The sequence below is a fragment of the Macrosteles quadrilineatus genome, unplaced genomic scaffold (assembly GCF_028750875.1).
Source record: "Macrosteles quadrilineatus isolate MER2022 unplaced genomic scaffold, UCM_ALF_1.0 Scaffold_3__2_contigs__length_128488019, whole genome shotgun sequence".
NCBI classification, from domain to species: Eukaryota; Metazoa; Arthropoda; class Insecta; order Hemiptera; family Cicadellidae; genus Macrosteles; species Macrosteles quadrilineatus.
In genome coordinates this window covers 10064849-10126648 of record NW_026542596.1, presented here as the reverse complement: position 1 = coordinate 10126648, position 61800 = coordinate 10064849, and the positions used below count along the sequence as shown (strand labels likewise).

General features: G+C 32.4%; 1 protein-coding gene across 1 annotated transcript; it reads left to right on the top strand.

The window, feature by feature from the left end:
• Positions 1–3182: 3182 nt before the first annotated feature.
• Positions 3183–48523, top strand: LOC128988755 (NADP-dependent malic enzyme-like). Its single transcript, XM_054410360.1, has 14 exons — positions 3183–3262; positions 31709–31751; positions 32293–32336; positions 33239–33319; positions 34621–34802; positions 35524–35704; positions 37989–38120; positions 38834–39016; positions 41164–41290; positions 41802–41903; positions 43894–44036; positions 46253–46423; positions 47323–47449; positions 48354–48523. The coding sequence occupies exons 1-14, from the start codon at positions 3242–3244 to the stop codon at positions 48455–48457; spliced, it is 1641 nt and encodes a 546-aa protein (XP_054266335.1). The 5' UTR covers positions 3183–3241; the 3' UTR covers positions 48458–48523.
• The last annotated feature ends 13277 nt before the right edge of the window (positions 48524–61800 follow it).

Here is a 61800-nt window from a genome sequence, read left to right as displayed (position 1 = left end):
TATTTAATTGATTTTAGGAACAAAAATAAATTGCGTACAGCTTAGTTTGTGATATTAAATTAAAGCTATTGTTAAATTAAAGCAGCTTTGTAGAAAAAAACAACTCCTTTTCTCTAAATGTAAAAAGCTAATGTGAAGTGCAAGTTATGTGAAATAAAATTATTAAACCTTTAGGGCACTCAATCGTAACCACGCATGAAATACAGTTCAAAAAGGCTTTAGATTTTAGAATAGCTTGCAAAGAGTAGACTTTAAGTAGTTTTAGTTTCCTAAGTAAATAATAGAAGAACATTTTTATGATTGTAGCAAAAGTAGGTACATGCAGCATTTTTGGCTCTTTTACGTGCAAAGGAAGCCCACCTTTTCAGGAAACTGGAAAAAATAATTGCTGCATTTAATTACTTTCATCGCATTTATTTTCTTTTGCCGCTTTTCAGTATTTTAACCAAACAACCAAAACAGCTTGCTTTTAATTATGCACGTAATCCGTGTACGCTTGAAAATAAGTTAGCAACACTTAAAGGTATTACGACAACGATCTAGTGCAGCGTTTCCCATTTCGTACAATTTGGGTTTAACCTAACCTAAAAACGTGTTGTACTGTGTTTGAAAGACTAACTATTTATATGATTTATAGTAACTGTAGGAAAAATACAATGTGTAATACGAGTGCAAACTGCCTTTGCTGCACTCGAGAAACTTTTCACACTCGCCTACGGTTCGTGCGTAAACATTTCTTTCGTGTGCAGTAGGGGCCACTACACCCACTAGTTACACAAATAACTATTTTACGATGTTTAGGGCCTACTTGTTTTTTTTTTTTTGCGTAAAATGAATGGAACACTAAATATGTTCATTTTAATCATCTATAGAATGAAAACATTGTACTCTAACAATAGACAAACACAATATTCCAGAAGTTAGGAGTGCAGTAAACTTGCACCTAACATTTCCACCGCGTGCAAATTCCAGAATGTTATTAACAATGTGGAGAACAACCTACATTCTCTTCACGCCACAACAAGGTTCTGAGAGAAATAACTTGAGGATTTACTGACTGTACATTGCTTTGAAGATGAGTGTTAGTTTTTTGGTTTTCTTAGTAAATGAATACATCTGAGAACATTTTTTTACTACCTCCTAAGAGAGAAAAGAAGATTCATTTTCTCTTTTACAATGGCATGATTCTACAGGAAAACCTGTTGAAGATATATAAAACAATGCACATAAACTTATTTAACGTAACATGACCATCTAGGTTTGCTGCAGTTAACATAATAATGCATTATTTGTTAATAGCTACAAAAACATAACTACAATTCACAAACTGTATTGCAAGTAGTCCATTCAGGTAGACTGAAGTAGACAAAGCAAGGAATTATTTTATATATTTTATATACAAATTTATTTATATAACTATTTATTTATATACTACTTATATTATGTGCAAACGAAAAATATGTTACTTGCAAGTTTCCAACCAAGGATCGCCTTCATCGTAGTTTAAGTGAGTTATTATATACATTTTTTATTTAATTGTTAATAAACCCTCTTTTTTCCAACCATAGTTCAATGACAATTAGATAAAGTTAATTGAGGCTACATAAAAACATTTAGTTATTTTTTGTAGCCTAAACTACTAATCGACATTAAGGCCTACTTCACAAACCAGAATCTTCGAATAAATGACAGCCCTGCGCTGATATCGAGTCTATAGTAATCCTAGTGTACGATATCAGACAGCTTTCTCCTGTGGATTTTGCGTGACTGAAATACATACAGAAGCCTTAGTTCTTATAATACCCCCGCCGCAGCAAACCTGCAGACTAAGCGAATTTCCATTTGCCTGATTGGATTTACACTAAAATGTCTCCTTAAAAATATCACATTTATTCCCTATTTAAATAACATTAGTTCAACGAGTACTTAGGTTTGCTGCAACAGGAAGGGTAAAAAGTTTTTTTTTTTTTTGTAAAATGTTAATAGTTTAGTATTAAAATAATGCATTTTCCATATTTGATCAAAATATGTTCATAAACAAGCAAACTACAACAGTTTACTTATTCTCCATAAGAATAACATGGGAATTTTAAATTTACAGATTTTTGGAATTTTCTCCGCAACTATTAGGCGCATAATATCGCTTCAATATACTAAATTATTTGTTTTTTTTAAGCTCTACAAAATGGTTTGAAAAGAAATTGCTAAATTTTAAGTTTTTAGGGTAAAAAATGGGAAAAACCAATTTTTACCCCATAAAACCCCCCATAAACCCCTGTTCCCATAGTCCGATCATGCTGATTCGCGAAATCGTTCGAATAAACGTAGGTTTACACGTTTGTACCAAATTTCATCAAAATCGGATGTTTTTTGCTCGAGTTATCGCGCTAACGGTCACATATATAAATATATATATATGAATCTGAACGGATGGTGTTTTTGGCCTCTAGGGACCTCAAAACGAAAAAGTAAATTAGTCCTGGGTCCAGGTCTTACCATGAGTACTACGGTAATAGCTTATTCCCTATATGGGAAATTCGCTAAAATGTAATATTTACCAACACATATGATTTTATCGAGTTAAAGTCACTTTAAATATGATTCCAGGATTCGGTTCCCTGAAAAATACCTTACTCTCGAATATTTTAACCGAATTATTTAAGCACTTACACGTAGTCTTAAAATAGTGCTGGTTAATTAAGATGGGAACAAATCCTAATAAATGTAACGTTTGGTGACTTATGGCCTTGTTACATTACCAAAGGTCTCTTTTACTAACATATAATTAAGTTTATTAAACTACAAACACTTTTGTTTGATTCTAATAATAATTAAAAAAAATGTATGAACTTTGAGCAAGATAAATCAGATAAACTAGGTTACGTAAATGTAACATTTCACTAGGAATTTGTAAAGTAAAACGCAGAAAATCAATATTAGGATGACGAAAGTAATAAATATCCATTTATAAACCAAATTATTCCGCAAAAAACGTTAAACTATGTTAAAATAAGACGCAGAAACCAAACTTTCTCGGAAGATTTTTGCAAAGCTGTTAAGATTAAAGTAGTTCTACGAATCTTTTTGATAATCACATAAATTACTAGATAATGCATTGAGTTATTATGTAAACAAAAACTGTTATCTTAATCTATTTTTGTTGTATAAGTATTGTAACTTTTGTGGAATTGATAAGTTTTGGTGTTTAGCTTGCTGACCGGAACATTTCTCTTCTACAACCATGGTTATTCAAGGAAGCAACGTAAGAAATATTGTAATTTAAGTTGTATAATGTAACTAGCTTATTGTTTTAATAATACGGAATTTTAAAAATGTACATACTTACATGTAAACTTAATACACCAACATATCTTCTTATTTCTAACCAGCGTAATTATGTCTCTGATTTTCTAAACTCACGACTATTCCACAATCAGCCTTAATTAATCAAATAAGTTTGCGTACTTATGTGTACTTAACAGGTAAATGTATACATATTCATATACAGGGTGTCCCGGAACTCTCTACCAATATTTTAGGGCATTGCTCCTGGGTAAGAAACGTACCTAAATATCATATTTAAATTGTCCGGAAGTCCTTAGGTACTCACGCAGCCGCTATTTTGTTTTTTCAGTTATTATTTTTTTCTAAAGAATGGTTAAACATATGAAATGGAAACTTCGCACAAACATTTATGACAACTAGACAAAGCTACCAAAAAATTATCACGATTATTCAAATTCATAAAACAAAATGGCGGCCATTTAAATTTGTTGTAAAATCAATGGTTTTTGATTTATTTAAGAAAGAAAATTTTAAATGGCCACCATTTTGTTTTATGAATTTGAAAAATCTTCATAATTTTTTTGTAGCTTTGTCTAGTTGTCATAAATGTTTGTGCAAACTTTCCATTTCGTATGTTTCACCATTCTTTAGAAAAAAATAATAACTGAAAAAAATAAAATGGCGGCTGTGTGAGTAACTAAGGACATCCGGACAATTTAAATATGATAGTTAGGTACGTTTATTACCCAGGGTCAATGCCCTAAAATATTGGTAGAGTTCCGGGATACCCTGTATATGTTTACTTAAGTGTGTAGGTATAATTTTTTTCAAAAATACATGGTTTTTATTTTCAAGATAAACTATTTGAGTTAGTAAGTCACCTCACTAGTAAACATTCAGAAGTAACACACAAAGAAGTAACACAGACTTGTAGTTTCAATATAATCAAGTAAGGTAACTTGATATTTATTTTCGTATATATTATTACGAAGGCTTAATGGTTAGGCATGATCACGCCATATGTTAGTCTGTTTAACCTTTTTAACGCAAATAATACCATAAAGGTTAAAGTACATAAGAGCCATACATCTTATTTTAATAAGTGAAGCAGTTAATTAATCCGTAGCAGGACCAGCTGTGCTTTTGACGTTGGGAAGTGAATTTCTCTTGGTTAATTTGTTTCTTTGTTTTCATAGCGCAAAGCTTTACTTTTTAAAATGTTATACAATTTTTAAAATCGTTCATTATCTAATTTTTTCTGATCTTCTTAAATAAGACTTTATTTTTCATTGAAACAAGTGACCTTGGTTGACAATTGGTATTTAATTAATTATAAAATATTTGTAAAATAAAATTTGAAACAAATGATGAATTGCATTTATTACTTTAAGGGTTATGGTAGATTTATAATTTTTTATAGTCTGAATATTTAGTATTATTTAATAAATAATTAAATTAAAACTTTAGTTTTCTGGGAGTTTATGATTAATTGTAAAGTTTTTTTTATGTGTTTCATTTCAGGCCACATTTGGTGCTCTGATATACTAAATAATGTTTTAATCTTCTTTTTAAGAAATGTTGGTGACGTGAGGTTTACTCATTAGTCATTGGTTTCAATAGCGAAGGACAAAAGCATGTTTACGAATCGATTATTTAAATTAATTTGGATAAATTATTTTAAAAGTCGATAGATTACAAAAAATAAACAGTAAACATTGAGGTACAGACTACATACACCTGAGGGTAATATAACTCAAAATCGTCTTCAGATTATCAACAAGGATTATAAAATCTAAAAAGAACAAATCAACATATTTCAATATATCAATCTGATAATTATAATTACCCTAAGAAATTAAATAACATTTAATTTAAGTGATTTAAATATACTGTACTTAAATTGTAAAAGTACTCTACTGTTTGTATTTCGTTTCAAAGAAAAGTATATACATTCCTTTCATTTGACAGTAAAATCGAAGACAAATAAAAATGATGTTTGCAGTGGTTATAAATGTATACAATTGAAGAGAGGAATAAACATTCAATCCTATAAGGCCTGGTTTCCCCAAAATGGTGTAAACTACGTTCATAATAAACTAGTTTATTTTTAAACTCTGTTTAAAATGTGTGTTCGGTTTCTCCAACATTTTACTGTCTTCGTTTAAGATAAACGGCAATTCGAGCTGTTGGCAATCCTGAATGTGTATTTGTTAAGGAATCTTCGGTGGGCTTTGGGCTAGTGTTAGTGTTTCCTACAACCACCACAACGCTACGCTACAACTCAGTAGAGCAGACGGCAGACAGCAAAGTGGGAATGCAGCTAGAATAACATTACTGTTTAAGGTTATGTTATCAAGTTATTATAAAGTTGTTATGAAATTCGGATTCATTCCATTTATTGAAATGGTCAATTCTGTCCCTTATTTTAGTAGGCCCTCTTGTTCTAGGTACTAAAGTGTCATAATCTTCATCTTCTACTTCTTCGAAAATGTCTATTAAAACTCTTCCATTTGAGTTAAGGGGCAAATACTGCAAAGTAGCCTAACTTGAAATAAAATATAAAAAAAGAACTTAATAAACACAATAAATATAAATATAAATAAAACTTAACTTATAAGCTAGCCCTAAACCAAGCCTATTTTCGTCCAAATGAATTTGCAGTTGCTTCAATTATTATTGTTTTAACACCTACTTTTTGTTTTTGATTTGAGGTTATGTTACTGTTGTAATTTACTAATTTGAACTTAGTTTATTTTATCCCCAGTAGTTAAACCAAGTCGAGAGGTGGTTTAGTTTGAACTTAGATTAATACCTAGTTTAAATTTGGGGAAACACAAATCTAAAATAAACTAAGTTTAAATCACCGTTTAACTTAAAACTAAGTTTAAATGAGTTGGGGAAACCGGGCCTAAATCGTATTGATTCCTTTCTTAAGATAAATGAAAACATATTTTACTTACGACCGTTTTTTAAAGTAGCCATATCAGTTCAGTTCTTAGAATTGAAAAGTTTCACTTAACAGCTGTTTACTTTCATATCAGCATAGTTTCATTTCATATCAACATAGTTTTTCTCATATCAACAAAGGTAACGGACCAATGAGGTTCAAGTATTGAGAGAAAAGAATTAAAATTGTAATGCTTCGAACGTCAACTAATCAGCTGATCAGCTGATCAGTTGACCAATTTAATTGTTGATCCGACTTGTTCATGTTGATACTCGCGTATTCTTAATTAAGTTGGTGGAAGTTAAAGCAAGGCAGATTACCCGATATTTGCCGAATTGTACCTGATACAATATTATTTATGGTAAGAATGCTGCTAGCAATGTAATATTTAACGAAGTTTTACAAACACGTAATTACATGAAATCAGCTGATCATACAACAAGTCGTTGCATCACTTTCAGTGGCAATGACAATACACGAAAACATAACCTCTCTAAATACCCCCGCCGCAGCAAACCTGCCGACTAAGCGAATTTCCATTTGTCTGAATTGATTTTCAGTTAAATATATTTTGATAACATTAGGTTTAACGAGTACCTAGGTTTGCTGCTACAAGGAAACTAATGAAATGTGTTTTTGAGTAAAATATTGATAGCTTAGTACAAAATAAATAAATTTGCCAAGTTTTATCAAAATATATCCATAAACAAGCAAACTACAACATTTGACAATATTCTCCATAAGAATAACATGGGAATTTTAAATTTACAATTTTTTTTAATTTTCTCCGTTACTAATAACCGAACAAAAATACTTTTATATACTAAATTATTTGTTTTTTTAAGCTCTTTAAAATTGTCTAAAGAGAAATTGGGAAATTTTGTGTTTTGAGGGTCAAAAGTGAGAAAAACCAATTTTTACCCCATAAAACCCCCCGTAAAGCCCCGTTCCCATGGTCCAATCATGCTGGTTCGCGAACTCATTCAAGTTTATCCCACTTTACACCTTTAAACCAAATTTCATCAAAATCGGACAAAAATTACTCAAGTTATGGCGTTCACGGACGTATATATATATATATATATATAACGATGTACGGAGGGATAATGCTACTTGATATTTAGATTCAGTGATATCACTACCGGCCGTCCCCCCTCCGCGCCACTTCCGGCGTTCGAGGCCGGGTAGCAGTATCCCTCACTCCGTATTTACTCGAGCCTTACGTCGATTCTACTCCAGTTGATACGGAATACAGGATAGTACTACCTAAAATACGTGTTGCCAACTGTTGAATTAAACCCCACTGTCATCTCACATCTTCTTTATTTACTGTTATTTTATTCTTTAAATTTTCGTATTACCTAAATTATAGACTTACGTTTTGTGAAGTTTTATGTCCATTTATATAATTTCCATTATGTACGGACTTTGTCTCGTTATTATATCTCGCATATGACCTTTGACTATTAATACAATAGTTTTTCTGTATCTCATAGTGAATGATATAACATACGATTTCCCAAAACTTATTATTATTAACCAATCGTTTCAATTGTTATAATTTAAAATTCTCATAATGCAACTGGTTAAATGAAATATAAAATTCCAAAGTGCAAATGATAAAAGCCACGTAATTTACCAAATAAAACTAATCTTAGTTTTACATTGCCGTTATTAACTCCGTTTAGTGATTAATTTCAAATGAATGTAGGATAAGTAAATACCCCCGCCGCAGCTAACCTGCTGTCTAAGCGAATTTACATTTGGCTGAATTGCTTTTCAATTGATCTATTTAAATAAAATTAGGTTTAACGAGTACCTAGGTTTGCTGCTACAAGGAAACTAATAAAGTGTGTGTTTTAAGTAAAATAATTATTGCTTAGTATAAAATGAATATGTTTTCCAAGTTTGATCAAAAGATATCCATAAACAAGCAAACTACAACATTTTACAATATTCTCCATAAGAATAACATGGGGATTTTAAATTTAATTTTTTTTAGTTTTCTCCGTAACCAATAACCGTACAAAAACACTTTGATATACTGAATTGTTTGTTTTTTAAGCTCTTAAGGAAGGTTTAGAGAAAAATTGGTTAATTTTGTGTTTTGAAGGTCAAAAGTGAGAAAACCCAATTTTTACCCGTTTCATCGTAGGTGAACGCATTGCTTAGAATCTGTTTTAAAAACACAAGAAGTGACAATATGTATACATGTACTAGTGGATGATCTGCTAACATTTCGACTGGTTACGTAACACTAAACATTAACGTCAAGTTATTTATAGGCCTACTGTTAATATATATTTATTCTGTGATTTAACTTTCGGTTTTTGGACGACTTTTAACTCGATGTACAAAAAGTATATGTAACATAGTTACTACTCGGTGTAACATATTATGTTTTCTGAGGTAAATATATTCTTCAATAATTACTAACGATTACAAATGATAAAATTGTAAGTAGAAACTTTGTTTCAGTAGGGTGATCCTTAATCCGCGTAGTTTTTGCGTGGAGTAAATAAGGATCGATATACGGTTTACTGTTAGTTTTTTATATGTCAAAGAGTCGTTTTCACCAAAACTGTTACTGTTAACACGCATAGATTTTTTACTAAACTCTGTACTACATTAACATTTCACTTCATGACGGTTACCCCTATTGTAATAAAAATACTGAACGGCCCAATCCACTGTCACCTTTCGTATGTTGTATAATACCGATAATACACGTATAAATTGTTGTTTAGCAAAATTTTACAAACAAAATTCTTAAATAAATTTCATACTTTACCACAGTGGCGTAGGTACAACACCATCTTGAACATATAGGAGGTGAAAAATCCTTCCTGAAATTTGTTTTAAAAGTATGTTACTTTTTTATTATTTTTTAAGTGTTGACGGCCTCTTGTAACCTTGCATTTGCACACATAGACTAACTACCCGTTCGTGGATCGTATACAGCAAAGCAAGGAGTGAGCTGGTACAGTACAAACCACCCGGCTTATATACTGTACCACCACCATTATACACATGTTTTGAAAGAAAATATTTTATTTTTTTTTACTTCTATTATAATTAAGCTTGTTTATTGTAAGTATACTATTTTGTTTATCGATAACTGGTACCACAAAAAATGCTATACCAGTGGCAGTAGCCAAAGTTCCTATGCGCGACTAAATCTGGTTGGGTTATAGGTGAAGGGGTTGACCAGGGCACTTTTGTGAAACCATTTGTGTATTGCTCCTCACCCTCACTCACATATATCCCCAGCACTGCCAATAACCGGTACCCGTAAGCTATTTGCGCGCCAAACGCACTCGAGTCACCGAACAGTCAACAGCTTATAAACCACTCCTTCTACTCCCTTCACTCGCACTACGCTTGGTCCGGTCTTCAAGTAGGGTCGCCGGAATGGTCGCCCCCAGAAACATCACCCCCCAGGCTAAACGTGACGTCACGAAACCAGACAACCAGCTGGTATAAAATCTATGTCCGCGACCGGAATCGTCCCCCCCCCCCCAAGGGCTTGACAAGTAATTTATCAAAATCTAGTTGATATGAACTAATTATGTTATTAATTTTAATTCAAACAAGTAGAAACGGAAAGGTCTTCCCCGGCAAGGCATCCCCTATGTATACCCCGGAATCGTCCCCCCCTGAAACGCTACCCCTAGTAGGGCTGGGCTGCTCGGCAGCCTACCTGCTGCCCGTCCTCCTAAGTCCATTGTTCTGAGTGTCGGCCGCTCGTTCATTATTATTGTCGCTTGGACAACAGCTTTTCCACAGAAGAAAATTGCAGACGCTGTGGTGGAATATCAATCAGTAGATTTAGATGTGTATGAACTTCTAAGACAACTAAATAATGCGAGCAAAGATTGACTTTAAAAAATGATTCTTTTATACTTAATTCATAACCAACAATAATGCGTAAAGTATACATTTTTTCTGTTGCATTAAATGGTAGTTATACTTATCAACATCAGTAAACTTACCTTACACCGTATGGTAATTGTTAAGCAACACATTTGTTAAAAATAGAATAATTTCTAAATGTATTACAAATGAATCGCATTGCTTTAGGTTTGGCCCCGATTTAATTAATAATTTGAAAATTAGAAACAGATTATTAAATAAGAATAAACATAATAATATCTTTTAGGGGATTAATCCCTTAAACCTATCGAAATAATTAATTGTTAGTAATTACAAATATGTAAATGATACTACATATTCTAAAGGTTATGCCAAAAAGTACCTTTATTCAGAAACAGCCTAGGCTAGTTTCATATCACTGGAATAGAGTCAAAATATAATGAAAGTATAATCAAAATATCAGAATCACTTTAAATCGAGAAGAGGACTTGCAATCAGTGTTGATATACCAATAAATTAGTTTTGTTATAAGATGTATATGTTTAGAAAACCTTTTTGCTACTAAAGTTTGCAAAATTATGTTTCATAATTACTAAGGGGAAAATATACGTGAGTTCAAATTTTTAATATGTAATCAAAATTTGAAATGTTAAGCTGTAAACTTGTATTTCATCACTTAAGCGATAGTAACATTCGTATATACTCAATTAATGTATCACAAAGTGCCAATTATAATTAAAAATACCCCCGACACAGCAAACCTGCAGACTAAGCGAATTTCCACTTGCCTGATTGGATTTACGCTAAAATGTCTCTGTAAAAGTATCATATTTATTCCCTATTTAAATAACATTAGTTCAATATATATCAATATCAATATCAATTGATATGGGGACGCCACCTAGGTGCGTATTTTAACCCAAATATGAGTGTAGAATGGTGTGAGATGATCTGTGTAGCTTTGTTACTGACTAAGATCAGCTGTTTCATTAGCCAGGACCATTTATTTAAAGCCCAATGATCAGGAACAGCTGGGTCCAGTTTTGAACCATCAAAGTTTAACGAGTACTTAGGTTTGCTGCAACAGGGAGGGTAAAAAGGTGTTTTTTTTTTGTAAAATGATAATAGTTTAGTATGAAATGAATGCATTTTTCAAATTTGATTAAAATATGTATATAAACAAGCAAACTACAACAGTTTACTTATTCTAAGTATAACATAGAAATTTTAAATTTACAGATTTTTGGAATTTTCTCCGTAACCATTAGGCGCATAATTAACGCTTCAAAATACTAAATTATTTGTTTTTTAAGCTCTACAAAATGGTTTATAAAGAAATTGCTAAATTTTAAGTTTTTAGTGTCAAAAATGGGAAAACCCAATTTTTACCCCATAAAACCCCCGTTCCCTTGGTTCGATCAAGCTGGTTCGCGAACTCGTTCGAATAAACGTAGGTTTACACGCTTGTACCAAATTTCATCAAATTTATGAATTAGAACGGATGGTGTTTTTGGCATCTAGGGACCTCAAAACGAAAAAGTAAATCGGTCCCGGGTCCAGGTCTTACCATGAGTACTACGGTAATAGCTTATTCCCTATAGGGGAAATTCGCTAACACAAATTTAGGATTTTGTAACAAAGTTTGGAAGACAGGTACTTAAATTGAGAAATAAATACACACAATGAGTACTAAATCGTCTATTAGGCCTATACATTTTAATTATGGTAAGAAAATACAAAAATATAACTGAATAACAATTTAATATTCTACAAAGTGTCAAGGAATTTATACAGTACCGGTACAAACTTCATTTACAATATAATTTAAAACAATAAAATATATCAAAATCAAAATCAAGATCACAAAAAGAAGAAAAAAGCATAAAGATAGATTTTTTATGTTACGCACTTTAAATTTGTGTGTTTCGTTTCTTATTCTTATTTTTATTTCTTTTTATAAATACACATTTTGCTACTGTAGTACCTTTACCTATTTTGTAGTGTTTGGACACCTTCTTATATGGGAAAAGGATGAAAAATATGTTGATAATATTTCAAATTATCAAATCAAATATTTAGTCATTTTAACTACGTAAAAAATAATGTAAGTAAATAGTTAAATATATTTTCTTAAATTGTTTTTGGCAACAAATAAATCATTAAAAACCTGGTAAACATAAAAGACCAAGAGCACAACAAATAAAGAAAGCAAAAAGAAAAATCATTTGTGTCCTAAATGAAAAATGGCTTTAATACAAAAAATAACGTTTTACTAAGTTGTAGAATATGCCTAAGGTTATCTGTAAATATCAACCTATGCTCTTATTTAAGATTTCCTTCTGACTCCTTGCGGGATGTCCCCATTATATGACAGAAAACTGACAGTCTTTAAAACGTTGTTTTTAGGTGTGGTATTTATGTACCAAATCTTATTGATTTATCTATTTCCGTTTTGAAAATATTAAGCCCATGCGGGACTTTATAAATACACCCTGTATATGTGACCGTGAGCGCGGTAACTCGGGCAACAACGCTGCGAGTTTGATGAGATATGTTACAAACGTGTAAGCCTAAGTTTATTAGAACGAGTTCGTGAACCAGCATAATCGGACTATGGGAACGGGTGTGTCTGAATTGCGAACACCTCCAAAATGCTTGAGACTGAACATAAGTCGCCAAGATTGCGCACAAATATTCGGAATCGGGGAAAATGGATGAGTTACTGTTTCTTGTAATTTATGGAAGATTTAATACAATTGTTTTAAATGTAATGTTTTAAGACTTGACTTGGCATGTACAAAAACGCAAAGAGTGGAAAAGTAAACGGATAAGCAAGAATTCATATGGGTGGGTTTCATCGATTTCCACTAGAGTGTGCAATTAATGGTGATATATTATATATTTAAACGTGACAGAGTTTTTTTTTCATTTCAGGATTCTGAATCAACCACTTTCGCGATTTCGTGATTTTTGTGTTGAAATAAATATAATTTTCTAAGGAAGGTAATGTCAATGCCATGATTTCATTTTTTTAAGTTTAATTTTTTTAGTCTAGCAGCCGACGCTAATAATTTAAAGTCGTTTCAGTGCTGTTTTAACTAACAGCTGGTTTCAAACTGTCATTGACGTTTTTTGCTGTTACAAGTAGTTTACTTAAATATTGATCGTCGGTGTTTGCCCGCATACTGTTTCAATTTTAAATGTTGTTTTTTCCTACCGTAACGGATCTTCGTATTCAGGAAATCTGTAGATTTGAACTATACATCTCTAATACTTCTACCCTTGGGCAAAATCTAGATTTGTCTGAAATCAAATCTGTGTAAGTAGGCCTATAAGTGTATGCCATGAAAGTTATGTAATGTTTGTAGAATGTGTGTAGTCTATATCGATATACCAAAATTTCGAGGGTTATAAAAATGTAAACCGGTGTAGCAGGTCTCTAGAAAACACTGGGGAAAATCCCCTACCATATTTTGAGCTGATTTTATTGTTAGTGCAACTTCAGAGTATACTTTTTACAAATTACATTAACATTTTCAAAATCTGTTTAAAACTCAATGAGGCGTTCTGTTCGCAAATTAACCCCTTCCAAATTAATTAAGTACATAGGCTAGATAACACTGATAATTATGAATTATGTTAATGTACGAATTATGGTAAAAAGATGAAACTGACTTTAGTAAATAACTAACTAAACTTTTCCTTGACTATGTTAAACAAACGTATTTGGCTCAGGTATTCTTGGGAGGGATACCTGAAGTGGGGAAATCTAAGCTATTTTACAAAAAATACTTCCCGCTATAAATACAGTTGTACTCTACGAATTAATAGTCTGCAAATTACAGACGAATTCCATAAATCAATACTCTGAGAATAGTGGATACTATACTTAGGATTATGTTCTCTTGCAAACTTTTAAGTTATACGTATTAATATTCTGCGAACTACAGGTAGATTTAAATGTGTAACTTTCAAAACAATGGGCGACCGTTCATGGAATAACTGTACTACTTCAATGTCAATTTAGTTATTTAATATCAGCAGTGTGAAATCATGAAATAAAGTGAATGTGACACTGTTGCTTGCTTCTTTGTCAACGCAAACGTAAATAGTGTAAGCTTTTTCCTGTTTATTGCCGAAGAAACTAACCAATATTTACTTTCTAAATTCTTTTTGCGGAAAGAGTCCTTCACCAATATCAAATCAGGAATATTCTCAATGCATTTATTTTACCATAAAATCCAGACAATTATTTAAATGTATAAAAATTATATACAGCATTTATTGCTCAATGTTTACAATTTAAGAATTAGGAAATGTGAAAATATGTTTGTCAAGTGTGTACTGTATTATGATGTTGAGTGGTTGAAGCATGCTCATATTAATACGAGTTGATTCCTTACTTAATTGTCACTATTACTTTAAACATTTTATTTCATTTCCACGTTTTACAAATACATTTTATACGTTGACGGAAAAAAACTATACGTAATTTATACATCATTTGATGTATAAAATTAAGGGGAAATGTCTAGAGAAAGCACAATATCAAAGTGTTAATTTGTATTTATCTTAATATCCACAACATTTGCGTAATAATACCAAATCCTTCCCATTCTTGCGAGTTCAGTCGAGCGGTGGTAATATGGGACAGTCTCTACCCTTGTGAACAATAGCTGGCTCGAGTCACGAGCCCAAGCCCAACAGCAGGTATACCGGGGGATATCATGGCAGGGGGGGACCTTTCCGGGGTGTGCATTTTGAAAACGATCGGGGTTAACGTATCCGGTTAACATAAATTCTAATTAGAAAATCTGGTAATTGTATATGATAAGTGAATATAATTATCTAATTAATACGCAAACTCAAAAATAACTCTTCATATCGACGAGTGCATGCTGCAACTGAAATTGAGTGTCCGCGGCCGGAAACATCACCCCCCGGTCTCTGACGTCAATATGACGTAGGGGGGTGATGTTTCCGGGGCGACCTTTCTGCGTCCCCTTCAAGTAGTGTCATTCGTCTAGTGTTAGTAGTGCGTTCGTGTTTGTTACTTTGCTACAAATAAACTTTCATTAAATGTAATAATTTAGCCTAGGGTTTTACGGTTTCGTTCAACTTTTTATACTGCTATGACATTTTTTAAGAATCACTAAGATAATACGGAGTTAGCTCTTTTTTTATATTCAACAGAAATAGTTACAAAAATAACACACAAAACATAAAATACACAAACAAATAAAAAGCATAAAAATGAATTTTAGATAAATATTTTAGGATAAAGGTTGAAGCAGCGACTACAAAACTTTAAGAATGTTCCGATATTTGGACTGTTTATAATTTTTCACCACATTATGATGTTTTTAGCTTTATTACATACGTTAATTGGTGGCTGAAAGTTACGTTTTGCTGGCCATGCCAGCTGTCATCGTAATTTGGGGACCAACCAGGGTTTTACAGCCTGGGGCCGCAAAATCAGCTGTCCGCTTCCTTACTTTAAACATGAATGCATTTTAAATACACAATCAAAATCCATAGCATTGCAATAGAATTGTATTATTGTCACCGTTGCCTAGCAACTATTTATTTTTATTTCTGCTGATTCCTCAAATTATTTTTTCACATAACCTTAAAGTTGTAGTTGTGTTGACTATCAGTGTGCATTATTATAGTGGTGAATAGTGGTAATAGGGTATAGTGGGGTGAAAAATAGCGTTCGTACCACAGACCGAAATGGTTTTGCAGCTCTCGATCGATTTAAGTTCTCGACTTCGTCTCGAACTTAAAAACCATCTCGAGCCATCAAAACCTTATTTTCGGCACAAGGTACGAAATATACTATTAAAATCCCCTTGTTCGTGACTATATGGATACGTGTGTCTATGTGTTATTACAGTCAAGGTCTATTAATTGTTAATTAAAAAAAAATCCCGGGGGAGCCCTCCAGTAGCCCTATGCTACGCACAATTTTACTCATGGTGTTCTGAGTCCTGTAGGCTATCGAAACTCCGTATTTCTTGAATCTGTTAGCAGTCCTTTGTGTTGTAGTCCCCGTGTAGCTAAATGTGACATATCTGGTGTTTTCATCTTTTATCTCTTCTAAAGTTGTTCTGCTGTGTAGTGTATTCTGTCTAATGAGTTTTCTTTTCGTCTTTCTTGCGATGTCCTCTATTGTCTTGGTTCGAAATCCATTAACTTGAGCTATCTTCTTAATGGCTTATCTTCTTAGTTGACCTTATGTCTAAATTTTTGGTCATAGTTGTAATAAACATTATGAATCGGCATATTTAGGGGTTTTAGTTGAGAATGTCATATTTAAAAAAAGAATAAATAAACAAATTTAAATATTTATTACCGATTTTACTGGCATGCTCAAATTGAATCCAGACCTCACTGTGCATTTGTTTTTAATTATTAAACAAAATAATGGTAGTAGTTAGAGTTTCGTTTAGAGAGTAGTTTAAATAAAGCTTTCGCAGACATATAGTCTAAAACTATTGTAAAGTACAATACTTGTGGGTTTTTACAAACAAGAGAGATAATAGAGCTCGTGATTTATCAATGATTTTCATTTCTCATCGTTTGTGTTTGCTTTAAAGCAAAAATGAATGGAATAAAGCTCAAGGCTGTAGCAAGCATAACTATATGATACTATTAAATGGATATCATACAAATATAAAAATGTAGTCATCGATACTTTTGCCTATTTACTACATTGGTATTGTTTGAAAAATACCATTAAAGTACTATATTAGTACTGTAAAGGAGTGTCGTAGATAGACCTTCAAAAAAAAAAAAATATATATATATAAAATAAAAAAAAAAGTATAAATTTTAAAATTATTATTATAAAATCAATTGTAAAGATTGTGATAGCTTCTACATTGGACAGACTGTGAACTTCGTCAACCACTTCAAAAACCACATATCTGCATGGAGGAACAACACACCAGAAAGATCAAACGCCGCACAACACCTGTTACAAAATGGACTCTCAATAGGAAAAATGGAGGATAATCTATGTATTTTAAAGAATTGTAAGAAGGGATATGTGATGAATGCTTGGGAAGAATTGTATATTTATAAGGAAAAATGTAAAAATTGAAATACGTTGATTAATGAACAAGTAAATTTCGATTCCAGTTGTACTTATAAAAATGTATTGGCCGATGTTTCCGGTAGCCAATAGGGTATAAATAGGGACGCCATTCAAGATTCTTGTCATTCGCCTATTGGGTCTGATGATGATTGGAGTGTCCAATCGAAATCGATCACCACTTACCATCTTTTGTATATTTATTGTATTGTGAGTAACAGTATAAGCGTAAATAAAAAAAACGTGTAAAAGACGTATCTTTATTTACTTTCCATAAGGTCAACACAAAGTATTATAATTCAAGGGACGATTATGACAATATACAGGTTTTTACTAAAGAACGGATTGTAAAAATATATTGATCCGTATGTCGAAATGTATGTTTTAGTAGGTAAGGAATCCGATTTTGACATTTTCAAACTTTCGAAAATGTACCGTTTAGGCTGTAGAGTTGAAAACTCGGAGAAACTTAATTATAAATTTTAAAAATCTTTTTGTCGTGAAATATAAATATAATAGTCTCAAACCCTAAACCAAATAATGCTAATTCATAATGGTTATTACAACTATGATCGATAATGTAGCCATAAGGTCAATAAAAATGATTATGTTGAGCGCGACTATTATTACAATTTTCAGTTTGTTATTATGTCGAACCCTATTGATCTGTATGTCAAAATGTATGTTTTAGTATGTGAGGAATCCGATTTTTACATTTTCAAAATTTTGAAAATGTACCGTTTAGGCTGTAGAGTTAAAAACTCGGAAAAACTTAATTATTAATTTTAAAAATCTTTTTGTGGTGAAATATAAATATAATAGTCTCAAACCCTAAACCAAATAATGCTGATTCATAATGGTTATTACAACTATGATCAATAATGTAGCCATAAGGTTAATAAAAGTTATAATGTTGAGCGCGACTATTATGACAATATACAGTTTGTTATTATGTCGAACCCTATTGATCTGTATGTCAAAATGTATGTTTTAGTAAGTGAGGAATCCGATTTTGACATTTTCAAACTTTCGAAAATGTACCGTTTAGGCTGTAGAGTTGAAAACTCGGAGAAACTTAATTATAAATTTTAAAAATCTTTTTGTCGTGAAATATAAATATAATAGTCTCAAACCCTAAACCAAATAATGCTAATTCATAATGGTTATTACAACTATGATCGATAATGTAGCCATAAGGTCAATAAAAATGATTATGTTGAGCGCGACTATTATTACAATTTTCAGTTTGTTATTATGTCGAACCCTATTGATCTGTATGTCAAAATGTATGTTTTAGTATGTGAGGAATCCGATTTTTACATTTTCAAACTTTCGAAAATGTACCGTTTAGGCTGTAGAGTTAAAAACTCGGAAAAACTTAATTATAAATTTTAAAAATCTTTTTGTGGTGAAATATAAATATAATAGTCTCAAACCCTAAACCAAATAATGCTAATTCAAAATGGTTATTAGAACTATGATCGATAATGTAGCCATAAGGTCAATAAAAATTATTATGTTGAGCGCGACTATTATGACAATATACATTTTGTTATTATGATGAACCCTATTGATCTGTATGTCAAAATGTATGTTTTAGTAAGTGAGGAATCCAATTTTGACATTTTCAAACTTTCGAAAATGTACCGTTTAGGCTGTAGAGTTGAAAACTCGGAGAAACTTAAATATAAATTTTAAAAATCTTTTTGTGGTGAAATATAAATATAATAGTCTCAAACCCTAAACCAAATAATGCTGATTCATAATGGTTATTACAACTATGATCAATAATGTAGCCATAAGGTTAATAAAAATTATAATGTTGAGCGCGACTATTATGAGAATATACAGTTTGTTATTATGTCGAACCCTATTGATCTGTATGTCAAAATGTATGTTTTAGTAAGTGAGGAATCCAATTTTGACATTTTCAAACTTTCGAAAATGTACCGTTTAGGCTGTAGAGTTGAAAACTCGGAGAAACTTAATTATAAATTTTAAAAATCTTTTTGTCGTGAAATATAAATATAATAGTCTCAAACCCTAAACCAAATAATGCTAATTCATAATGGTTATTACAACTATGATCGATAATGTAGCCATAAGGTCAATAAAAATGATTATGTTGAGCGCGACTATTATTACAATTTTCAGTTTGTTATTATGTCGAACCCTATTGATCTGTATGTCAAAATGTATGTTTTAGTATGTGAGGAATCCGATTTTTACATTTTCAAACTTTCGAAAATGTACCGTTTAGGCTGTAGAGTTAAAAACTCGGAAAAACTTAATTATAAATTTTAAAAATCTTTTTGTGGTGAAATATAAATATAATAGTCTCAAACCCTAAACCAAATAATGCTAATTCAAAATGGTTATTAGAACTATGATCGATAATGTAGCCATAAGGTCAATAAAAATTATTATGTTGAGCGCGACTATTATGACAATATACATTTTGTTATTATGATGAACCCTATTGATCTGTATGTCAAAATGTATGTTTTAGTAAGTGAGGAATCCAATTTTGACATTTTCAAACTTTCGAAAATGTACCGTTTAGGCTGTAGAGTTGAAAACTCGGAGAAACTTAAATATAAATTTTAAAAATCTTTTTGTGGTGAAATATAAATATAATAGTCTCAAACCCTAAACCAAATAATGCTGATTCATAATGGTTATTACAACTATGATCAATAATGTAGCCATAAGGTTAATAAAAATTATAATGTTGAGCGCGACTATTATGACAATATACAGTTTGTTATTATGTCGAACCCTATTGATCTGTATGTCAAAATGTATGTTTTAGTAAGTGAGGAATCCAATTTTGACATTTTCAAACTTTCGAAAATGTACCGTTTAGGCTGTAGAGTTGAAAACTCGGAGAAACTTAATTATAAATTTTAAAAATCTTTTTGTCGTGAAATATAAATATAATAGTCTCAAACCCTAAACCAAATAATGCTAATTCATAATGGTTATTACAACTATGATCGATAATGTAGCCATAAGGTCAATAAAAATGATTATGTTGAGCGCGACTATTATTACAATTTTCAGTTTGTTATTATGTCGAACCCTATTGATCTGTATGTCAAAATGTATGTTTTAGTATGTGAGGAATCCGATTTTTACATTTTCAAACTTTCGAAAATGTACCGTTTAGGCTGTAGAGTTAAAAACTCGGAAAAACTTAATTATAAATTTTAAAAATCTTTTTGTGGTGAAATATAAATATAATAGTCTCAAACCCTAAACCAAATAATGCTGATTCATAATGGTTATTACAACTATGATCAATAATGTAGCCATAAGGTTAATAAAAATGATTATGTTGAGCGCGACTATTATGACAATATACAGTTTGTTATTATGTCGAACCCTATTGATCTGTATGTCAAAATGTATGTTTTAGTAAGTGAGGAATCCGATTTTGACATTTTCAAACTTTCGAAAATGTACCGTTTAGGCTTTAGAGTTGAAAACTCGGAGAAACTTAATTATAAACTTTAAAAATCTTTTTGTGGTGAAATATAAGTAAAATAGTCTCAAACCCTAAACCAAATAATGCTGATTCATAATGGTTATTACAACTATGATCGATAATGTAGCCATAAGGTCAATAAAAATTATTATGTTGAGCGCGACTATTATGACGATATACATTTTGTTATTATGTTGAACCCTATTGATCTGTATGTCAAAATGTATGTTTTGGTATGTGAGGAATCCGATTTTTACATTTTCAAACTTTAGAAAATGTACCGTTTAGGCTGTAGAGTTGAAAACTCGGAGAAACTTAATTATTAATTTTAAAAATCTTTTTGTGGTGAAATATAAATATAATAGTCTCAAACCCTAAACCAAATAATGCTGATTCATAATGGTGATTACAACTATGATCGATAATGTAGCCATAAGGTCAATAAAAATGATTATGTTGAGCGCGACTATTATTACAATATTCAATTGTTATTATGTCGAACCCTATTGATCTGTATGTCAAAATGTATGTTTTAGTATGTGAGGAATCCGATTTTTACATTTTCAAACTTTCGAAAATGTACCGTTTAGGCTGTAGAGTTAAAAACTCGGAAAAACTTAATTATAAATTTTAAAAATCTTTTTGTGGTGAAATATAAATAAAATAGTCTCAAACCCTAAACCAAATAATGCTAATTCAAAATGGTTATTAGAACTATGATCGATAATGTAGCCATAAGGTCAGTAAAAATTATTATGTTGAGCGCGACTATTATGACAATATACAGTTTGTTATTATTCGGGCTTGCGGCATGGCGCTTTATTAAATAAGACCTATAATTTTATACCAATCTTGATCCATGCTTCAATTTGAGGATTTTGACTTACTCCTCATGGGCCGCCATCCATAAGAAGGAAAAATGAAATAATAGCTCGAAAAAGGTAGACATTTATAGTTATAATTGATTTACCAAGTGTCATTCCTTTATTTATAAAGGTCAACAAAATATATTACCTCGTCCTGGGACTTTTCAATCACACTGTACATAGATTTACCCTAGGATGTTAAGTGGACAGCATTCAAATACAGTGCTGAGAGAACAATTGCCGTTCTTTATTAATAAGAGGGAAGTTTTCTTAACACCCTTGTATATACGTAAAACTTTTAGTTGTCCTTTTAAGAGTCTTGTGTTCTACAAAATAGGCATTCTAACACACTTGGAGAATACATTTTCAAAATAAATCCAATACATTCAAGGGGACTGTCCCCTCAACAGACTTGTGTAATTCTGTGTCCTCACAACATCTTTGTGCAATATGGTTTCTCCTCTGTAGTTCTTATTCCGTTGCTTATTTAGTACAATCAGCTCGTCATTGGCCCTATCACAACCGGAGCCATCTAGCCTTGATTATAGTATAGCCTCCGTCTTTAGTATAATATCTATACATGTTAATAAGCATATCAATGCACTAGCATAAAGCTTTTCTAAACGTTACAATCATATAATGTTCTTTGTGATTAGATTGCTTTAAACGCCGTACATAATATTTTGCTGCTATTTTGTTCATCTTGGTTTGTCAGGCCATTTAATGATACCTTCTGTTCAATTAATTTTCCTTATTTCTCTGCTTATTGAGTCGAATCAGCTCATCGATATATTTGTCTTTTGTCGGCTACATTGTTCGTAACCGACTATGATTTTTCGCTACCGTTGCCTATACCCCAATGAACATACATAATATAGTCCCGCAAACATGCCCCTGATTTATCGCCTGTCACTCAGGTCGTATAAGTCCTGCAGTTTTCCACTAAATGCCTTTATTAACTTATATTACCTTTTAGCGAATTCCCCATATAGGGAATAAGCAATTACCGTAGGTCTCATGGTAACAACTAAACCAGGGACCGATTTGCTTTTTCGTTTTGAGGTCCCCAGAGGGCAAAAACAACATCCCTTCAAATTCATATAGCGCAATAACTCGAGTAAAAATTATCTAATTATAACGAAATTTAGTAAAAACGTTTAAAACTACTTTTATTCAAACGAGATCACGAAGCAGCATAATCAGACCATGGAAATGGGGGGTTAGGGGGCGTTTTTTGGGGGTAAAATGAGTTTTCACCATTGTTGACCCTAAAAACAAATCTTTTAGCAATTTATTTCTAAACCATTTGGTAGAGATTAAAAAATAATTAGTTTAGTATATTAAACCTAGAGGTCACGAGGAAAATAAAAAAGTGTAATTTAAAATTCTCATGTTATTGTTAAGGAGAAAATAAAAACTGTTGTAGTTTACTTGTTTTTGGATATATATTAAACACATTTAGAAATGTATTTATTTCATCTTATACTATCAACGTAAGGCCAAAAACACGTTTTACCTTCCCCGTAGCAGCAAACCTAAGCACTCGTTAAATCTAATGATATTTAAATTGGGAATACATGTGTCTTATTTATGGAAATATTTTTGTAAAAATGTAATCAGACAAGTTTAAATTCACTTAGTCTGAAGGTTTGCTGCGCCGGGTTGTTTTTTATTGGGTGAAAGATTCACATTGTTCCACAGTTGCCTTTGGAAGTTACCCACCCTTTTTAATTTGTGAGGTGTTATAAAAATTCAGCTTTCTTCACTCCGTCTGATCCATACACTAGCACAAATCTCAGGTGACAAGTGTTCTGCGAACTTCAGATTCCCATCTTCCCAAAGCTTATATTGCTATCCAGCTGTAGTTAGTTTCGTGCACTTTCAAAAAATGTCTCGAGGAGTAGTCGACGTTGTCAGTCCTCCTTATTCGTCTTTGCGCCTAGCCATGTATAAGTCACGCCAGGTTGGTAAATGAGTTTCTTAATTTCTTGCACACCATCACGCACAATCTAGTTGGAAACTGTATCACAGTGTACTGGAACAATATTAACTTAATGTACTGGACCGATTTTGATTATTGGAAGTAGCCGCAAAAAATCATAATTATGACGTTTTTGCGTACCAGCATTTGTCCCTCATATTCGTTCTCAGGTAGTAAGAGTCATGCAGTTTTCCAATATATGTTTGTTAATAGCTCGAATTACCTTTTGTATTCTGTGAAGTGTGTTTCACAGTTGTCTCGAGGCGTAGTTGACGTCGTAAGTCCTCCTTCGTTTGCGCCTAGCCGTGTATAAGTCATACTAGGTTGGTAAACGAATTTCTAATTTTGTTGCACCCCAACAGGCACAATCGAGTTGTAAATTGTATTGCAATATACTGGAACAATTAACTTGACGTACCAGACCGATTTTGGTGGTTGGAGTTGCCATACAAAATAAAGTCGTCTTAAAGTCGGAGATGCTTGTTGTAGCGTACTTTCATTTGTCTCTCATATTCGTTCTCAGGTAGTAAGAGTCATGCAGTTTTCCAATATATGTTTGTTAATAGCTCGAATTACCTTTTGTATTCTGTGAAGTGTGTTTCACAGTTGTCTCGAGGCGTAGTTGACGTCGTAAGTCCTCCTTCGTTTGCGCCTAGCCGTGTATAAGTCATACTAGGTTGGTAAACGAATTTCCAACCTAATATTTTCAATATGTTCAATATGTTCAATATGTTATAATAATAATAATAAAATAATGTAATAATATAATCAATATGTTCTTGTGTTTTTGGAAAAGACAAGAGCACCATTGTTAATAAAAATTTCAACCCGAATAAAGTGTGCAGTAGTGAGGTTGAGGCAGTGTTTTAACTATTTTTAACCAGTGTGAAGAGTAACTTTAAATTACATGCCTACCTTAGGGCTATGCCTCATAGATCTATACTGTAAAGCAATTCCTTTCATCGTTACATATAAAATATGGACTAACATTGCATTGCCTACATTTCAAGCTTTTTAGGGACTTATGTCCCTACATGCCCCTAGTCCATATATTAATTACGTCAGCTGATTCTTTGCGTCAAAATTGTGGGTGACTGGGAAGTCGTAAAATGACGGGAGAAGGCTCAAATTAGAGGTCTCGATCCCGTGACGGCGGGGGACGGTGGGCCAGGTCCCAGATTTGTGCGTTTTTTCACATTTCCTCCGAATGTTTGCAAGATATATGTACCGATTATCGTTTAGAGATTACGTAATCTTTTAAATAAGAAATGTTTGTTTGGATAAAGGTGGTTTCTTCAAACTGTCATTAATATGTTAACATTAATGACCTGATCTGATTTTCGTTACATATAAAATATGGACTAACACGATCGGGTGACATTTAATTGCGAAGCATTCGTTTTGGCTTTGAAACTGTCAGATATTGTATTTGAGAAGGTTTATATGTATTCCTAAACAGTTATAGTTTTGCCATCATATCTGGGAAAATGCACACTAAATATGCAAACCAACTCCTGTTCTGAATATAAGGTTTTACATTTATTAAGATGTCAACTTCGGGCCACGTAAGATCATTTTAGAGTAGTAAGTACTTCATTTTGACTAGGTGTAAATCTTTGACCGCAATATTGGATACACAGTTTTTTTTTATGTAAAGCTAGGGCTGTGACCCATCGTTTCAAACGAGATTGTTACGCTGAATATGATGCTGCAATCTGTTTTTAAAATTTCTTATAAATTTATTTTTTGCCCATTTTAACATTGTGCATTTACAAACTAAGACCATAATATCAAAATAGTGCTAGATAAAGATAAGTATACACCATCAGATATTGTCTATGACAGATTAATTTTTATCGGCCGCCATTTTGAAATGACAAAAAGTTTTTTAAATATGAAGGTGGTGCCGTGACCCATCATTTTGAATAACTTTTTAAGCTGAACTCAATACCTCAATCCGTTTTTATTATTCATATTTTGTTTTTTTAAATATTGAAATTTTAAATAAAATAATTGTAATATTTCATTAAGAAAGCTTGATAACAAAAAACTGATAGCGGCATTGAGTTTAGCATAAAAAAGTTATTCAAAATGGTGGGTCACAACAACGCGTTCATATTTTAAATATTTTTTCTCATTTCAAAATGGCGGATCCAAGCTGATTTAGATATAAAATGTAGATATACAAAAATTTAGATATAACGTAAAATGTTCTTCATAAGAATAGCATTGGAAGCCATACACAGCTGATTTCCAGACCAGTATTCAATACACGCAGTTGGCCTACCTACTTCTTAGCCAGTAAACTCTAAAAATGCACTGTATACTGTATTAAAACCTGGGGTAACATTATATCGTTATCTATAATTGAGCCAATTGAGCAATATTGGCTTCGACAACTGGGAAATGGAACCCTAAAACCATAAAATTATACTTAATGTGGCTAATACAACTGTTAATTTTGTATAGTACTTATTTACTTCCCTTAAGTTTCATCACGATCGGATGGTCGTTTTGTAACGCATATTCGCATATATAACAAACATTGGATTTCACATATATAGATAACAACAACAAAGGCAAACAGAGCGACTTTTAGACAAAAAGATCCATCTTGGCAAATAAATAATTCGATTCTCAGTTTGTTTGAATATTAAAATAAGCTGTTTTACATTTCAAGCTTTTTAGGGACTTATGTCCCTACATGCCCCTAGTCCATATATTAATTACGTCAGCTGATTCTTTGCGTCAAAATTGTGGGTGACTGGGAAGTCGTAAAATGACGGGAGAAGGCTCAAATTAGAGGTCTCGATCCCGTGACGGCGGGAAAAATAGTAACATTCCAAAAATGTTTACACAAAATTATATACAGTATAGCATAAAATGTTCTCCATAAGAATAGCATTAGACGTCGCTGATTTATGTTCACCTCAATATACTTTAATTTACTGTATAAAAACTATTGATAACGTTATCTATCTATATAAATAAAATTACATTTTTGTCTGTACATTGCTTAGAATCATGCGGTATTTATGTTTGTCTGTCCATTCTGTGACTTCGCTTCTCCAATGTGTCACTTTTGGTTTCTACTTACTTACATTTCGACAACGATATCGGTACTACCCCTACTTAGGAAATAAAACTACAAACGTACAAAACCCCAGATTTGTGCGTTTTTTCACATTTCCTCCGAATGTTTGCAAGATATATGTACCGATTATCGTTTAGAGATTACGTAATCTTTTAAATAAGAAATGTTTGTTTGGATAAAGGTGGTTTCTTCAAACTGTCATTAATATGTTAACATTAAAAGCTGCTTACAAATAATGCTATTAATGGGAAATAACTTTGATTTTCAAAAACTTTAAAAACAATTTAAAACCAAAGGAGATTAATAACTTCGGTACTGCACCACATCAAGTGAAAGTTTTTTTTTAGCAAACCATAGTGAGCTTTCAAAGCTTTACGTTGTTAACGTTACATGTTACATGTGTTGTGGCCTGTGTATTTATTTATTTATATATTTGCCAAGAGATTAACACCTATAATACAGGTTGATTAGAGGGACCGTTTGAATTAGTCGTAAGTACTACAGTTCTTTTCTCAAATGTAAACGTTGGTTTTTGGTACTGCTACTTTTCCTTAGAACCGGTGGTAGCAGTAAGAATCATTTTTACTTACAAACACATCACTATTTTCACTATTTATTTATAAACACTGCACCTTATTGCTTATTAAATTTAATTGATGTCTTACTGTATATTTTTTAGCGTTTTCTGTCTGGACTCCAAAATGTTGTGTGGACTCAATTCTGTATTTGTGTGTGTATGACTATTGGTAACGCATTAATGTCCTTATTTTTCGTGGAAAAGACAAGAGCACCATTGTTAATAAAAATTTCAACCCGAATAAAGTGTGCAGTAGTGAGGTTGAGGCAGTGTTTTAACTATTTTTAACCAGTGTGAAAAGTAACTTTAAATTACATGCCTACCTTAGGGCTATGCCTCATAGATCTATACTGTAAAGCAATTCCTTTCATCGTTACATATAAAATATGGACTAACACGATCGGGTGACATTTAATTGCGAAGCATTCGTTTTGGCTTTGAAACTGTCAGATATTGTATTTGAGAAGGTTTATATGTATTCCTAAACAGTTATAGTTTTGCCATCATATCTGGGAAAATGCACACTAAATATGCAAACCAACTCCTGTTCTGAATATAAGGTTTTAACTTACTACAAGATTCCCGTACGTAGAACGGGCAAACAGCTAGTCTATATATATAATACGCTAAGCCGATTTTTGTAGACGCTAGCTCAGTAGGCCTGGGACCCGTGTTGTCTTACCAGATGGTGTAGAGAACCTGATAGCGTATCAGTCACGCACATTCTCAACAGCTGAGCGAAGCTATTCACAAATTATAGAAAAGGAAGCTTACTCATTTTTGTGGCTTGCCCTGAACTGGTAAGACAAATATAAGTACGAAAGTAAAGGTAACTAAACCACTATTATTTTATAAAAGGAAGCTCTTGCTTTAGCATTTGCAGTTTAAAAATTCAATAACGTTTTTGTAGGGGAAAGCTTATTTTGGCTCTGATTGCAAACTACTTCGTAGTATTTTTGACTAAAAAGGCAATACCTATTTTTGATAGGGCTCGAGTGCAAAGATATGCGTTGTTCTTATAAGGTTATGAATTTAAAATCTATGCTTTTGCCCCTGAGCTGTGATAATAATTTAAAAAAAATATTTACTTTTGTCTACAGCTCAAACTGTTGTAACTTGGGTTACGGCTGTTTCGGCATTATAACTCGGATTGAAAACTACGTAAATTCAAGTTATGGCCGTAACTCAAGTTACAACAGTTTGAGCTATAGACAAAGGTAAATACCTATTTTTTATTAAGAATTTAACATTGAAATAATTTCTTGTACCTTATTGAACATAACAGACCAGGCCGTATCAAATATAAGGCGGGTTCCAACAGAAAAATCTAAAAAAAGTTTTCTCTATTTTGGCTTGTAAATCTGAAGTAGCTTTTGAGAAATCTTTCGGACCTTGTATTCGTGCAACCATGAAAAAATGATCTGTTAGAGCACGTTTTATAATAGCAGATTTAATGAAGTTATTATTTTTACAGTCGGTGAAAAAATGATCCAGATAGCCTTCTGTATCTTCTGTAACTCTGGTTGGCACATCGATACAACTAATAAAACCTGAACCATATAAAACATTCACGTAGTGGTGTGAGATATTGTTAGCTTTTTTTGGCAAAATTCAGCAATTAATGTCGCCGACCAGACGTTCGACCAGCCAGTGTTTCCTATACCCTATTAACCTAAGTAGGCTTCAAGGTCGTCGATAAATGGAAATACTGTAGATCACTAGACGGACTCCTGTACACCGATAACAGGGAAAGCCGCGCACCGCCAAATGTTACCTCTACTTTAACCATATACAAAAATAATTAAATATAGACTGTCAACCTTGCTGTAATTACTATGGTTACCATAGGTTCTGGCGCACACCGCTTGGAGCGCCGCGTAGTTACGTAGCGCGTACATACATGGTGCTCCCAGTGTTGTGTCTATGGTAACCGCAGCACAGTTGACGGTCTTTATTTAGTCCTTTTTGTCTATGCTTTAACAAATGTTGCTCAAAACACTTACCAACCTTAATACCAAACAAAACATAATACCAACCTCCTCCATGCACGCAGAAAAATTCTTTTTCACAAACAATCACAGCATCATTACGATTTCTATTTTCTTTGTTCATAAACACGTTATAACCATCCATACTCACATTCCCACTTGATTCATCCACCCAAGACTCAGTTAAAGCAATTATATCAAATTGATACACATAACTATCTAAAATAATAATCAGCTCGTCTATATTTTTAGTATAACTTCAAACAATTAGACTAAGAACCGTTTAACTATTTTTTAAATCTTCATTAAACTCGACTGAAAAAAATAAATGTTGATATGTCTTCAAATTATTTGTAAATAGCCTGGCAAATAGTCAAAAAAATAATAAAAACTGTGGGTAACAAAAGGTCATATATTAAATGGACATAATTCAAATTATTGATTGATTAATTCAAAATATGTTACGTTGACCATATAATACTTAGGCGAAAGACGCGCCGACCTTATGTCACACAAGTTTTGTCGTACCTGTCACGTAATACACCGATTTCTATATAACTAATAATAATAAAGACATACAATAATAACAATATAGATGTATAACCTTTACTCGTGTATTCAGAATGGTATATGGCTACGGAAAAAGAGCCGTTACCGTTCACAATTTTAACTTTTGCTAAGATTTTCTAGTTTTATAAATTTACAGTTTATTTCAATGTTTTTTTTTTTAAATTAAAAGTACTAGGGGGGACCCGTCAAAATTGACGTTAATGTTTCAATTAAAATAGTTTAACTATCAATCAATGATAAATAGCTTTTTTTTTGTTGGTCATGCTTCTGCAGCGTGCTTTAGATACATTCGATCATAATAGTCAACCACTAAAATGAATGCTGGTATTTAACTAAACGTTTTTGAAAAAAAAAAAATATAGTATAACGTGATTAGAATTGAACAAATATGTCTAAAATTAAACTCCATATTCGAGAACTAAATAATTTTATGTTTTGTGATTCAGTACCGGTAATTCAACATCTTAAACTGTTTAGGATAAATTTGTCACTTAAAAATTGCCGTTTTATCATAATCAATAAGTTAGACAAAACAAACAAAGCATATTAGCGTCTAAAAGATTTTAGGAGTTGGTATCACTGGGTAGTGTTAAGCCTGCAAGTAGTGATATGGTGAAAAACAATAAAATTGGAGTGAGGTAGTGATATACTGCAATCTGAGTGCTAGGTAGTGTTATCCCGGTTTCCAAGTGTTTGAAATGCAGGCATAACGCTACCAAACTTTGCTACCTCGCGGGGAGTAATATCCTGCAATCCAATGCGGTAGGTAGTGTTATCCTGCAGTCTATAAAGATATATATAAATCTATATATATATATATATATGTATACATATATAAAAATTTGAACGAATGGTGTTTTTGGCCTCTGGGGACATCAAAATGAAAAAGTAAATCGGTCCCGGGTCTAGGTCTTACCGTGCCACCTACGGTAATAGCTACTTCCCTATAGGGAAATTCGCTAAAAGTTATCAGTAGTGATAGTTAGTAATTAAATCCAGATTGATAATAATTAAAAAAGGGTCGTAGGTAAAGTAGTGTACGCAATTCGCTTTAATAGTCTTTGTCGTGCCTTAAATTTTCTACTCGTGTCGTAAAGACTCACTTAACGCAATCGTTGCGTAAACTACTATTACACCATAATAATTAAAAACTACTTCAATTAAGATATTATCAGTGAATAACTCAATTCAAATTATTCAGGGTTCAGGAAATTTAAAAAGAAACCAAGAAAGCATCAATAACGTAGCCAAAGTTTGCCCTTTACGAGATATAAAGACAATATGTGTACAGGACAGGGATTGTGGGATGAAAGGTTTATTGCTGCAATGTAAACGGACTGTGGATGTACCTTTGAACCGCAAGATGTACTGTAAAGCCCGCTATGAAGTTACAAAAAGTAATATAACACGATTCATTGACATTTCAGAAGGCTATTTACTGAAAATGTGTAAGGAATGCACAAATACCTTTTGAAATGAAACTGTTATTGTATGTACTGCAATATTAATTAAATCAAAATTTTTTTAAATTAAAATAAATGAGGATGAGTATTACGAAAACAATGAAAATATTTTGCTTAGAATTTATTAGTTAATTCTTTAATTTCTAAACCCCATGTTTGATACCCTGTTCATGACCGCAAAATGCGCTAAAATTTGCGATTTTTAAATGGAGAATCTTCAATACATTTAATTAAAAGGCTTGTTTTTTATTACCAAAACCTTACCTTATGTTTTGGGATAAACAATGATTTAATTAAGTATTATTCGTGACCAAAGGTCAAATCAAAAATGTAAAAACTTCCGAGATTTCATTTAAAAACTATTTAAGCTGTGGATATAGACAGTTATGTTATATGCGCTATAGAATAAATTAAAATATAAATATTATTTACTTAGAAAGTAAATTTCTTTTTTTGTTTTAATGTTTTTTCTTTGTTTTAGGTTTGCGTTCCACGCCCTACTGTAAAGAACTTAGTTAATGAAGGTACAGTAACTTTAAAATTAACAATACTAAATTTTATATACCACATATATGATGTATATTCTACGTGTAAGGACCTAAGTTACTATAATTTAAATGTATATCTGATCATAAATTACCAATCTGTATCCAAGTTTAATTTATGTCAAAATTATGATTTCTATGAACGTGTGCATATTGTTTACGCAGTTTAAAATAAAATTATTTAAATAATCAAAACGTACGAAGTTTAATTCTTAAAAATTAGTTTCTTCGTGTACAGAACTGTGTAGGGTTTTTTTACAATCTTAGAACAGATCTTAAACTATGTTATGAAAGGTAGTTAAGTCCAAATACGGACATTTGTTCGTGGAAAAGGATAAGCAACATTGATTAAATTATGCTTAAGATGAGCTTAAATTATGCTTATTTTTTAACTTTGACACGTTCTTTAACATTCTTAATTTTCGTGGTTAAAGTAAATTACAGTCTAGTCTTATTTTTATGTAGCATGTTTTACTGTAAATATATATTTAATTTATTAATGTAAATTAACCATTCTCAGTTTCAGGATGTGGGAAGATAAGTATCCATCTACGTCGGATAGAGGTAAGAATGTTTCTACGAATGGAACAAACCAAATAAATTGAAACCTATACTCAATATTTATATATTCTATTTATATATTTAAAATATTTATTTATTTATTCTATATTTATATATAGAATAATAGATACATTATAAATATAGATAATATAGTTTAATATGGATACAAGAACAATATTAAAATAATAGAAATACAATACCATACCTATGAATATTATTTTGCATTTTATTGACAGGCTCTTGGAAGAGCGCGTCAATTGTGTTAGTATCAAAATATTTGCCAACGTTGTAACTTAACGAAAATTCAAATAAAGTTAGAAAAGTATTCAAAATACACTTATTTTTCACAAGAGTAATTTTATATTTCATTATTCAAATTAAAATCCATTTTATTTCTATTGTATATTGATGAAATTAAATTATTGCATTTTCACACAGTGTTGACCATTGTTTGATGTTTTCAAAAGTTTTCCCTGTCCTTATATTATACTCTTGTAGCAATGTTTAGGTCATAACACAGTGAGTGTAAAGACTAGCTGATTTTAAAAACGGTTTTTATACCCTCTGTTAAATATTTTCTACTTTTATAGCAAACAATTTTTTTATTTTTGTTTACAAACTTTTAAAAATTTGTACAATATTGTGTTGGATATTATGTAAATTGGAACTAATGAAGAAGTGTATTTTAGTTAATTACCATTTTCTTCAAACAATTCATAATAATTCATAGAAAAAATAGTTACAACATTATCTGCTGTAAACTTTTTTAAATCCTTCACAATGTGTAACTATTTTTATATGAATTATTATAAATGTTTTTTTTGTTTATTGCATTGTTTATTTTTTTATTTGGATGATAAATGCTATTTTCAACATAATTATGGTTTTGAAACCCCTTATTACAGGACCAGCTTGACAACTGTGCCACGATTGTTAAAGGAATAACGAATGATCTGGACAAGTACATTTACTTACGTTGTTTACAGGTGAGACTCGAATAAATGGTTTGCTGTTAGTATTAAACTACTATAAAATAGTACTACATGGGCTTATAAGAAAAAAATGCTTTTTGGAATATTAATGAGACACATGACACGTGCTTCTTAAAATTAGTTGGCCATTATCATAGATCCATCAAAATTCATAAATAAGATATGCATGAATTAAAATATTCTGAAAATGTTCTGCATGTTTGTTAGTAATTCACCAGTTCAATTATTTTTCGCCAACTGTAACTCTGAGCTTATAATTCTAAAGGAATATTTTATGACTGGTTAGTTTTCTAAAATTATTTCCCTATGTGTTGATGGGTATCATCCTTTTGTTGGGTTGGCACAAAAAGAAATATGAAAAGAATTATTATGCTATTACAAGATACATATTAAACTCTGCTGACTCTATTGGTTCTTTATTATTGTGTGATACTTTTCAGAGTGACGGATAGTTTATGTACAAAAAAGTATATTGGAAAGGTATTCAAATTGTTACTCAACTCTTTAATCAACTGAAAAGCAAAAAAAAAAATGTTTCTCAGAAATATCATTAATTAAATATGGATACAAAAATAAATTCCGTAAATTCCACAAATGTATAAATTCAAATTAAACTGCCCACGTTTTAACTTCAGTCGTTGCGCACCGACCTAGATGTTGATATATTGATCAGTTGAAGATGAGACATTTAAACTATAAATGCATATTATAATTGGCCAATCATTATTTGGTCTGTATGAGAAATCAGTAATTAAATGCAGCGCTTTCAGCTGTGGCTAATTCATGAAAGTTAATTTATATTCTTAAATTCTTTTCCACAACCATTGAATTTGAACATTGTAAGTCGATATCTCATCCTATTAAAACATATAAAGCCCTTCTCTATGTGTAAATCGTGTTGACGACGTTTGAGTGTACTAATGTCATATAAATATTTTCTCTAATTTCAGAGCAGATTTTTTCAGTTAGTGCTTTGCATTTTTTGTCATAATACCATAGTACATACAAAAATTCATAATAATTAGATTGTCTTGTTTGGTTAAAATTGATAGAGACTAATCTTAAACATCAAAAAGCCCTTTACATAAAAAGGATGACACTGACTTCACATTTATCTTGATTTTTTATAAAAGAAAGAATTGTCCGTAAACTAGTACTTTTAATCTAAACTTAATGATAATGACATGTATAAAAAGCATTTTTAAAGCATATATACTTTTCCCCATGAAAGACATTCTTTGCTCTTAAAATCAAAGCTTGTATTACAAGTTTGACTGTCAATAATGACTTTTCAGCACGCCAATGAAGACTTGTTCTACGCTAGCCTGGTCAGCAACCTGAAGGTTCTGCTTCCAGTAGTGTACACCCCCGTGGTGGGGTTGGCCTGTCAGAAGTACGGACTTGTACCTTGGCAGCAGCATGGACTGTTCATATCCATTGAAGACACGGGAAAAGTGGAACACATCTTGAGAAATTGGTGGGTAAACAAGTAAAGTGTTGATCACTAACCAGTGCTTTGACTGGATAAAATTAGATTTTTAAGATGCCGTTACAACAGGCAGCATGTTAAAAGTGGATTTACAAATTTATGAAGGTCGAGGTAAATGAATTAGGCGACAGCTTAAATACAGACTAAGATCAGGTGGTAATTTTAGCAAAGCTCATCTATTAGAAACCCAAATATAAAACGCAGCTAGATCCATTTTTAAACCATCAAAAAACTTCTGATGCTTTTTAGTACTAAACCAGCAGTATTCTGAATACCAGACAAACATTATGTCTATTCATCTACTACATCTACTTATGTACATTCATGAGATGTATCAGTTTTATACCCATGTATCGATACTCTAATGGTGGCCAGATTATCAGATGCCTTCCAATAATTAAACGCCTAATTATAGGTTAATGTTTTCATGAATTAAAAAAAATCAGAAAATATAATTAAACTATAGAACACTAATCGTAGCTTCAACTTCATCTGATTTATCAAGTGAGATGGATCCATCTTTGGTTAAATGTCATTGGATACAATATTGCTTTCATTTCATTAACTACTACAAATTTAGTGCTGTTTTATGTACCAGTTTACTTTAACTGACATTTTGCTGTTGTTTGCAAATAAATTTGTCATTATTTATAACCTATACCGACACGTAAATAAATGATATAAGTGTAAATTTCTGTTTGTTTTGTAGGCCTCAGAAGGAAATAAAAGCAATTGTAGTTACGGATGGAGAGCGTATTCTAGGACTGGGAGATCTTGGCGCCAACGGTATGGGTATACCTGTCGGCAAACTGGCCTTGTATACAGCAATAGGAGGAGTGAATCCAAAATATTGTCTACCTGTCACTCTAGATGTGGGGACCAACAACCAGGTAACTATCCTAGATATCCTGTAGACAAAAGTAACTTGTATACAGCAATAGGAGGAGTGAATCCGAGATATTGTCTACCTGTCACTCTAGATTTGGGGACCAACAACCAGGTAACTATCCTAGATATCCTGTAGGCAAAGTAACTTGTATACAGCAATAGGAGGAGTGAATCCGTGATATTGTCTACCTGTCACTCTAGATTTGGGGACCAACAACCAGGTAACTATCCTAGATATCCTGTAGGCAAAGTAACTTGTATACAGCAATAGGAGGAGTGAATTCGAGATATTTTCTACCTGTCACTCTAGATGTGGGGACTAACAACCAGGTAACTATCCTAGATATCCTGTAGACAAAGTAACTTGTATACAGCAATAGGAGGAGTGAATCCGTGATATTGTCTACCTGTCACTTTAGTTGTGGGGACCAACAACCAAGTAACAATCCTAGATATCCTGTAGGCAAAGTAACTTGTATACAGCAATAGGAGGAGTGAATCCGAGATATTGTCTACCTGTCACTCTAGATGTGGGGACCAACAACCAGGTAACTATCCTAGATATCCTGTAGACAAAGTAACTTGTATACAGCAATAGGAGGAGTGAATCCGAGATATTGTCTACCTGTCACTCTAGATGTGGGGACCAACAACCAGGTAACTATCCTAGATATCCTGTAGACAACGTAACTTGTATACAGCAATAGGAGGAGTGAATCCGAGATATTGTCTACCTGTCACTCTAGATGTGGGGACCAACAACCAGGTAACTATCCTAGATATCCTGTAGACAAAGTAACTTGTACATGACAATAGGAGGAGTGAATCCAATGATCAAGGACAGCTGGGTCCAGTTTTGAACCACAAAAAAGCCAATCACTTTTCTCAGGATCGAACCAGTACCATTGATTACTAGGCGAGCTCTATAACCATTTAGATACCTAACTATATTATTTGAACTTTATCAAATAAAGGGTGGGAGTAGACCCTAGATCCCGAAACGTTATCAGAACTTGCCTTTTTGCTTTACTTGGTGTAAAATGTCCAAAACAATCCATCAAATAACACAACACACACCATTATAAAAATGAACTTAGCACATATGTGACCATCCTAGATATACCAGATACCAAACTCGGTTTGTATACTGTACTAGCTGTAACCCGCGGGCTTTGCCCCGTTTAACTTCTTTCAAGATGATCTCGTTTGCATGGCTCAATCACGTCCTGGTTGAAGTTCGTTCGCTACGCTCACTCACCTTTAGGTTGGAGCTCATTCGCTACGCTCACTCACCTTTAGGTTGGAGATCGTTCGCTGCGCTCACTTGCCTTCAGGTTAGCTCGTTTGCTACGCTCACTTGCCTTCAGGTTAGCTCGTTCGCTACGCTAACTCGCCTCCAGGTTGAAGTTCGTTCGCTACGCTCACTCACCTTTTGGTTGCAAATTAGCTGTTGTCATAAATGTAAAAGAAATAATAGTGCTGCACCCTGTTGGTAATCCTTGTAACTTTAATGCTATTGAACATCATAGGACAGAACCAACTTGTTTAATCGAAACAGCTGTTAAGATTCATTAATTCCATTTCTCATAAGGTTAACATGGGAAACTCCAGAGCCACTGGGGTGGAGCCCTTTTTGACGGATCTGCACCAAACTTCACACAAACCTTCCTTGAATAATGCTTAATAATGCCTGACAGTTTCATTACAATCCGTCGAGCGGTGTCCGAGTTTATCCCGGCCAAACAAACAAATATATATACTAACATCCTCTTTTATACTTATAGACTAGGGACAGTGTATGTTACAAGATATCTAGCCAGCTAATGTGAGATGGGTTGTCGACCGAACATTGCCCATAACAGTATCGTGAGGTAATAGAATGTCGCAGGTAATGTGTTCTGAGCACCATTGACTGTGTCATTGTGAGCTCCGATGTCCTACATGGACCTTGTTTAGTTCATTAAGCTGTACATTCACGTTGACCTTTGGATTTAATTACATTGGAAGCACAATAAGAACGACTGTAACTTCGTGTTGTTATAAGACACAAATAACATGTTTTTGTCAATTTGTGTTGTTAAATAGAATCACAGGCATTATTATATATATATATATATATATATAAATCATTGTGTTTTTTCCACGCTGTATTTTTGTACCTATATATGTAGTTACACAAAAAATGTTGTCAGGAAAAATACTGTTTGTGGTCAGAATTTTAATATTTCTTATTTGCAACGCCAATGAGCAACATTGCAAGTTTTTTGGTTTTAATTCTTTTTGCAGGAACTTCTGAAGGAAGGGTCCCCTTACGTTGGGCACCGAAAACGACGTGTGTCTGGAGACGAATACGAGCAGCTTGTCGACGAATTTATGGAGGCCGTTATTAAGGTTTACGGAAAGAATACACTGATTCAAGTAAGTATTGATCTGAAGCAGTGTACATGTATTAAAAAAAGACATATTTAAAACAAAAAAACAAAAAACTATAAAAGTTTGTGTTCAACATCAAATTGTGAATCGCAATATAAAAAATTCACTCTATCCATAGATGTTGCCTTATTTGAAATCTTTTCGCCGTGCCCTTTAATTTGGGCTTAAGGGTACCAGTTCGTTATCACACGACTGACTTCGCAATCAGACAATATTATAGTCTTTGTATTTAGATTACCAATGAACGGTAAACTGGCATAAACAACAACAAAACAGGATAATCGTTTAAGGAAAGGAGTAAAGTCTCACTAGAGGAATTCCTCTTTAAAAAAGTATATTAAATTTGTTAAAACTATGATTTGTCTATTACGGCATTGTTTCGTTTGTTCTAAAATTCCTTGTAAAAGAGTATACTATTGTTGGTCAAAAATACTTCATGAAGGCTAGTCTTTTTGTACAGCTTTTTCGAACACCAACGGCCTAAGTTGTAGATTATTTCTGCAGTTTTTCCACCAGTTAGGCTCATTGGTAGTAATAACATTTGTATTATCAGTCCAACACTCAGATCTGTTACGTGCGTTTCTACAGGATTAGCAAAAAATTTTAAAACAGCTTAAGATTCACATTTTTTTTAAAATAAGTTGTAAAAGGTACAAATTAGGTTTATTCCTTTTTAACCTACTTATTTTGTGTCTTAGTTTGAAGATTTCGCAAATCAAAACGCCTTCAAGTTCCTACACAAATACAGGGACCAATACACAATGTTCAATGACGACATTCAGGGGACTGCTGCTGTTACTGTGGCGGGTATTTTGGCAGCTGTAAGATTCACAGGCAAAACACTGGAACACTCCAAGGTGCTATTCGTGGGTGCTGGGGAAGTGAGTAATACCTCATCACTGAAAACTAAAAAAAAATTTTTTTCCTACAGTCACCCGACAAAGTTTGCTTCCTTGTACTGTTTATAGTACAGAAAGCTGCTAATTGCTGCATATTTATACTTTGCCGTACGGTTTATACTTTGTCGTACGGTTTATACTTTGCCGCACATCAGGATTCCAACGAAACAACACAAAACAGCGTGGTTCTATTATGCACGTAATCCGTGTACGCTTGGAAATAGGTTGGCAACACTTAAAGATAATAATACTATGAGCAGCTGATTGACTATTATAACTACGATTTAACCTGTCATTTCGTGTTTATAGTTTCGGTATTTCTGAACTTTCTGGACTTTTCTTTTAAACGTTTTTAAAACATTCCTACGATCTTAATAAACAAGAAAATACCTTTATAGCATTTTTTTTAGGCACGGATACCACTTCAAATTACAAAAACATACGGAACTATATTTTCAAAACGCGGAGCACATTTCTTGCCGAGGAAAAATAGCGGAGTTATACGGACCGGGTACTACTTTCTCTAGGGCACCATTTGTGTTGCCAGCTGAACCTAAAAACGTGTTGTATAGTGTTTGAAAGACTAATTATTTATATGCTTCATAGTGACTGTAGGAAATAGTTATTTGTGTAACTAGTGGTGAAAGTGGCACTTTGCTGCACACGAGAGCAATGTTTACGCACGATTCGCAGGCGAGTGCGGAATGATCTCGAGTGCAGCAAAGGCCTTTTTCACTCGTGTTACACATTATATTTTTCCTACAGTCACTATAAAACATATAAATAATTAGTCTTTCAAACACTATACGACACGTTTTTAAGTTCAGCTGGCAACACAAATGGTGCCTTAGAGAAAGTAGTACCCGCGGTCCGTATCACTCCGCTATTTTTCCTTGGCAAGAAATGTGCTCCGCGTTTTGAGAATATAGTTCCGTATGTTTTTGTAATTTGAAGTGGTTTCCGCGCCTTAAAAAATGCTAATGAAAATGCTTAAAAAAGGTATTTTCTTGTTTATTAAGATCGTAGGAATGTTTTAAAAACGTTTAAAAGAAAAGTCCAGAAAGTTCAGAAATACCGAAACTATAAACACGAAATGACAGGTTAAATCGTAGTTATAATAGTCAATCAGCTGCTCATAGTATTATTATCTTTAAGTGTTGCCAACCTATTTCCAAGCGTACACGGATTACGTGCTATAATAGAACCACGCTGTTTTGTGTTGTTTCGTTGGAATCCTGTTGTGCGGCAAAGTATAAACCGTACGGCAAAGTATAAACCGTACGGCAAAGTATAAATATGCAGCAATTACCAGCTTTCTGTACTATAAACAGTACAAGGAAGCCAACTTTGTCGGGTGACTGTAGGAAAAATATAATGTGTAACACGAGTGAAAAAGGCCTTTGCTGCACTCGAGATATGTAAACATTGCTCTCGTGTGCAGCAAAGTGCCACTTTCACCACTAGTTACACAAATAACTATTCCCCAATGAAGTATGTTCACTAAACAAATCTAACCAGTGGGGCCTTGATCTAACGCCCAACACCATAAACTGCTGATGGATAATAAAAGCACTGAAACACATTTCAATAAAAGTCAAACAGTATAGACAAGCGAGTGGTGATTGCAGTATAAGAAAGGTAAAATCTGTTATGTCTGGCTCATCCCTTTAAAACTAACACTCAGAAACCTTCTTTGCTAAATTTGTAAATCTATTGTTCATTTTTAAAACCAATGGATCTTTGTCTTTAAATGGTGAACCTGTAAAGGTTGTTTATTGCCTTTATCTCGAATTATTGAAGCAATATGTGTCTCGGCTGTATTGATCAGGTTTTCATGGAAAACACACATTTCTAAAGGACATTTCTAAAGGAAATCTAGTTTCCGAGACTATTTTTTGTTTAATTTTATCCGATTTCGTAAATAGGAAGTTTACAAAGCTGTTCACATGCGCCTTCACATTACCATTATTGGTGAATGTTAGTTATTCCATGTGCGTCATTGTAAGCATCCAATAAGATTTGACTGTAATCCAATCCAATATAGGGTATTGAGGTAGCCGTATGCAAAGCTGATAGGCATAAGTTGTGCCCTTTAATGAACAGTGAAAATAATTTACTCGGTATTTTAGGCAGGAGTAGGTATCGCCAGTTTACTAGTGAGAACTATAGGAGGGGATCCTGCAGAGGCCAGGAAGAGAATATATATGAAGAGAAGCAACAGAATGATTGTTAAAGGAGACGAAACGAGTTATCCAGGTAATACACATAACGTTGTCTACTATAGTGGATCCAGATTATAGTCAATATACACGAAGTTGGACAGTGCTGTAATATGTACAGTGCTCTTCATAAAATGTATATAGATTAATTATCCTTGAGGATGATCCGAAATCAATTTTAAGGTTTTTCGTTGTCCGTTGAATATTAATTACACTTTAATGTTTATCATTACATTCTTGTTTTTCGTAACAAGACTTGGTAAAACGTGTTTATCGAAAGAATGGTTTGTTAAATATATCTTGCTTTGTCATATACAAATGACATAAAATATTAACACATTTGTAAATAAAAACGAATTTGCTGCAGAAAATGATAGAACGAATGTGATAGAAAGCCAACGTACAGTACTCAAACGTAACCATTTATGGAACACAAATAAAACTTCAGGGTTTACAGTAGCATGAGAAAACCACTGACTAGTATCTTAAGTCAATAGTTGTTCAGTTAAGTAACATGTTATAGTAACTATTCTACTTCCTACTTGCAGATGATGACGACAGAAGGTTGTTTTGTCACAAGGTGCCGGAGGGAGCAGAAATCAAAGATTTGGCAAAAATAATTCAATGGCTCAAGCCTGACATTTTAATTGGTAATGTATTTTTATATTTTATTCATGCCTCTACCTGTATAACTGCTTGAAATATAAATCCCTATTACGTTCTCTTTTTGGTAAAGATCAAACTAATTCATAGATTTATATACCTTTGAGAGACGGGACCTATCTTAAGCTGTAGATCAATCTAGTTAAAAAAAGGGACGAGCAAAAGCATGAAATACCCCAGCCGCAGCAAACCTGCAGACTAAGCGAATTTCCATTTGACTGATTGGATTTACACTGAAATGTCTACTTAAAAATATAACATTTATTCTTGATTTAAATAGAATTAGTTTAACAAGTACTTAGGTTTGCTGCATCAGGGAGGGTAAAACTGTTTTTTTTTTTTGTAAAATGTGAATAGTTAGTAAGAAATAAAAACATTTTCCAAATTTGATCAAAATATGTTCACAAACAAGCAAACTACAACAGTTTACTTATTCTCTATAAGAATAACATGGGAATTTTAAATTTACAATTTTTTGGAATTTTCTCCGTAACCATTAGGCGCATAATAACGCTTCAATATACTAAATTATTTGCTTTTTTAAGCTCTACAAAATGGTTTGGAAAGAAATTGCTAAATTTGATGTTTTTTGGGTAAAAAATGGGAAAAACCTATTTTTACCCCATAAAACCCCCCGTAAACCCCAGTTCCCATGGTCCGATCAATCTGGATCGCGAACTCGTTTTTGAACGTACGTTTATACGTTTGTACAAAATTTCATCAAAATCGGATCATTTTTGCTCGAGTTATCGTGCTGACGGACACACACATATATATATATATATATATATATATTGTTATTGTATACATCAATGAGGGCTACTTTAAATGTTACTAAGCAAATCAAAATACCACAGTACCCTAAAAACATTTTATTTTATATTACTTACATGTTTCGGACATTAATGCCATGATCACAGTATAGTATATAAACCTATTAGTTTCTTTTATTTACAAACATTATTAGATATTTCTTATTAAAGAACAGGTGATAATTTTTATATTAAGGGAAGGAGGTGTTTTCTTTAAGATGTATAATTTCATTGAATATTACGTTTTGATTTTGAATTTGTGTCAAGTTTAGTAAATTGTCTTTGTCATTAATATGATGAGTATAAATATAAAAGTCTTCCTTTGTATTCATTTTTTCACCTTTATTTTCAATATCCAGAATGTGCATATTTTTATTCATTTCTGAGTATGTATGGTTGGTCTGAAGTATATGTTCGGCGTATGAGGATTTTTGTGTTGTCATATTGTTTGATCTGATTGCCTGTATATGTTCTTTGTATCTGACTTCAAATGTTCGACCTGTTTGACCAATATAGTATTTTTCAATATAAGAGATATTGAAAATAAAGGTGAAAAAATGAATACAAAGGAAGACTTTTATATTTATACTCATCATATTAATGACAAAGACAATTTACTAAACTTGACACAAATTCAAAATCAAAACGTAATATTCAATGAAATTATACATCTTAAAGAAAACACCTCCTTCCCTTAATATAAAAATTATCACCTGTTCTTTAATAAGAAATATCTAATAATGTTTGTAAATAAAAGAAACTAATAGGTTATATACTATACTGTGATCATGGCATTAATGTCCGAAACATGTAAGTAATATAAAATAAAATGTTTTTAGAGTACTGTGGTATTTTGATTTGCTTAGTAATATATATATATATATGAATTTGAACGGATGGTGTTTTTGGCCTCTAGGGACCTCAAAACGAAAAAAAATCGGTCCCGCGTCCAGGTCTTACCATGGGTACTACGAACGGTAATAGCTTCGCTAAAATGTATTAAAAGCTCATTATCTTTTTGCATATAACATAAAAGAACCTGAATATACTGTTAGGGGTTGGCTCATGACATACATTTTTGGTTTTAAATATTTTGAACGTATCACAAGGTACTTAAGAGTATTGTTCACTTGGGTTTTCATCGTCTGATGGGGTTTGTTTCTAGGCGTCTCAGGGGCAGGACGACTCTTTACCAAGGAAGTTCTAGAGGCGATGGCTGAAGTTTCAGACACTCCGATCATCATGCCACTCAGCAACCCTACCTCCCAGTCCGAGTGTACTGCTGAAGAAGCCTACACTCACACCAAGGTGATATGCTAACGAAACTGTTTTAAATATTTACTAAAATATAGAACACACACTACATTGCCGAGTAAAACATTTTGTTGAATGCAAGACTAGTTGCTACCGCAAGATAATTTGATAATGGCAGGGTAAATGACTATTGCAGTAATATTCTCTTTGATCTCGATAAACGTTAATTTTAGTATAATGTTTATGTTTATAATGATTAAGTATAATGTTTTGAACTTGAAAGAATTATTCTTGGTCATCATAGCTTTTAAATTGGCATGGTTTAAAATTTAACCACCATTGTCCCCTCTAATCCGTTTTGCACTTCTGAAGGACCTTAGAGATTTTATATAAAGGCGAAAAAGTATGAGATTTAATTGCTTTAGGTACTCAGGCTCTGTCTTAAACTGTGGTCCCGCATATTAAGAAAACATAAAAAGGTCAAGCTCTTGCAGACAAGGGGACCTTTTAATTTTTAGGGAAATGCGTCCATAAAAGCCATTAGATGCTAGTGCGCTTACTTAGAATGGCCACCAAGCGGTTACCTGCTCCGTTAAACTAAATTAAGTTAATTTAGTATACAGGAGGGTTATTTAGGTGGAATGGTTAGCGTAGAAAAACTGTGAGGTACGTATTATAGTATTATAGTTTTCCAGCACTAGCGTTGAGGAAGAAGAACACAAGTGGTAATAGGTAGTCTTAAGATGAAATACAATTTGAAAGAAATATCCAGTTATTTTATATACAAAGTGTTCCGAAACTCTCTCCCGAAACTCCGGGGTCATTGTTCCTTAGGTCAAAACAAACAAAAAATATCATTTCATAAACGTATGCCCTGTCTCGCTTCGTTTTCCGTCTGTCAGTGTATGTGTATTTCTTGCATAACTACCCATAACTTTGGAACCACTAGAGGTACCAACTTCAAACTTGGTACGTGTATGATGACTAATAGGAACTATTGTTTGATGGCGGCCATTATTATTTTTCAAAGCTTAATAAATAACTTAAAAAGCATAAGAGTTATAAAAAGTTACAAAAGACATAGAAATTTAATTCACACTTTACAAAAATGTACATTTTTATGTGGTAGTAACACAAATAACGGAGATAATTTTATTTTTATAGAGATAATACCTGCTAATTTATTGAATTTGCCCAAATTTGTAGTTTTAACTTCGGAAAAATTTATTTTTCTCCGTTAGTTGTGTTATGGCCCTATAAAAAATGTACATTTCTGTAAAGTGAGTTACAATTTCATCTTTTTTGTCTTTTGTAACTTTTTTATAAATCTTATGGTTTTGAGTTATTAAGCTTTGAAAAATAAAAATGGCCGCCATTTTGAAATTATACAAATATAAACTTGATGCTTTGAAAAACAATAGCTTCGATAACACGTACCAAGTTTGAATTTGGTACCTCAAGTGGTTCCAAAATACACACAGTGTGACAGACGGAAATCGAAGCGAGGTATATGTTGTAATGCTGTAATGTGGTAATGAGGTAATTATGTTTACATGTTGACCACGGAGTTTCGGGAGACAGTTTCGAAACACCCTGTATACCATGTATATGAAGGGTTGGCTATTTATATACAGGGTGTCCCATTAGTAAACAGTCAAACACTGGGAAATGGTTCTACGGGACAAAATACAGTACAGATAATATCAAGAATGAATCTTTTTCCAAAATCGCTTTGTTAACTGGATATCGTTTAACCATTTAATTATTTTTTACATAAACATTTTTATCTTTGAATTGTTTAAACCGATATAATAAACATTTTTATTTAGCATTAACAATTCCCTATCAAAAGACACCAAGTTTAAAAAATCTAATAAAAAATAACTGAAATATTTTGATCTCGGCTTAAATAAAACCAACGACTTTTGAAGGCGAGCAGTATATCCTCTCGACTACCTAGAAAACGAATATACAATCATTTGGGTAGGACGAGTCACAAACTGAAACACAAACTGTGTAACCCTCAGATAGTTTTACTAATAATTTTAGGTTTTAAGTTAGTTTTATCAAGCTAATAGTTTTTATGATTACATATACATCCTCAGCATATTTCAGCAGAGCGCCTGAAAATTGTCTGTAACTGAATCGAAAATATTCTGTAAGAAATGCGTTTTGTCTGTAACGTGGTGATACCAAAATAACTAGAATCCAGTGTTTGATAGTTTAACTGACCGTGTAAGTCTAAGGTTCTAACATGCTGGGGTTTCTAGGGCAAGTGTCTGTTCGCGAGCGGGTCCCCGTTTCCCCCAGTAAATGTTCAAGGGCAGATCCGTCACCCTCAACAATGTAACAACGCCTATATCTTCCCTGGGGTGGCGCTGGCTGTGACGGCGACTCAGATGACCAATGTGCCTGAAGAGGTGTTCCTTATCGCAGCCAAGGTATGTATACAGGGTGGTAAAAAAGTCCCTGGAGAGTTAAATATTTTAAAAAATAATGCAGATAGAGCTACAATACTTGGTACAAAGTTACAGGGCATAAAACTCTATTTTAACACATATTCAGTGATCCAATAACTCTTCAGGGGGACGGCCCACAAGAAGTCGCAAGAAAATCTTAAATGAAAGCATAGGTCAATATGCACATCAAATTAAAGGTCTTCACTAGTAGATTACGATGCCGGAAATTCAAGCTCAAAAGAATGCCTGAGTATAAAATGGCAGTCGTTCAAAGATTCAAAATGGCGGATTCAAGAAATCTTTGAACATCTGCCATTTTGCGCAGGATCAACCTTTTGAAGTGCGGTTTGCGGCATTGTATTCTACTAAAAAGACCTTTAATTTGATGTGCATATTGACCTATGCTTTCATTTAAGATTTTCTTGCGACTCCTTGTGGGCCGTCCCCCTGAAGAGTTATTGGATCACTGAATATGTGTTAAAATAGAGTTTTATGCCCTGTAACTTTGTACCAAGTATTGTAGCTCTATCTGCATTATTTTCTAAAATATTTAACTGTCCAGGGACTTTTTTACCACCCTGTATAGTCATTAGTGAAGTAAACTTTGTCTTACAGATTTGTTTATACAAGAAACATTTAAGCTAAGAAAAATTATATATTGGTCGGATTTTTGCTCTATGTCATAGGCTATGCTGATTAAACATAATATTTAGTTTTTCTATTATAAAAAACTTTTCTATATTCACCACAATCCAGGATGTGTATGTGCAAATATACAACATACGAATGCTGCAGATGTTTTGGATGGCATTATTTTGTGTAGTGGGTAATTAGAATAAACATGTTTTGATAGTCCATTTTATTGATAAATTGTGTGTTAGACTTTGGCGTATTCGTGCACCAATCAAGAAGACTTTGACCAAGGCAGTCTGTTTCCTTCTCTGGACCGAATCAGAGCCTGCTCTTTAGAGATCGCTGTGGAAGTAGCTAAATATGCTTTTGATAAAGGTAAGTGTACTTGAACAAATATTGCTATTTATTATTAAGGACCAAAAATTAATAAGAAAAATAAGTATAAATAGAATGTATAGACTGTACAGTAATATAAAAAACGGATATTTATGAGCGTTGATGTGATGTTCTCGATTAACAACAAATTTCAAATCTAATTTTGTAAACAAATTATAATCGATAGCCTATTATTTTGTTAAAATTCATAGCACTTTGATATTTAGCGTTTTACGAGTCCTTTGAGGCTAGCGGCCATCTTGGACTATTTCAAACAGTTGCTGAAGAGGTCTTAATCGTCCAAAAATATTTTTTTCAAATACCAAAGTGATTTTGATTTAAATATCTATTATACTGTGGGATTAGAAATTGTTTTTTGATGTTTTGAATTTTCCTCCAAGGGAGTCAATGGAAGCTAACGGCCAAAATTGTCCGTGATTGGATCTTAAAAGTTTTTTTCTGAAAATCCAGCCTTTACTATTGCATTTTTCTTAGTTTATTTTTAGTTGAAAATATGTTATATACTTGATTGTTAATGGCTAATTATGTAAATTGTTTAAGACAAGGGGTTTAGTTCCTCAACAAAATTAAAGATAAAACACAGATTGGGCCATAAAATGAAAGACTTGCATTTTTTCTTTTGAATAGCTTACGATAAATGTATTAATATATACGACATAATTTGGAAAACTATTTTTAAATGGTAAATAAACTTTCTTTAAGGATTTACGTTTACGAACAGTAGAGGAAACACACCTGCCTTAAATATTTCAAACACGCCCTATGTTTGACTTATAATGTTTAACTTGCATGTTTAATGTATGTTTAATTATGTATGTTTACTTATAAGCAAACAATAACCTTATAAATATTGAATCTGTATGGATCAATTTTTATTTTTCAGATTTATCTGCTCTTCCATCAAAGCCTGAGGACATCAAAGAGTTTATTCTTAAACACCACTACAGTCCACATCATTATTTCCATCATCAGTCACATCATCATTGATTAACAATGGTAACTATATTATTTATATAATTTTTTATAACTCACGGTTAAAAGTGTATGTTATTGGTGTGTTTTGTTACATAAATTTAGTGTAAATATGTATCTTTTAATAAATCGTTTGAATGGTTTGGTACGTAGTTTGTTTTTTACTTCCCATTATGGAGTTTATTAATAAAATAGAAATATACAATCAAATACATCAAACAATATCTTAATTTAGCAAAGGACATATTTTCCAAGCAATTTTAAATTATTCATGTGCACGAAGATAGTTATGTAAATCAATAGTTCCTGTATTATTTATTAAAAGCTACTAGTTATTGAGATCTGTCGCAATAAAAGGAATGCACAACTGTAAAGGTCAAAATGAACCAGGAAATGGAAAAGCATAAAGTATTTAGAAGTGTTAATAGTCAGTATATATGATCTACTATCCACTATATGATTGTTGAACAAAAGTTTAAACGAACAGCTACCCATTGTTCATCTTATAGAAAACATCTAACAACAGGATTTAAGTATGTACCGTTTCAATTGTAATGTTTTCGTCGACAATGTATGATTCTAGTAAGATTAACACTGCCTTTTGAAATATGATATTTTTGCTAACCCACTCTACAACACATGTTTGGTGGTTTACTTGTTAGTTGGAGTTGATTAAAAATGTCGAAGCTAATTCGAGGTTTAACTACTCGTCCCACTAAAGTAGGAATAATGTAATCCATCTACAGCTGGATAGCCGAGTGGTCATCATTTTTATTAAAATCATATGGTCGTCAGTATTTATTTAATTTATATTCAGCTTAAAATATTCACAAAACGTACGAGATAATCTTGTTAAAATCAATATGTAAAAAACTATAAATTTAAATACTAAGAGTTACAAAATGGCTCTAATTTTAAATAATTCTGAAAATAAACTCAATTTTTTAAAGATTTAATTCAATACAGATGTCAAAACAACAGTTATTTGCCCATAGAAAGACGAAGATGTAGTATAAGACTAAGCCTATTGAGGCAAGATTAATGACCATCTCTAGAGCTGAAAATGTGTTTCCGTTGGACTCGGTTTCAGAGCAATTGGTGTATCTTGTTTTAACTAATGTCCAACATGAGAAATATAGTTATCATACAACCTTTGTTTTGGGCATGGTTTTATTAATTTACGTAAAGCTACAACACCACACCCATTTCCGAAAAGAAGGAATTCCAAAAAATATATAATACAAGTTATGTCTTATTTGCACAAAATAAAAATTTAAAGGTACTGGAATTCAAAATGTGAACCGTAAATATACATAATACGAATAACTACTTGTTATTAATCATACTTTTTGTTAAGCATATTTGAATAGGGAAACATATTCTAGATAAGAAACGTATCTATATTTGATCAGGAATACAATTCTAAATACATACACAATTATACATTTCTAAATATTTATGAAAATTATAATTCAAAAATATTATGGCCCACAAAACAAGGGACCCTGAGGATGTGAGAGGGTGATGGAGGACCGAGTTTATTGAGGGAAGATTGATGACTGGAGCACCTAGTGATAGAGAGGTGTTTACCTTTAGCTATGTTACAAGGCTACAAGGCTATTACCCAAGGGTACCCAGACGCTTAGCAAAGTTTTATGCTAAATTATTAACGCAATAATGGGTGTTAAATATTGTCTTATTTATTCACAAAAGCTCCGCTACGAACAACAATCGCATGGTACCACCTTAATTTGTTGTATTGGTTTACATGAAATATGTACTGTACATTTATGGAATGAGTAGAAATATTGAATTTTATTTAAAAACATAGGGTGTAAAGATAGAAAGACCTGAGGAAAATAAATTGTGTAGAGCGATGAATAAAATATTTGAAGTTTTAGGGAACAAACATGTTTTTTTATATATAATGTAAAGAAAAAAGTGACAAAACTATAATTTTATTCAAGGGGTTAAATAAATTAGGTAGGTCTAAAGACGGCAGAATTGACTATTTTTACACCTTAAGTTCTTATAAGTCACGAAATGTGGATATTTATATACTTGCGCTGTGGTTGCGATATTACCTGGTGTGGATTAACGTCCGCACTAGTGAGTACTACGACTATCCGCAGTACTATCCTGATAATTAGACCAATTCGTTAATACCAAGGCAAAATGTGGTTCGGATTCCACTATAAACTGTAGGCCCCTTAGTTGCCATTAGCTGTATGGGCTATTAATTAACAGCTGTGTTTAAGGAATATGTTGGCCTTAGTAACTAACAAGGATACAAGATTACGTACCTACACTCATCTCCATTCATACTTGGCTTAAAATACCTACTTTGTATGGTCGCCATTTAATGAGAAAGTATTAAAGTGTAGAGGGAATACAAATTTTAGAATGTAGTAAGGTGTAAATTTAAAAGGTTTAAGGGTTGTTGTATAAATACAACTCAACTGTATTTTGTTTTTCAGACTGCTGAAGTCATGCGAAACATAATAGTAGAATATAAAGATACAATGGTTTTTGTGAATTATCAAACAAATTAGTTAGAAGCTAATATGCGTGTTATGTTTGATCACCCAACTGTTCGTTACTAAATAAGCTCGCCTTCAATCTAAAGGCCGCTGGTTCGACTCGAAGCGAGATCGTTACCAAACCCAGATGTAATATATCATCTGGGTATTGATAAAAGGTGCTTTTTAACATCAGGTCAGCGTTGATAGTAACAAGACTAGGGCTTAGACCACTACCCCACAAAAAAAGAAAAAAACTTTAATAAATGTCGTGGTTAGACATCGTAAAAATATTTAAAATAGTGCAATGGAAGATTAGTTTTTCAACTCTGTTATTGTCAACATTGATTTGCTTGACTAAGTAATTACAATTTTAGAATAACACAAAAAATATTAGTTTTTAATTTATTAGTTTAACTAACCCAAGGAAATATTTTGTGAGCAGTAAAGAGGTGGCAGTGAAAAAGGAGTAGAGGAGCAAACACTGATGACGTGAGTGGAGGAAAAGGCTTTGCGAGAGTTCAGAAAGGCGTACAACAATTTGTTTTCTGTTACAAGTTTTGTGATTCAAATTAATTAAGGAATGGTCAATAGTTAGAATGGATATCTATACTTATTTAATACGCAAGCACGATTTTTGTGACAATTACTCCTCCGAAACTACTGAACCGATTGACATGTTTTTGGTGTCATTAGAAAGAGCGTAACAAGTTGTGCAGGAAACTTTCTTTTTAGGTAAATAATTACAGAGCGAGGCCCTGGGGCCCTTTAAAGTTTCGTATTTCTCCATAAGATTAACATGGGAAACAAACATTGTTTTGAAACTCCAGCTGTTGTCAGAAATTAAATATTAAATAATTGGTCTCCATGGAAGCATGAGAAAATTCACAATGTTTCCATTTGCTTTGATATTTTATTGTAAACAACCAGAACTGTCAAATGCCTATTTCACAAATTCCGACAGCTGATCCAAAAAAATGTATTTTCTTTCCACCATGTAAAACAACTATGTGGTAGGTTTACTTAATCTTAAACTCTATGATAGATTATTTATTATAAATCTATTTCAATGATTATGAAACAGATTTCTCCCGTTGCGGAGCAAAAATTTATAATGAGAAGAAGGACATAAGTAAAACAGTCAATGTGTAAATTATCTATGTTGTATAAAAAATGCGTTTCGTTTTGGATGTTGGTTTGTGTTAAATGATAAAGTTATTAGTTATTGAATTGTTATTCAAAGGATTTGGCAGATGAGTAAGCCTATGATAAATATCACCATTTCAGAGTTTGCCAGTTCTTGCCTAATTCTGTCCTGTAGAGTTTTCCTGTAGAGTGTAAAGTAGCCTACACCTTATTGTCTACAAATTGGCCAATAACTTAGGTACAGTGCTTTATAAAAGCTGACAGCCTTTTTTATGTTGAGTTAAATTGTAAGCTTACCTTTTCCCGTACATGGGCAGATTGATTGTTAAAAATTAACCCTTTAAACTGGAATAGGACTGTCATGTAAATTGTGAGTATTTCCTTTAGTTAATAATCTTTTAGTTGAATCTTTTAAAATCATCAGAAATTATGACTGTTATTAGTTTTTAAACAAGTTATTTGTTTATAAATAACTCCTGTACTTCTTTGCAATTGCTCGACTTCGAGCAACATGTACACTAGTAGTTATTTATTTCATAAAATTACGAACGTAAAATAAATACCCTTGCCACATATTTGTGGTATAATGAAAAACTGGGGTAAAATATGTTTCATACTTGACAAATTAAATAATGAAGTTTGTTAATTGTGTGTCTTTATAATTTCACCAATAGGTAATAATTTAAACAGTTAAACCATCAACAGGTGTTAATTTCGAAATGAAAACGGCGAAGAGTGTATTTCAGCTTGATACGACGCCAGAAGCATTCTACAAAGCAATTATTGTTTTCAACGCCAGGTGAGTTTTACATCAGGTCGTCAATCAGCAAATGTCACCTTTGTATCCGCCTTGCCTGCTCTAGAGAACAAAGAGTTATCACGTAACAAATCTCTAAGTGTTGAGAGTAAATGGTAAAGTGAACAGCTTTCCATAAAGTACAACAATCATTAGCATATAGTAGTTTACGCAACGATTGCGTAAAGACTATTAACGCGAGTTGCGTACACTACTTTACCTACGACCGTTTTTTAATTACTATCAATCTGGATTTAATTACCAACAATCACTACTGATAACTTTTTAGAGAGGTTATGTTTTCGTGTATTGTCATTGCCACTGAAAGTGATGCAACGACTTATTGTATAATCAGCTGATTTCATGTAATTACGTGTTTGTAAAACTTCGTTAAATAATAAGTTACCTTTTTCAGGGAATAGGTTCTGCTAGCAGCATTCTTACCATAAATACTGTATCAGGTACAATTAGGTAAATATTGCATTACATTTTTTTTACAACTGAATGATTATAGTGAAAGAGTTAATTCACAGTTATATCTCAGCATAGAATATTATAGAATATTATAAGCAGTTTGTGCTCTCATTTCTATCTCGTCAACTTCACTTTCACTAACTGACATTTTTAAAACAGTTTAATCTACCTTCCTTTAACTTCCACCAACTTAGGTTAAGAATACGCGAGTACCAACAGGAACAAGTAAGATCAACAATTAAAATTGTCAACTGATCAGCTGATCAGCTGATTAGTTGACGTTCGAAGCATTACAATTTTAATTCTTTTCTCTCAATACTTGAACCTCATTAGTCCGTTACCTGTGTTGTTATGAGAAAAACTATGCTGATATGAAATGAAACTATGCTGATATGAAAGTAAACAGCTGTTAAGTGAAACTTTTCAATTCTAAGAACTGAACTGAAATGGCTACTTTAAAAAACGGTCGTAGGTAAAAAGATTATACAATTTTATAATAGATAAAACAAATTATAGTTTCGACTGTAATGTGTGATAGCCTCCTTAGTGGTGTTTTATATCCTAGTGGTTAGAGTCTTGCACCTTAATGCCAAAGGGGCGGGTTCGATATCCGGCGAATAAACAAGGATTAGGGAGGTTTGACAAGCTTTCCCTTTAAAACATTACTAATTCTTCATAAAAAATTCTAGTAGCTTGCAATATCGACAAATAAAGAAGTTCCATTAGTTTTTTAGTTGAATTTGCTAGTGTCAAAACTGCCCTATTTTACCTTAGTTCAATTTAGTTTGTTTCAGCTGCCCATTAAGTTTTGTTTAAAATGTTTAGTTTTGCCTAAGAATTACATTCTATTTAGGGTTACCAAGAAAATTAGTAACGTAATTTTGAGTGGTTTTTAGATTTTTTATATTCTTCTCTAACTTCATTTCTTCTCTAAAAGAAAAGAAATGAACTATACTACCATTGACGATAGTCATAGATACTACTTAACTTGATTATTCAATAATCTCTGCCACTCAATATCATCTCTATATACAAATTAGTGTTGCAAATCGTTAACTTTATTTCCAACCACCCAAAACGCTTATTTGTACAGGATCAAAATTTTATAGTTTAAAAAAGATTTAGCAAATTTCACTAATTTTATACACAAACCTACAAAGTTTTTTTTCAATGAAAAGTTTACAATGAATGTCGGATTAAACTATATAGCTGTCCCAGCGTTAAAGTGTTTATCAAGTGGTGTCGAATACTAAACTAGTTGATTATACAAGACCACGTTCCTAGCACCGCCCTTTTAGTGTTTTGGTCGTCACTGGAATATAAAATCAAGATTTAATGGGTTTAAACGCTGATGTGACATTTGTTAAAGCATGCCTCTAATGGGAGTTAGTTGAATATAGTTAGTCCAGCGCATTGTAACAATAAAGTACTCTCTCTAAAGCAATCGTTGGTGTGGTGTGTAAAGATTTTACGAGAAAAGAAGGCTTTATTTGTTAAGGGTGTGGAGTAATACTTCATGACACATTTCAGACTGGTATTCATGGAACTGATCTTATATAGTTTTGTATACTTGCGTTAAACATTTTGTGTTCATTACTGTAACTAAATTTATGGGCTCTTTGAAGTAAACTTAAATGCTTCCTTACTTCCCACTTAAATACTATTATGCACCGAGTAAGATAAGTATGGGAATAGAACTGAAATATTATATGCAGGGCGATTTCAGCCATGTTGAATTTTTTTAGTTTGGTATAAAAATCTCTATAGTGTAAATAGTTTAAGTAGCAATGAAATATTTCCGTTTATTTTGCATTTAATAATAAAGGCTTACAATCATATTGTGAAAAGTCATTGTGAATAAACGCGTTATAGGGAGTGTAGGAGTGACCACATGTCAGTGGTTCAGTACCACTCGACACTTGACAAGATGCAAAACAGTTTCCTCTGTGACAAATGACAGTTTGAATGCAGCTGGTGGAATATATCACACCTCTACTGTAGAGTGTGTGTTTATACAGTATAACACACTGATGTGTTGACAAATTTGGTGGTGAGAATCTATCAACAGTGCTTCATGGAACATACAGGGTGTCTGAAAAGTAACGTGCACCCCGCCCCCTTAACCTTTTAGCTATTTGAAATCGGATCACGGCAGCATTTTTATATATGAGGGGCTACAATAATGATATTTCATATTTATTAACAAAGTCGGTCCAGTAGAAGTCTAGATTTAGTTGTACAAAGTTTAACAAAAATATCACTAACTCAGTATTTTCTCACTACTATAAATTCGGAGGTTGCTTAGCTTTTTTGCAAATAGGTTTTTAATGGTGAGGAAGTGAAAAGTAATATTCTGAAAGAAAATAAAATTTCTTACAAATTGATACCTTGCACTTCTTAGAAATACTCAACAGGGCAGCCAAAAGTTGCATCCAAATATGTATTTCTTATGGAAAACATGTATTTTTTAAATTGTTTACCATAAATCAGAATAAGGACAAACTTTCATAATTATTTGCAAATCTACACGAATTAAGCTTTCCAATGACCCATTAGTTAATGAAATCGGTCCAGTAGAACTCTAGATTTAGTTGTACACAGATTTTTAAAACTTAATTATATATAAGTAGATAGATAGATAGATAGATGTGTGTTTGTGTGTGTAAATATTAAGTCATAAAACGTCTTTCAAAATCGTTAAGGACTGTAATAATGGGTACGTATCGATTAGTTCTTTACCAACTCAAGTACTTTTAAGTCGTTCGTGAGCTCTTGACCTACTTCTAGAACGTAAACTTCTTTTATGAGATTCTCAGAAATTTATCTAACAATAGTTACAAACCATAACATAATAATTATGTTTATTGGGTATGAGATATAACGTATGCTATGCAATAGCCGTATTGCTGAACAGTTATAAAGATTATTACCTTACTTTATTAAACCTTGAGGGATTACCTTTTGTTCTAAATCTCTATGTACATGTATACAAATAATGTAAATGCTATTGTCTGCATTTTGTATTATTTACATTTACATAAAAATAAAATGTTATAATAATACAAATTATAAAATCTGCAATATGATAGTAATTTTCACGAATTAAGACGTATAAAAAGGAGTAATTATTTTAATAAACATCAAAGAGGCTACGAGAAGATATATATGATATTTGCTTGGCAGAAAGGTCAATAAGTGCCTTCAAAGTCGATGGAGTAGCTAAAGGCTGAAACAGAGAACAGAACTTTAGTTTACAAACACAAATATCCGTCTTTAGAGCTTCTTTGCTATGTACAATCACATATGGAGTATCATCAATCTTTTTATGAAAACATCTTTGAATACTATGAAATAAAAGCCAATTAAGTAAAAAAAATTAATATATTGAATTTTTTGAAATGTAAAAATAGTTTTTGTTGAAAGATAAATATTTTAAATTATTTTGAAATTATATCGTATATTAAAATGTTTTATATGATAAAATAGGCTTCCAATCTCTTTAAAAATGTATATTAAATAGGTTAGCTAAATTTGATCAAAATATAACCATATACAAGCCAACTAACCACATTTAGATTTTCTCCATAAAATAACAAGAACATTTAAAATGTTCAGTTGTTTGTAATTTTCTCCGTCACCTTTAATAGTACAACAAAGATTTAATATAGAATATTATTTTTCCTTTAACCTTTATGGCAAAGGCATGTTACATATTTTTTTGAAAATAATTACCTCATATAATTAGTATGCTACTAAAGCTGGATATAAATCTAAAGTATGCATATACTAATTTATAACAAAGAACAGTATCCCATTGACAGCAGGATACAGCCTAAATTAAGTTCAAACCATTTTCATTTGTATCTTTAATATTTTTTAAACTAATGAAAATGAATCCAAACAAATAATGAATAACTAGCACAGTACCCGTCCTTCGTTCGGGGTTGGCGTATAAGTAACTTATACAATGCTGTTACACTCGTGCTTTGCGTTTGCAATGGGAGAAGAGGCGGTTTAAGGAAATGTAGTTCTTTTAGTTTGACGTATACTATGGTATAGCACATCTATAATAGCCATAATGTTCTACCACTGCACTTATTTAATAGCAACAAGTAAAATTCTCATTTTTTATCAGGGCTTTTTGTTGTTGCTTGGTTCAAATTAGCTGTTGTCATAAATAAAAAAAAAGTGCTGCACCCTGTTGGTAAACTTTATAACTTATATGTTAATTGGGAACGTGAGCTATCATCATACCAAATTTCAGCCCAATCCGACCAGTATTTAATGTGTGATTGAACCTCAAACAAACAAACAAACGAACAAACAAACAAATAAACAAATAAACAAATAAACAAACAAACAAACGCACAAACTTTCACATTTATAATATTAGTAAGATTATTGTATATACATCTGGGCATCTCAGTTATAACTTAAGTACCTGGGGACCGAGCTTTGCTCGGGGAAAACCATTCCCCCACTCTGCGATGCCAGCCTTTACTACTTCCTTCACCGTTTCCTACGTAATGGACCTGTTTCCTTTCCTTCTCATAGCATTTAAGTATTACAGATATTTTAATCTAACTCCCACAAACGTTGCCCAAACTCTGCAGTGCTAAACTTTACTACTTCCTACGTCGTGTACCTGTTTTCATCTCTTTCCATAGCATTTTAGTATTTTAAATACATTAATCTAATTGCCACAAACATTTCCCACACTCCGCACTGCTAGTATTTACTACTTCTTTCACAATTTCCTATGTCTTGGACATGTTTCTATCCCTTCTCATATCATTTCAGTATTTCAGTTCCAGATACATAAATCTAACTGTTACAATTAATTGGTTTCCAGTTCCCAGACTCCACACTGCTCGCCTTTACTACTTCCTTCACGTCTTCCTACGTCGCGTACCTGTTTCCCTCCTTTCCCATTGCATTTTAAGATTGCAGATACCTTAATCTAATCCTCATTAACAGTTCCCACAATTCGGACTGCTCGACTTGACTACTTCCTTCACCACTTCCTACGTCGCAGACCTGTTTCCCTCCCTTCCCATAGTATTTTAGGATTGTAGATACCTTTATATAATCGTCATAAACAGTTCCCATACTTCGGAATACTCACCTTTACTACTTCCTTCACCACTTCCTACGTCACGGACCTGTTTCCCTCCCTTCCCATAGCATTTTAGGATTGTAGATACCTTAATCTAATCCTCATAAACAGTTCCCACACTCCAGACCGCTCACCCTTACTATTTCTTTTACCACTTCCTACGTCACGGACCTGTTTCCTTACCTTCCCATAGCATTTTAGGATTACAGATACCTTACCATCCTTATGGAACAGCTAAAGCCACTTTTATTGTTAGTTCGGTCTGGTTTTCTGTAGATGTCGTGTTTAGTTTTGCCAACAGTGTCATTTGGAGGCTTCTGATTGACTATAATGAAGGTTTACTAATTGAAAAATTAGTTTTGTTCATAAAATAAAATTAATTTTATGAAATTAAACTGTCATAACCTAACCAAACCAACCAAACGTGCTGATAATGAAAAAATCCAATAAAGGTTTATTAATCGAAAAAATAGTTCTTTTCATTAATAAAATTAAAAATATAAAATAAAAATAAAATTATAAATGCCTCAAATTCAATTTTTAATTTTTAAGTATAAAATTAAACTGTCATAACCTAACCAAACTAACCAGACTTGCTGATAATGAAAAATCGAATTAAGACTTAATCGAAAAAATAGTTCTGTTCATAAAATAAAAATATAATTGGTTCAAATTCAATTTTATAATGTTTTAATTATAAAATTAAACTGTTATAACCTAACCAAACCAACCAAACTTGCTGATTATGAAAAAATCCGAGACAAAAAAATAATGCCATGGGTGAGATTCGAACCCGGCTCTATCAGTTCATAAGCTCTGCACGCTATCCACTATAGGCTACCTCCGAGGCCGATTGCATCATGCTGTATCGTTGCGGTAAAGGTGTTCCCTCAGCCAATTAGAAGCCTCCAAATAACAGCTGGGCTGGAGGAAGGGTAGAAGTGTATTAGAGGTGGCTGTGGTAGAAGTTACGCTCCCGAACAGATTTGGTGGGCAGGGACTAGCCGCTAGTCACTCCGCAATGCTAATTGTTAGCCTTTACTACAATGTATCGAGTAAGCTTCAGTATAATCATTGCTCAGTAGTAACAAGTGATGTTTTTGCTTTTGTACTGTATTTTGTAATTTCTAGTATACTGTGGGTAGATGCCTTTATGAACACATGTGTTACAACTAACAAGTCTTTTGTTTACTTTTTCCTTGTTATGATATTTTTTTATGTTGATTATTTGATATTGTTTTGATATTGTTTATCATATTCAACCAACATGGTTACTTAGCAACCCATAAGACTAATGTAAAAAAATGTGACTTTCAGTTTTATTTTTCTACGGTTTAGCATTAGCGCGCAGGTCGTTTTCTAAGCGGCCGAACTATAGTTAGATTTTTGTTGGCAGTTCTAAGTGCAGTAAACTCGTTTTTAGGCCAAAAATAAAATATTTACAGCATTTGAAGAAAATCGTCGGACCCATTTTTGAGATCTTTCTGCAAGCAAGCAAGCAATCAAGCATACATACATACATACATACAAGCAAACATTGCTCGTATTAGATTATAGGATAAATTTTAAAAAAATGTTGCAGGATGCTTTGCTGTTGTGGCCTAGATCTTTGTTTAACAGGAACTCTTGCTTAGAAAGTTAGGAATGTATACCAAGCAGTTTTGGTAGCATTATAACAACATTTAAAAATAGAGGTTATCTATAATATCAATTTAAATCCTTGCAAAATAATATTTATATATTTTAACAGAATATACAAAGAACAATATGTCTTTGCAAGAATTTGATTGTTACAAATTATTTACTCATGATTTTGACACGATAGCCCAGGCCATGAGATTCCAAAAATGAGTACAAACAACCATGGATAGCAGAATTACAAAAAAAAAGGTTGCTACTATGCAAATAGAAATGAACAAATGATATTGCTTCTTCATACCATGTGGTTAAATTTCAGACTGGAACCCGTTTGAAAACCTACCAAAGTGATTTAATTTTATGTTAACAATACTAATTTATAACTTAATAAAATTTTGAGTTTGAGCATACAAATTTATTCATGTCGAAGCACCGTATTTTTACACATTGTCTATTTAGGTTCAAACAGTTTACATACTATATACATACATATTGACCAAAATTCGTGACAATGATATATTTCTAGGGTGAATACAAATATCTATTTATTTAAGTTTATCAACATACTTTATCATGAGTTATTAATAATTACTATTGTTATATTATTATTATTATTATTATGAGTTATTAATAATACAAACTGACAATTATTGTCAGTGAGCCAACCCATTTTCTTACTGATTCTACTACAGTACCACCACGTACTTCCGGCCAGAGTTTCTGCAATCAATGATACCATATTTAAAATTATTGCCAAATAAGCCAAGCAATTCTAAATTTATAAATGTCAGAAAATACCGAATTAGAGATATTTTCGTTAAACATTGTACAAATAAATCTAAAATTCTACTGGACTGATTTAGTTGATGAAAGGGTCGTTGGAAAGCCTAATTTGTATAGATTTGCAAATAATTATGAAAATTGGTTTTTATTTAATATTTGAGGTAAAAAGAAAAACCGAGAATACACTAAAAACTGTTTTTTTTTTTAAGTTGCTATTTACAAGTTTCTATTTGTAGCCAACTTAAGAGGCAGCCTTTATTTATTGACTATTTTTAAGAAACGCATGATAGTAATTTGTAGGAAATTTTAATCTCTTTCAGAAATCAGTTTTCAATTTGGTTGATTTCCTCACCATTTAAAAGTTATTTGCAAAAAAGCTAAGAAACCTCCAAATTATAGTGGCGAGAAAATGCTGAATTAGAGATATTGTTGTTAAACTTTGTGCAACTAAATCTACAGTTCTACTGGACCTATTTTATTAAATTAATGGGTGGTTGATAAGTTTATTTCATGTCGATTTACAAATTATTAAGAAAGTTTGTTTTTGTTATGATTTATCGTGAAAATTAAAAATGAACATGTTTTCCATAAGAAATACATTAAAAACTGTTCTTTTAATTTTTTTATATTTTGAGGCAATTCATAGGACTGCCCATTTTGGATACTTTCAAGACATGCATAGTACTAGTTTGCTAACCATGTGTTGGTCATGTCTTTTGTACTGAAAACCGCTTAAAATAGAAGACGTTTCTATTCTATTCTATTCTATGATCAACACATCCTAACATTTGCAGTTGTGGAACCAAAAACCCCCTCAGCATTTCCACATAGCATTTCGAGTTTACAGTGGCGGTGTTCCCCCTTTCGTCCTCAAAAACATATGGTC

Bases quoted from the DNA above. Each gene is read 5' to 3' on its own strand.
- LOC128988755 (XM_054410360.1), top strand. From the start codon at position 3,242: ATGGTTATTCAAGGAAGCAAC. The intron at 35,705-37,988 runs GTAACTATCCTA...TTCTTTTTGCAG, and splicing joins ATGTGGGGACCAACAACCAG to GAACTTCTGAAGGAAGGGTC. The intron at 46,424-47,322 runs GTATGTATACAG...ATTGTGTGTTAG, and splicing joins TGTTCCTTATCGCAGCCAAG to ACTTTGGCGTATTCGTGCAC.